General features: G+C 45.9%; 3 protein-coding genes across 4 annotated transcripts; 2 read left to right on the top strand and 1 right to left on the bottom strand.

Moving 5' to 3' along the window:
* The first annotated feature begins 1387 nt into the window (after window positions 1–1387).
* Window positions 1388–9940, top strand: Smtnl1 (smoothelin like 1). Its single transcript, XM_036183401.1, has 8 exons — window positions 1388–1424; window positions 2285–2928; window positions 3868–4000; window positions 4105–4156; window positions 5147–5302; window positions 5475–5589; window positions 5754–5905; window positions 9796–9940. Exons 2-8 carry the CDS (start codon window positions 2287–2289, stop codon window positions 9938–9940), a joined length of 1395 nt encoding a protein of 464 aa, XP_036039294.1. The 5' UTR covers window positions 1388–1424; window positions 2285–2286.
* A 1505-nt stretch (window positions 9941–11445) lies between these two features.
* Window positions 11446–27038, bottom strand: Ube2l6 (ubiquitin conjugating enzyme E2 L6). Its single transcript, XM_036185933.1, has 4 exons — window positions 26897–27038; window positions 22762–22857; window positions 16732–16918; window positions 11446–11724 (listed from the first exon to the last, which is right to left on the bottom strand). The coding sequence occupies exons 1-4, from the start codon at window positions 26921–26923 to the stop codon at window positions 11573–11575; spliced, it is 462 nt and encodes a 153-aa protein (XP_036041826.1). The 5' UTR covers window positions 26924–27038; the 3' UTR covers window positions 11446–11572.
* A 22512-nt stretch (window positions 27039–49550) lies between these two features.
* On the top strand, window positions 49551–60787 carry Serping1 (serpin family G member 1). 2 transcript variants are annotated; one of them, XM_036184986.1, is made up of 8 exons: window positions 49551–49601; window positions 50070–50144; window positions 51350–51872; window positions 53271–53405; window positions 56027–56230; window positions 56415–56551; window positions 58704–58923; window positions 60303–60787. In XM_036184986.1, exons 2-8 carry the CDS (start codon window positions 50094–50096, stop codon window positions 60554–60556), a joined length of 1524 nt encoding a protein of 507 aa, XP_036040879.1. In that variant the 5' UTR covers window positions 49551–49601; window positions 50070–50093; the 3' UTR covers window positions 60557–60787. The 2 variants fall into 2 exon arrangements, with proteins under 2 accessions (XP_036040879.1, XP_036040878.1); XM_036184985.1 differs by lacking the exon at window positions 49551–49601 and having other exon boundaries at window positions 49958–50144.
* Window positions 60788–70800: the final 10013 nt, after the last annotated feature.

Below are 70800 nucleotides of genomic sequence, written 5' to 3'. Positions count from 1 at the left end.
TAAACAGAGACAGCTAGAATCAGTCCTACCGCCACGAGACCACAATGCCTTTCACCACTGACTCACACCATCTTCCCCATGAGGACAGAGAGGGAAGAGGGTTTGTGGCTCATTCAGATCTCAAACATGGTTTTGTCAGTGGGATCAATGGGAATGCCTCATGGACAACATTCCAGTAAGGAGAGAGGGCAAGGAGAAAACCCATGGCCAGGGAGGTTTAGGAAAAGGTGCATTCGATGTTATTCAAGCTAAGCTTTCAGGTTTTTTGTTTTTTGTTTTTTTAAACTCAGTGGCACCTGATACCTGCTTAAGTGCTAATGATGCTGTGTATCTCTAGGAGGGTGAAAAGCTGGCTATATTTGGAACAACCTTGGTCAGTGAATAAATACATTTTCCTCTCACTGTCAAGAGGACCTTTGTTCATTCTATCTATCTATCTATCTATCTATCTATCTATCTATCTCTATCTCTATCTCTCTCAACACAGCCTTCGCTGGCCTCAGCTCACCATGTGCTGGGACTGATCCTCCTGCTTCTACCTCACAAATTCTAGGATTACAGGCATGTACCATGACACCCAGTTTATACTGTGTTGGAGGTTGAATCTAGGACCTGCCACATTTTAGGAAAGCACTCTGCCAGTGAGTCCATCCCTTTTGTGTGTGCCATACCTCCACAGAGTACTGTCTAGAAATGTCTGATCTAAAGCTGGGGCTCAGAGGGAATGCCTTGAGCTCAAAGTGAGTGACTAGAATGCCAGGGTCCATGTGCCGTGACCTCCTGGCCACCACCCATGTGTGCTGCTACACAGGCACTTTCCCCGCTTGCTAGAATAGACGGCTGGAGCTGCTGCACCACAAAGCGGCTATTGTGGGGGACAGTCTTCGTATCTTTACAAAATTCCATCTGCTTCCTAGAAAGTGGAGAGCACCAACCCCAGAGACCCCAGGACTCTTGTCTGGAGGAACAGGAACAAGGAAGTGGGTGGCAGAAGTGTATCTTGTCTTCATGTCGTCTGGGCTCTGTCCAGTTTACCAAGGTGTCCTAGGTACTCTCACCAAGAAAGAAAGCACTGCCAAGAGCAAGAGGTATTTTTAGCCAATGACAGGAGTGTCCACTTTTCTTACTGTCTGAGTCATGCCCTGAACCCTATTTGGGAGCTGTTTTCTTTGTAACTAGAACCCCAACAAGAGAAGGTAGTGAGGGAATTGGCCTTGTCCCCACACCAAAACTATATACCATACTCAAAGAGGGATCCCAAGTTAAGGGGTCATCTTCTCCACATATACCCAGAGCAGGTGGAGGCCAGCTTTGCAGACTAGCAAGGATGTGATTCTATTCTCTCACCAAAGCAAACTCTTCTCATTCACTTTTTCAAGAACTACAGAGGTCCAGAGACTCACCTGCCCCGGGGCTCCCAAATCGTGAGTATTTTTACACCACCTCTACGATCTGACATTTGTACAAATTTCCTAAATGCCTGTCTTGTTTTGAATTAAGTTATTTTTAAATCCAATAATGTGTTTTAAAAAGACACTTCAGATCACTGCTGGAGATGGAAGCTCGATATCGCTTACCAGAAATAGAAAGTAACTGAAAATCCATACAACAGAAGCAAAGCTGTTCAGTTCTACAGGCCAGCCTGCTTTCAGCTCTAGGGGGCAAGCAGCATTTGTTCCTTCCAGGCTCCAGAACAATGGTATTAAATTGTGACCACCTCCTTTGTTAATCAAAATGAGGCAAAATCATTGAAAAGGCACTATGTGAGGCTGGACATTTCACTCAGGGGAAAAGTGGTGGCTTGCATGCATGAAGCCCTAGGTTTGATGATAGTAGTAGTAATAATAATAATAATAATAATAATAATAATAACAACAATAGCCAAGTGTGGTGGTACAAGCCTGTAGTTCTAGCATTCAGGAGACAGAGACAATAGAATCAGGAGTTCAAGGAAATCCTCTGCTACAAAACAGGTCTGAGGCCAACCTGAGCTACATGAAACCTTGCCTCAAAATAATGACAATAAAAAAGCCATAGTGTACAGAAGGGCCTTGGGTAAATACCATCCAATATCAAGTCAATATGGCCAAATGCCCTACTTTAGCAAAAGAAGCGCTCTATCCTTCATGTTGGGGAGAGTGGGTATGTTGTCATGCCCAACTAGTTAGGGAAACAGGCCAGAACCAGAGACTTCTTGACTCCTAGGCCAAGGCACTCAGTGGGCAGGGTCTGCACCTCATGCTGGGGTAGTGTGTGACAAAGTCTTCATGTCTTCTCTTTCTAGACATGGAACAGACAGAAGAGAGTCCCTCTGAGAATGGGACCACTGTCTCTCCAACTGCCGGGAATCTCGGGACACCAGGAAATCAAAGCACTGCAGAGGAGGTGGCTGAAGGCCCAGCTGGGACAAATGTCAAAGACAGGCCTCTGGATGAGGCAGAACAGCAGGGTAAAGCAGCCCCCGAGGGTGCAGTGTCAGGGGAATGCCTGGAGGAAGCAGATGTATTAGGTGAGAGCAAGGTAGATCTGCCAGGAGAGGCCAGCGGGAAGGAGGAAGCCAAGCGTGACCTTGCAAAGGAGGAGGGTGGGAAGGAAGAGACCACCGTGGCTTCCCAGGAAGAGACTGGCAAGAAAGAAGACACAACACCTGAACCCAGCGAGGTTAAGGGAAAAGAGGAGGCCACACTGGCCCCGGAGAAGCAGAAGTCTGATGGGAAAGAGGCCAATCTGGACTCTAAGGAGAAACTGGATGTGAGTGATAAAGCCAAGCCTGAAACCAAGGAGGGTGTTGGGGCAGAGGTTACTGTCCAAGAGGTTGAATCTCAGAAGGCTGATGTGAAGGACCAGGCCAACTCGGAACTTCAGGCAGTCGATGGGAAGGAGGTCGTTGATGGGAAGGAGGTCAAAAGTGGCACACAGGAGCTGGTGGTGAGTAGTGCAGAACGGAGGGTCTCAAGTCCCCTCTTCCTTGGGAATTGAGGCCTCCCTGACTTCCTTGTTTGTTTATTGTTGTTGCTGCTGCTACAAAAACCCCAAGGAAATCAATTTAAAGGGGGAGAGTTTTATTTTGGCCTGTGGTTTCGAAGGTTTCCGTCCTGGCTTCATTGCTTTGAGGTCTGTGATAATGCAGAAATACTACGAAAGGGCAGGAGAGGGGGAAACTGTTTTCCTTACGGCAGCCAAGAAGCAGGAGACAGAGAGGGAGAAGAAATCTCTGAACGTAAGACATTCCCCTCACTGGGGAGGTGGCTTAGTGGGTAAAAACTCTTGCAGAAGCACCTGGGTTCAAATCCTCAGAACCCATGTAGGAGTCAGGCACAGTTGTACACATCTGAAATCCCGGTGTGCCTGAGGGAAGGCCAAGACAGGAGAATCCTATTATACACAGGCAGACAACAAAGAGAACTGGTCTCAGAGAAGGAGGAAGTAAGGATTACACCCGAGGCTATCCTCTGACTTAAGTGCGCACAGGCACATACACACACACACTGTGGCATTCATGTGCCCGTACTCACATAAATACATTCACATACACACAATCACAGCACACACACACATCACACACATGCATCACATAAAAGATAGACCCTTCAAAGACACCTCCCCCCATGATAGATCCTCTAACTAGGCCCCATCTTGATAGTTGATGAGGTTAGAGTCCTCATGATAAAACTACCTCTCAGTAGACTGTGTGGCCACTTTCTACCCAAACCACACCTTGGGAAAGTACAGTCTTCCTCCACCAGGTATCAAGATCCTGGGAGTAGGGGTAGGGAAAGGAGATTGTGGCTCAGACTGCCTTTCAAATCTTTCTGAAGTTCTTAGAAAGCCTTGGGTAGCTGCCCACACAGATCCTGTCCACCCCAGGAACCAGGGAGTCCCACTGAAGAGCAGGAGCAGGGTGAGGAGAAAGAATCAGAGGAAAGGACAGCGGTGATTCCCAGCTCCCCTGAGGAGTGGCCCGAGAGCCCCACAGACGAGGGAACCAGCCTCAGCCCAGGTAAGGGAGAGCCCAGGGTGTTGCATGACTACCCTGAGGAAGGATGCTGCAGGGAGCACAGGACAGACAGCCTCAGCTTCCTCTTCTCTCTTCCTTCCCTCCAGATGGCTTGGGTCCAGACTCCACAGCATCTGGAGAGACCAGTCCTTCAGCCAGGTAATGTCAAGCTCTGGAGCTCTGACTCCTCCAGTCTCCGGATCCTTTTGAAGTCACCTGTCACCTCTCTCCGGGCCTCATCAGACCTGATTTCCAGATATTCCAGGATTCCTGGCCTTGTATCTCAGATAGCTCCCAGAAAATAAATGGAGGGAGAGGCATAGACGATGGATGCCTGGCCTACCTCCTGCTCCGTGGCTGAAGCCTCTTCAGGCCCCACGAGTATTCATTACAGCTCTCTAAGCGTCATCCATAAGAATGAGCAGAAAGCCCGAGTCTGGTCAACAGCTCTGCCACTTACCAGCCAGCTGACCTTGGCTGTGTCCCTTAGCCTCTTCTCATCTGTGAAATGAACATCATAACAGTTGTAAGGACCTCACAGGGTTAGTGTAGGCTCCAAAGGTTTGTGAGCAAAAAAGCGCCTGAGCAGATAGTGCCTGCCTGACATATGGGCGGTGCTAGACAGCAGCCGAGTTCTTCCATTGCTCACATTCCAGACACTTCCTTGTCTCTTGGGGAAAACTGACCAATGAATACTCAGCAAGCATTTGCGCAGCTTTGTGGTAGGCGCAGCTACCCGACCCCGATCTTCTGTAGGCCTCAGAATCACCTTGTTAGGTAGGCGTTCTTGTCCCCATTTTACAGATGGAGGAAGCCGAGGTTCAGAGAAGTAAGGGGGCAGCCCCAAGATCACACAGCAAATAAGAATAAAGCCAGGATCCAAACTCAGGTCAGAGCCCAGATGCGCCCTAGTTCTCCCCATATGGCCTCAGCCGACCACATGCTCCCCAGAGTTAGCCTGAGTCTGTTTAGTGCTTCTTGAACTTTCCAGTGCTAGGCACAGGATGAGTGTGTGCACCAATTAAGCTGAACTGCGCAGGCCTGTCTATGGCAGTGACCTCTGCCAGCCAGCGCACCCCCCACCAGCTGTTCTGAGCCCTGTGGTGTCAGTTCCACCCTCTTTTGTGCTTCTGTGACCTCTCCATGTAGTGAGTCTTCGCCCAGTGACGTGCCCCAGAGCCCTACGGAGCCCCGACCCTCGGAGGAAAAAAAGGAGAGAGCACCAGAACGCAGGGTGTCGGCCCCTGCTCGGCCCCGGGGACCCCGTGCACAGAATCGCAAAGCCATCATGGACAAGTTTGGCGGGTAGGGTGCAAACCAGGAGTCAGGGTGGGCTGAGATTTCCCTAGGATTTGTGGATAGAGCTAAAGGAGGGGGTTCTGGGGGCCCGTGGAAACCATCAAGGCCAGACATACACCTGGAGCCTGAGATTCCTCACAATGGGATGTTTGCGGTTTCTTGACCCCTCCCCTCACAGGGCAGCCTCTGGCCCCACTGCCCTCTTCCGGAACACGAAAGCGGCCGGAGCAGCCATTGGTGGTGTTAAGAACATGCTTTTGGAATGGTGCCGGGCCATGACGAGAAAGTATGAGGTGGGCAGGGGCTGGGAATACAGAAGAGACAGGGGACACTTTTCTCCGGGGCAATAGTGCGGTGGAGAGTCTGAGGGTTCGGATTCCAAAGGGTGAGAGAGGCAAAGTCCAGGACCCCAGCCCAGGGTCACGAAGGTCTTCCATTCCCTGCCTATCTATCTCAGCACGTGGACATCCAGAACTTCTCCTCCAGCTGGAGCAGCGGCATGGCCTTCTGCGCCCTCATCCACAAGTTTTTCCCAGATGCCTTTGACTATGCAGAGCTGGACCCGTCAAAGCGGCGGTACAACTTCACGCTAGCCTTCTCCACTGCAGAGTAAGCTTCAGGGCTGGGATGGCAGAGTCAGAAGGGAAGGGGGCGGCCTCAGAGGGGTCCAGGTGGGTGCAAAGGGTGCACGAGGGCAATCAAGCTAAGGCTACTGCCATACAGCCTTGTATCTGAGGGGTGTTTGTTTGTTTGTTTGTTTGTTTAAGCAACTTTGGGTAAATGGCTCAAACAGAGAAAACTGCTCCATTGTGGCTTATATTCTGAATGACTAGACAGGTCGTAAGAACATGCATGCAGATAACGTATAGGCAGTGACAGGTGCCCTGAAGAAAACTGGAGGGCCGAGGAGATGGTTCAGTTGGTAAAATACTTGCCGCACCACGGTGAGGACCTGAGTTCCATCCCCAGGACCCCAGATCTCTCCCCAGGACCCATGTAAAATACCGAGAGCGGCATAGACAGGCAGATCCCTGGAACTTGCCGACCATACTAGCTAGCCTAATTGGTGAGCCTTCAGTTTGGTGAGAAACCAAGACTCAACATGATAGGCGGCCCCTGAGGTACAATATCCAAGGTTGATTTCCGGCCTCCACTAACCTGAACACGCATGTGCACATGAACACACATATCCAAAGAAAATTCGAAATTCAAGTAGAATAAGGGAGAGAAGAAAGGTAAGCCTTCTGGTTTGGGACAGAGGGATACAGAAACTCGAGGTCAGGTTTTGGCTCTGTGTAATCTTGGACACGCCCACACCCCTTTATCTCCACGATGTTTCCCCTTTCACGGAGTTAAGAACTCAGTAACATAATTAAGTCCCTGTAACCCACCCGTAACAGGGCCTAACCCACAGCAAAGCACTTCAAAAGCTCTTGGCTACATGACTATCATTATAAAGAATGATATCAGGTTATTATGATAATTACCGTTCACTTTGGGTCCTGGAGGGGTATTATTGCCGAGGCTCACATGGCTGCCGGAAGGGCGGTGTAAGGAAGAGGAGGACTGATGGAAGAAACTGAGACCAAGACGAGGCTTTGAACAATGGCTGTGGTGACACAGGAATATATTCCCAGCAGTCAGGAGGCTGAGGCAAGAGGATCTCAAGTTCTGGGCCCACCTGGGATATGCAGTAAGAGGGCCTATCTTAAGACAAAAGCAACCAACCAACCAACAAACACAGAAAAAGATGGTTGCCAGAGTTGGGAAAAGAGGTTGGGGTTCCCACCATCTCCAACCTCCCACCTCCGACCTGGGAGATGACCCCAGAAAGAAACTTGTAAGGCACTGGTGGAAACAGGGTTGTGCAGGGAGTGTGGTCAACGTGAGCACAACTCAGGCCCCTGACAGACAGCCAGGTGCTTTTTCTAAAGCCCACCCATCGTGGTGTGTGCCTATAATTTCAGCACCCCAAGACTGAAGTAGGGTTGCTGAGAATTTGAGGCTGACCTCATTTCTATAGTAAGACCCAATCAGCCAGTCAACAGCTATGGGTGTACTTCAGTTTATAGAGTGCTTGCTTCCTGTGCACAAAGGCCTGCATTTGATCACCAAATGTGATGGTGCACACCAGTAACCCTAGCTAGAGGAGCTAGAGGCACAAGAATCAAAAATTCAAGGTCATCCTTGACTATACACGGAGTTGGAGGTCAGCCTGTGATACAGGAGGCCTGTCTCAAATAAATAAATATATAAACTCTAGGACTAGCAGTACCAAACTGTCTGGCCTGGGAAGCCAATCCCTCTATTCTAACCCAGGCCTGGCCACCCACCAGTGGGGAGGAATGTGTGTTTTCCTCAGGAAAATGAGAGTATTTTGATCCATACTTCTCAAAAAAAATTTTTTAACAGCAAGTTTTCTCAGACATTGGTATAGTATGAGCTACATACTATACATATTAAGGGGAGACCTTCCAGTTTGGTGATCAGTGGCCAACTCTCTTTTCCTAAGAGGGTCTCTGGGACATGTCCTTAGGGCCATAAGACACATGGATGTCACTTAAAAGCCACCAGATGGCCGGGTGTGTAGCACATGCCTTTAATCCCAACACTTGAAAGGCAGAGGCAAACAACAACAAAATCCAGCCAGGCTCTGTATTCCAGACAGTCTCTTCCGTTTTCTGTTGTTCTGCCATGGGATGAAATGGTCAGCGAAAATGGAGTCGTATTTCAAGCTCAGCGATGCTGAGTAAAAACTCCATAAACCAAGTAAGCATCTGCCAAGCGTTTGCCTGGACCCACTCATCTGTCCTCACAGGTGGAGGTGGGCAGAGGGGTTAGGGTCTTCCCAGGTCCTACAGGAGGACTGTGGCAAGGTAGGTATTATGTGACTCCTGGTCTAGCTAAGCTTAGAGGCAACAAAAGAGCAGGCAGCTCTGCCCCAGGCAAACATCCTAATCTAGAGAGTGCAAGCCTGGTTTCAAGTGAGGTAGAGCCATGGCCAGGTGGATCTCTGTGAGTTCGAGGCCAGCCTGGTCTACAGAGTGAGATCCAGGATGGGCACCAAAACTACATGGAGAAACCCTGTCTCGAGAAAGAAAGGAAGGAAGGAAGGAAGGAAGGAAGGAAGGAAGGAAGGAAGGAAGGAAGGTGGAGAATCATACTTGAGGTGCCAGGTTTTGAATCCCTACTCCTTTTTCCTAACCCTGAGGCCTCTCAGAAGTGATAGGTGAAAGGGGACCTCTGCCACAGCTATTGCCCTGATCTCCTGATCCAGAACTCTCCTCTAGTTCTCAAAGGCCTAGCATGAATAGAAGAAATGACCAGTCCAGAGTCCCAGTGGGGCTTCACCACTTACACTGTTGGAGGAACCCTGCTCTGTTCCAGGCTCCACTGGCATAATGGGTTTGCCTTTCCAGTGTTGGGGGAATAGCACCGGCCCACACCCATGGGACTGAGGTTGAAGCCCTGGATGCAGAGAGCTTGCTTGTCCTGTTCTTCAAAACCCTTCAATGTGGGCCCCTCCCCCAGCGTCCAGCCCAACTGTGGCAGCCCCAAGAGAGAATTTCCGCTGGGCCTGCTTGCTCCCACTGCCAGCATCCATCGTTGACTGCCTTTGGCCACCCAGACTGCTGAGAGCCAAGGTGCAAAAGGCATTGGGCAGGTTTAGGGTTGAGTCCCAGCTGCTACACTCTCACCTTGGGCAAAGCACCCAACCCTCTGAGCTCAGTTCCTCCTCTGCTTGTTAGAGATAAAGAGAAGTAACCGAGACCATCTCCTGGGATCACCCGATAAGACACCTGGCACCGGGCAGGGAGGCCGCAGCAGCGATTAGGCTAGCTTATCAGCCTCAGCAGAGCCAGGGATATCAAGTAGCCTCAAAACGCAGCTGGGATGTTAGAACAGGAGGACTTTCTGGGTTCCCTGCTGTCTGGAAACACACCAAGCTGTCCTGCAAAGGACCTTTGCAAATGTTCTTTCTCTACCTGCTGTCCAGCACCCTATTACAAATTACCAGAGGTCCCCTCTAGCAGAGAGTGGCCCTTTTCTGCTACCTTTTTCTCCCTAGCACCTCTCCCCAATCTGACACACCTTCTGCCTCACGTGTTTGATTACTTTGGCACCAACGAGAGCAGAGTTTTGGCTACTCACTGCTGACAAACAGAAGACTGCCTGGCACCCAGTAGGTGCTTAACAAATAGGTGATCTAATTGAATGGAGCTGTCAGGGCTGCTGTAAGCCAGCACTCCAGGTAGGACTCATGCTCTGTCCTCTTAAGTATTTGCTGTCCCTAATCCAGAGCACAGCTATACTTAGGTGCAAGAAGGAAGCTAATCCAGACTAGAACCCAGAGGTTCCCATGTGAGGATATGGAGACCCAGGTCTATCTTGCCCCTGTAGGGGCATCAGTTACCACACTCAACCCACATTGGGATGGCTGACCCATCTCCTCGCCTCCCTCCTCACCTTTGACCCTCTGCTCCTCATTCCACCCTCAGGAAACTAGCCGACTGTGCCCAGCTGCTGGACGTGGATGACATGGTGCGGCTGGCCGTGCCCGACTCTAAGTGTGTCTACACCTACATCCAGGAGCTGTACCGTAGCCTTGTGCAGAAAGGGCTGGTGAAGACGAAAAAGAAGTGAATGGCAAAGCCGTGCGGGTGGAGGAAGGGGGGCAGCTGACAACCGTAGCCTGGGCCTCCGGGCGTGAAACAGGTGGCACCAGTCTCAATGGCATCAAAAGAACTGCTGTAAAATCCCTCTCATTCTTTGATGCTCTCCAACCAGCCACATATGCGCAATAGGTGGTGGCCAAAATTAAAAGAAACCTGCATTTGGAGCTATGGGTGGCAGTTTGCATTCTCTCCTCTCCCTCCCTCCTCTCCCTCTCCCCTCTCCTCCTCCCTCTCTTTCCACTTCCCACAGCCAGGGAACTTCTAGACCGGAAGAAATCTCTCCAAACTGGGCTGCTGCAACCGGCCAGTGGGTGGCGCTCTTGAGATGGACGACATTCTAACTGATGGTTTCGAATAAAATTAATCCCTCCTACTCTGGCTGAAGTTTTGCCTTGTGTTGTTCCACTGTATTGAAGCTTAGTTGATTGATAATAGAGGACTGGTCTGGCATATGTGAAGTTGTGGGTTCATTTCCCAGCACCAAACAAGGAAGGATAATCAGATATGCTGCCAAGGCCATAAGAAGAAATGTGGTCTCTGCTGATCGACAGATGCATTTGCCCAGTTCACTGATGAGCTGTTCCCTCACCTGGAAAACACTGGTGTCCCTCCTGTAGGCCTTTGGAAGGCGCCCTGAGGATGAACTACTCAGGGCCAGCATTCCTTATAATGTGTGGCAAATATCCACACTCTGTTAGTCCCCAGCCAGCCCTCTTTCTGATGAAACACTTAATACATGAGACTCAGAAGGTAGAAGGCCAGATGGGTGGCCTTAGTTGAATCCTCGGGACCTACATAGTGGAAAGAGAAAACTGTCTCCCAAAAATTGATCTTTTACCTGCACTCCCAGGCCATGGTGTGCTCACCAGCCCCTACATAAACATACAAAATAAATAAAAATGTAACAAAAACTTAAAAAACAAAAAAGCTATCCTCTCATGGAAAGCATAGCTGAACTCTGGAATTCCCCTTTGAAGTTAATGGCAGACCAGCACGGGCTTTTTGTGGAGCCCCCTGGACTAGAGGTTGGAGGTACACAAATCCCAGCTTGAGGCCTAGTCCCCAGAAATGTGGCCAATCAGAGAGCAAACTATCTAGAAACATGAAGTCCGGTTTCTGGGATGGAGTTTAGACCATTTTGAGACTCATCAGCGGAAAATAAAACGTTCAACACTTAAATCTGGGCACGCCTATAACAAGTGTGGCTGATCTCAACCACTCAGTGGGGAATTTGGCTCCTTCTGTGTGCCCAGCCTTCCTGCCTTCCTTACCCTCTTCGTGCCTGGGCCCTGAGGCATTCAGCTTTCTGCCAGTTGGCCTGGAAGGTAGCCTAAGGCGGAGAACTGGAAAGCAGGCCTGAAACTGTACAAACCTACCTTCCGCTGGCTTTGGGAGCAGCCAAGGACGTGCAATGGCACATATACACCATGTGACTCGGGGGAAGAGCACACATCACATAGACCCTCCCCCATGCACACAGTAGGCACATTTATTCGTAATCAGCAGCTACAGAGGAAAACTTGAGCACACAGGATGGTGCCAGTCTCTGATATCCATCCACTAAGCAGAAGATCCAGGCAGAGAGGCCTCAGAACCAGCATTAAGAGGGTCGGTCCACTCCAAATTGAAGGGTGAATTCTTCTGCCTTCTGCCAGAACATCTCCGGGTTCTGGGTCAGGAGGTCGGCAAGTTCCAACCGCACAGGTTCTTCTGGATTTGGTCTACTCACCAGCATGTTGAGGGCCTCCAAGACTGGAGAGAGATGACAGAGAAGAGCATTAGGGTCACGGAGAACCATGGGAGAAGGTTAGGGCTATCTATCCCCAGATTCTCCCTAAGCCCCACAATCATTCCTCAGGGGACCCCAAGAGGTGCCATCACTTAGTATGGCTCCACAGCCAAAGCAGATGTCCCTCTCATTCTTTCTGCATTTTATACAGGGTCTTGCTATCGAGCCCAGGTTGCCCACAAACCAGAGCTCCTCTGCCTCCTGTGTACCAGGATTACCAACACACCCCACCACATCTGACTGTAGGTCTACAGTTTTCAACTGTTATTTGCCATGGCTTCAAAGAAGCTTCTCATGGGATAAGTGAGAGTCTTTTTTTTTTCCTTTTTATTCTTCTCTCATACAATAATACATCCTGACCACAGCCTCCCTTTCCCCCACTCCTCCCAGTGCTCCTACACCATCTCCCCTCTCCCCCAGATCCGCTCCTCCTCCCTCCCCTTCAGAAAAGAGCGGGTCTCCCAGTGACATCAACTGCACACAGAATAACAAGATGCAGTGAGATTCGGCACAAATCCTCATATTAAGGCTGAACCAGGCAGCACGGCAGGAGGAAAAGGGTCCCAGGAGTAAGCAAGAGAGTCAGAGACCCCCCCTCCACTGTTAGGAGTCCCACATAAAACCCAAGTTCAACAGCTGCAGCATGTATGCAGAGGACCTACCTAGCACTGACCCATGCAGGCTTCTGTAGCCCAGGCTGGCCTCGAACTCACAGAGATCTGCCTGCCTCTGCCTCCTGAGTGCTGGGGTTAAAGGTGTACACCACCACTGCCCGGCTGTTTCTGTTTTGTTGTTAAGATTTGTGTGTGTGTGTGTGGTGTGTGTGTATGTGTGTGTTTGTGTGTGTGTGTGTGTGTGTATGTGTGTGTTTGTGTGTGTGTATGTGTGTGTGGTATGTATGTGTGTATGTGTGTGTGTATGTGTGTATGTGTGTATATGTGTTTGTGTATGTGTGGTGTGTATCTGTGTGTGTGGTGTGTGTGTATGTGTGTGTATGTGTGTGTATGTGTGTGGTGTGTGTGTATGTGTGTATATGTGTGTGTTTGTGTGTGTGTGTATGTGTGTGGTGTGTGTGTATGTGTGTGTGTTTGTGTGTATATGTGTGTGTGTAGTGTGTGTGTGGTGTGTGTGTGTATGTGTGTGTATGTGTGTGTGGTATGTATGTGTGTATGTGTGTGTGTATGTGTGTATATGTGTTTGTGTGTGTGGTGTGTATCTGTGTGTGTGTGGTGTGTGTGTATGTGTGTGTATGTGTGTGTGTTTGTGTGTGTGTGTGTGTTTGTGTGTGTATGTGTGTGTATGTGTGTGTGTGGTGTGTGTGTGTGTGGTGTGTGTGTGTGTGTGTGTATGTGTGTGTGTGTTTGTGTGTGTTTGTGTGTGTATGTGTGTGTGTATGTGTGTGTGTTTGGGTGTGTGTGTATGTGTGTGTGTGTGTGTGTGTGTGTGTGTGTGTGTGCAGATGATCTTGGAGGCCAGAAGGGGAGTTGGATCCCCTAGAGCTCAAGTTACAGGGAGTTGCCAGGGGCCTAATGTGGGTGCTGGGAACTGAACTGTTCTCAGCAAGAGCAGGGATCATTCCTAACTGATGAGCTATGTCTCAGTCACCCTGGTTTTCTGTTAGATTGGGATTTGAAAGAAACTTTTGTTTGGGGTAAAGGGTTTCTAAACTAAAGGCTGAGAACTGTTCCCATCCCAGTGACTTTCAATCTTTTGGGAACCTGGGGAGGTAACATTCAATCCTCCTCAGCAAGTGCACAAATGTCTATGCCCTCATTTACAGCTCTGGTGAAGAGAGCATTACAGGCCCCTAGGGCTCATCCAAGGCCCACTCCTTGTGTTTCCCCTGCTCTGGGGATCCTTGTTCCCCTAAATTAAGAGTCCTGAGCAGGCCAGACACAGGTTGGCACCCAGGCTGAGTCCACAGACTTCAGAGCTTTACTGTCCAATGTGGTCTCTGCTGCTTACATGTTATTTAAGTTTAAATTCATGGAAGTTCGATACAGTCTCTTTAACCACAGGGGACCATGGTATTAGTCACTGGAGACACTGCTGGCATTTCCAGCACTACAGAAAGTCCTGTTAGTGCTCTAGAGTCAGGTGTGTCCAACTTGGGGTCAACACAAAATTATAAGCTTACTTAAAACACTTATTTTTGCCCTGGGGGGGGGAAGCTCAATAATGCCATTCTCGTGCATGAATTTTACAGATGACAACTTCCTTTCACAATGTCAGTGTCTTAGGGTTCCTGTGGCTGTGATCAATGACCAAAAGCACCTTGGGGAGGACAGGGCTTCTTTCAGCTTACAACTCTCAGGTCTCAGTCTGTCATTGAGGGAAGTCAGGATAGGAACTGAAGCCGAGGCCATAAAAGAACACTGTTTACTGACCTGCTCCTCACAGCTTGCTCAGGGTGCTTTTTTATACAACTCAGGACCAGCTGTCGGGGGGGGGGGGGGGGGCGGGGGGGGGGGGCGGCACCACCCACAATGGGCTGGGCCTTCTCACATCAATCTTTAATCAAGAGAATGCTAGACAGACTGACCTATAGGCCAGTCTTACGGAGGCACTTCTCATTTGAGAGTTCCTTTTCTCAAATGCTTCTAGCTTGTGTCAAGCTGCCATAAAAGTAACCTTCACCCTACACTGCTAGATCCAGCCAAGCTCTGCCCCGTGGCACCTGTAGGGCCTTATTCAGGAGCCTCACCCTTCCTAAGCTTCAGCGTCTCCATTTATTCAATCAGGCAATGGTGACACCATCTCATAGGAAGAGAGGATGATCCTCTTACCCCAAGCCCTTCCCTCTGCAGGCAAGCACTCTCTAGCTCTCTTTGTCTCTGTCTGTCTGTCTGTCTGTCTGTCTGTCTCTCTCTCTCTCTCTCTCTCTCTCTCTCTCACACGCACGCACGCACGCACATGCACACACATACACCATGGCAAAGTTTCTGAGTCACACCTGCAAGAGTATACTGACCATCCAGTATCTAGGGAAGCATCTCTTCATCCAACAGGTTCACCTCAGACTCACATTTTTATCCCCTCTGAATCATTCATTTTTAAAAATGCATTTGGGCTGGAGAGATAGCTCAGCAGTTAAGAGCACTGGCTGCTCTTCCAAAAGTCCTGAGTTCAATTCCCAACACCCACATGGTTGCTGTGGATATCGCTCTGTACAAATAAAATGCTGTTTGGCCAGTGGCTAGGCAGGAAGTATAGGCGGGACAAGAGAGAAGAGAATTCTGGGAAGTAGAAGGCTGGGGAGAGACACCACCAGCAGCCGCCATGAAAAGCAACATGTAAAGGTACTGGTAAGCCACAAGCCATGTGGCAAAGTATAGACTAACAGAAATGGGTTAATTTAAGATAGAAAAAGTAGATAACAAGAAGCCTGCCATGGCCATACAGTTTCTAAACAATGTTAGTTTCTGTGTGCTTTTTTGGTTGGGTCTGAGCGACTGTGGGACTGGCAAGTAAGAGAGATTTGTCCTGACTGTGGGCCAGGCAGGAAAACTCTAACTACACATGGTGGTTCATAACTATCTTTAACTATAGTCCTAGGGGACCTGATGCCTTCTTCTGGTATACATAATTCAGACAAAACACCCATATATATAAAATACATAAATATAAATAAGTGTATTTATCTGGGCTGAGTAGATGGCTCAGCCATTAACAGTGCTGGTTGCTCCTCCAGAGGAGCTGTTTGATTCCCAGCATTCACGGGGTATCTCACAACTGTCTGTAACTCCAGTCCCAGGGTTCCAACTCCCTCTTATGGCCTTCACAGGCACCAGACATGCATATGGTGTACAAACATACATGTAGACAGAAAAATCCATACATATTAAAGAAATAAATGTTTAAAAGTTTTTACTTATATACTTTAAAATTTTTTATATGCAATTATGTTGCCTGCACATACATATGTGCATGCAGCACCCTTGAAGGCCAAAAGAGGGCGCTGGATCACCTGGAACTGGAATTACAGATCCGCTGAGTACTGGAACTGAACCCAGGTCCTCTGCAAAAGTAGCCAGTGCTCTTAACTGCAGAGTCATCTCTCCAGTGCCTATTTATTTTGACATAGGGTCTAATTTAGTCCAGGCAGACCTCAAACTTGCTATGTAATTGAGGATTAACTTTTAAAATTAATTTATTTGTGTCTGTGTGATATGTGTGCATACTGACACAAGCATGCCACAGAACTCGTGTAGAGGTCAGAGGACAACTTTTGTGAGCTGCAGGTTCGTTCCTTCCACTGTGGGATATGTGGATCAAACCCAGGTTTAGGCTTGCTCAGTGTGGTAATCTGAATGTAATTGGCCCCCATAAACTCATAGAGAGTGCCACTATTAGGAAGTGTGGCCTTCTTGAAGTAGGTGTGGAGGAAGTGTGTCATTGTGGGGGTGGGCTTTGAGTTCTCCTATGTTCAAGCTATGTCTAGTTCAGTTCACTTCCTGTTGTCTTCGAGTCAGATGTGGGACTCTCAGCTCCTTCTCCAGCACCACATCTGCCTGCATGCTGCCTTATCCTGCCGTGATGATAGTGAACTAAACTTTGAACGGCAAGCCACCTAAATTAAATGTTTTCCTTTATAAAAGTTGCTGTGGTCATTGTGTCTCTTCACAGCAACTGATAACCCTAACTAAAACACCACTCAGCAAGCCCATTTATCAGCTGAATCATCTTGCCCTTGAAGATGACCTTGGACTTCTGACCCTCCTACTTCAACTTCCCAGGTACTGAGATTCCAAGTGTGGATCATCACACCCAGTTTATATGGTATGGAAGATTGACCCTAAGACCTTATAAGACAAGCACTCAACTGAGTTAAAGGCTTGCAGGAGAAGAGCTAGAAAAGAGGGTATAACTGCTCTTCTCTTTCAAGCCTTTAACACAAACTAAGCCCCAAACATCCCCATCCGATAGCCCCCATCTACATCAGCCCCTCTTCTGGGCAAAGCCAGTCCTACCTTGGTAGGTCTTGGTGTAAGGCTTCCAGTTCTCAGTGCTGATGAGGGGCAGGCACACCAACCCATCCTCACTGACGTTGGGGTGGTAGATCTTGGTGATGAATTTCAAAGTGGGAGGCTTAAATGGATACTCTCTGGGGAAATCAATTTGTAGATGGAAGGCCTTGAGGTGATAGGGAGGTTGGTCCTGGTCAAAGAGAAGAGACCATGCTCTGTTCTGATGGTGCAACTCCCCACAAGATGGCGTTCCTCCAAGGGCTTTGATCTGGTTCCCTCCCTTCCTCAACCCAAGGTCCCAGGTGCTCTCTGGTCTACTCCCAGGAAGAGAGGAGCATTTGGCAACTGCCTTAGAAATTAGAGGAAGGATAAACTCACACAAGAGCACTGGCCTGCCAGTCAGAAAAACCTGACCCTGGGTTTTATTCTGTTGTCGGGAATGAGACACCTCCCACCCCTGAACATCAGTTTCCTCAACTGAAAAATGGGACAGACGCCCAGAAAATCACTCAGACAGCCCTGGTTAAGTTCAATGGGTCACAACACAAAACAAGCAGACATGTGAGGAAGAGCTGTGTAGGGGAGAGGGGAGGCCAGCATGAGAGCAACCAGTGTGTGTATGATAGATGTATGAAACTGTCAAAGAACAAGTTTACTAATTAAAAGTGGTACAGATGCTATGGAAAACCAGAAAGGAGGTCACCAAAAATTAAAATATGATCCATCAATTCCACTTTGGGATATATCCCTCAAGGAATTTATTTAAGATGTATTTATTTTGTGTGTATGAATGTCTGCATGCATGTAAGTGTACCACATGCTCATGGAAGTGAGAAGGTGTTAACTTCCCTGGGACTGGAGTTACAGACAGTTGCAAGCTGCCATGTGAGTGCTGGGAATTGAACTTGGGTCCCCTGCAAGAGCAACCAGTGCTCTCAACTACTGACCCATCTCTCCAGTGCTCCCCAAAGAATTTATTTTGTTTTTCAAGATAGAGTTTCTCTGTGTAGCCCTGGCTGTCCTGGAACTCACTCTGCAGACCAGGCTGGCTTCAAACTCAGAGAGATCTGTCCGGCTCTGCCTCCAGAGTGCTGGGATTAAAGGTGTGCGCCACCATAGTCTAGAGGAACTTTTTAATAAAATCATTTTATTACAATGAAGTCATACATAAAAACATCACAGAGTTAAGTTAATACAGCCACGCAAACGCTTGCCCAGTCCTAAACTCTATACATCTCAATGAGTTTCTATCCAGTTAGAACAGCCTTTCTGCAGCCACTCAACTTCCCTTAGGGTTGTTTGTTTGTTTGTTTGAATGTATTCTTCTCTCATACAATACATTCTGACAGAAGCCTCCCCTCCCTCCACTCCTTCTGGTCATGGTGGTCCACACACACACACACACACACACACACACACACACACACACACACACCTTCCCTCTCCCCCAGATCCAGCTGCCTCTGTTTCCCTTCAGAAAAGAGCAGGCCTCCTAGTGATATCAAAGGATTGGGGTTTTATACTTTCACTTTCAATTACATTTTTATGGACTTGTTCACCACACACACAAAAGGAAAACTACAACAGAGTTGAAACTGAAAAAACAATCTGCTTTTCACTCTCTTTCACGGCTTGTGTGTCCTTTCGTCTGCAGCATTCTGTCTGTCCTCATCACCGGATGTGACCCGTTCTTGGTCTCCTTTCTAAATGTCACGCTGTGCCCACCCTTACGGCTGTTTGCATGTATACACTCTAGACTAGGCTCTGCATATGAGAGAGAACATCCTAATTGTTTTTTTGAATTTGAGTGACCCCACTTAATATTATACTTTCTAAGTCCATCCATTTGCCTGAAAATTTCATCGTTACGTTTTCCTACTCTGCTGAAGAAGACAAATGAAAAAACTAGACACATAGGGACAAAGACACATTGTTTATCCTTAAAAGGGAACGACAGCCTAATACACGCTACAAGTTGGATGAACTTTGGAGACATCACGATAAGTAAAATAAGCTAAACAAAAGATATAAATACATACATACATACATACATACATACATACAAAAACCCTGAAAGCTACTGTATTGATGGCACTCATGTCAATACCTAGAATGGTCAAATCCTAGAAATATAAAACAGAAAAGTGCTTATCAGGTGCTGGAGGAATGGAGAGAGATTATCAAATATAGGCTGAGTTTGAAACACAGATTGAAAAGCTCTAGAAATGGAGGGGGATGATGACTACGTAATGTACTTAATACCACTGAACTCTTTAAACATGGTAAATGTTATTACTTTACAATGATACATATACAAGACAAAATAAACCTTAAAAAAAAAAAAAAGACTAGACATAAAGGTCCATGCCGATAATGGGAATGTTTGGAAGGTGAATCGGGAGGACTGTTGCCTGGGCGACAGAGTGGGTTCAAGTCATCCTGGACTACACGGCAGAACTCTGTCACAAAACAAAACACAATAAAACAAAACCCAGGGGCTGGAGTAAAGAAGGGTTCAACAATGGCCAAAAGCTAGCACAAGCAGAATTCAGACCAAGGGAGCTGAAGAGCCTCCTGGGCACCTACCCTGGGCCACCTGTGTGTGACTAGGAATGGCCCCCACATTAGCCTGTAGAGTGGAGTGCAGGCAACATGAAGACCCTGAAGCTACAGGGTCAGTTTTGTCCTTACTTCACAAACAGCGTCTCTTAGGTGAGTAACTGGACCTCTCTGGGTTTCCCTAGCAGTAGATGTCTTCGTAGGGCTTGGCAGAGGATGAAATGAGTTGGTTTATGCCAAAGGCCTAGAACAGGGTATGGCAGCACACATATATGTACCAGCTACTATTGATAAGTGTGAAAGCCATGTCTCTCAACATAAGGAAACTGTGGCTCAATGTGTATATGCAATGTCCAGGTCACGTGACTGTGCTAAAATGGAAACTCAGGATTTGACTCTACAACCTACATATGACCACCACTCTATGCTCCCTGAAGAAGGTCCAGGGGCTGGAGATGTGGCTCAGTTGGTAGAGCATTTACCCAGCATGGACAAAGCCCTAGGACCAGTTCCCGGCACCACATAACACAGGGTATGATGGTGCACACCTGCCATCCCAGTGCCTGGGTGGTAGACAGATGTTCAAGGTCATTCTCAGCTATATAGGGAGTTTGAGGCTAGCCTTGGACACCTAAGACCTTGTAAAGAAGAAGAGGAAAGGGGAGGGGAGCAGAGACTGGAATGATCCCAGCACAGAGCTCAGGGTCCTTCACGCTGGTACCAAAGCTCCAAAGCCTTCCAGAAGTTCCATTTTTGAAAACACGGGGCTACAGCAGTGGTTGGGCAGAGTCAAGTGTTGTGTTGTGTTGTTCTGTTCTGAGCATTGGAATGGACACCGAGGCCTCACTCTCACGCTAGGCTCATCCACTATTATTGAGCCATGTCTGTAGCCCAGAGTCAGGGTTCTGACTGAGTGCCTGTCTCTAACACACAGAATGGAAACTGGGCTTGGCTGTGTTGACATGAGACAGGGAGCAACCCCTGGGCAGATAAAGAAAATACCCAGCTCATGGTCTTGATAAACAGAAAAGCCTGGGTCTGTGAGGCAGAGACAAGAGTGATGCAGGACCCTCAGGGCAAAACTTGGTGTCTTTGCCTCCTGTCTGCAGACTTCTTTTTGCTGAGCTCCAGGGTCTTAACAACGGTGCAGACAGCTGAGGCCCGAGGCCTTCTCATGCTCCGCCTCATGCTACTGCATGACTCTGAGCTTCTCTAGGACTCACTCTCTCATCTGTAAAGAAGGTGAACCAGATGAAGGAGTTCACATGGCATCCCATGTTTGTGGAAAGACTGCTACTGCTTTCCAAATTCGGGGTTAAATAAAATTTTTGATTGAAACCGTCCAAGTACTGGTTACGATGGAAGACTCTGGAGCTGGAAATGTAGCTCAGTGTCAAAGTACATATTTTACTCATGTGCCTTGGGTTCAAATCTTAGCACCACAAGCAAAACAAAAAAGAGAAAAATAGGAAAGTCCAAGGCAGGAGGACTGCCAGCCTGAGCTACGGAGTGAGGACCTGTCTCCAGTGAAGGAAGAAAAAACAGAAAAGGAAGGGCTGGGGGATAGCTCAGTCAGGAAAGTGTTTGCATTGCAAACACAAGGACCTGACTTGGGTCCCCCAAATCCCTGTATGGGGGCGGGGAGCTGGACATGGTGTCACACCCTTATAATCCTGGTGCTGGGAAGTGTAAGCAGGCGGATCCCTGGGGACTGGCTGCTTAGCCTGCCTAGCCTACTTAGAAAGTCCCAGGCTAAAGTCGGAGGTTGGGGCCAGGGAGGAGTGGACAGCATTTGAGTGGACAGCATTTAAACTGACCTCTTGCTTCCACAGGTTCACAAAGGTAAACATGGAGGAGAAGAGACAGAATTTGGGGGGAGGGGATGTGAAATTGAATTCTGGAGCCAGACGAGCCTCTGCCTTGCCCCCTTATTTTGTGTAACTGTGGGCACACTCCTCGACTGCCTAGCTTTCCACATCCTAGTTTGTAAAAGGAAGATGTCCTTCCTTGAGGTGGGTGAGGCTTCTCCGTATAACCTCATGCCCTGTTCTTCAGACAGTGATCCATCTGTTTCGATTCTCTACACAGCTTTACAAGGCCAGTGCAGCTGTAACCCGCTATCACTGAAGGGACACAGGTGGGCTGCCTGGATGAACATGTAAATTGAGACTAAGTCTTTCTGGGGCAAGCGGGATGCTTATCCTCAAAGCCTCTTTGGTTCTCTTTCCCTGCAGGTCAGCTACTCTGTTCATCATGGCTCCCTAGAGTCTAACACAATTCCTCCAGCCTCCTGATTGGCTGGAAAGGTGTTGGCACATCTGCCTGAGGACTCACCCACAGAGATTCTATGACTTCACAGTCTCTCTCAAACATGACCTTTCCTAATTTTTCCTGGGACTGCCCTCTTCCTTCTGACCTGCCCCGCCTCCTCACTGTCATCATCCCAAAACTGTCTCCTTGAAGACATAACCAGGATCCATTTAGTATCTTTTCCCCAACACTTGTGGCCCAGCATGTGGACAGCTTCAACCCAGGGGCTGAAGGACCTTGACAGGGCTCAGACATTGGCCTAACTCAAGCCTTCCTCCATTTTTCTGTACTACAGATTAGTGGAAAGGGAGGAGAGACCATTGCATGGTAAGTACAGATTCTAAATAATTAGACTATCAGTTTTCTCCAAGAGCTTTGCTTAGCAAAGGGCTGTGTCTTTTGGGTTTTTTGTTTGTTTGTTTGTTTGGTTGGTTGGTTGGTTGGTTTTGGTTGTTTGTTTGTTTTTCTTTTTCTTCTAGGTGTTATTTCTCAAGTTGAATCATGACCCTATATCAACAAAAACAAGGAGGTCTCATTTTGTCAGAAACAATATTAAGTAAACCTGGTAGCACGTTTTTAACTCCAGCACTTAGGAGGCAGTGATCTGAGTTCAATACTGGCTTGGTCTACATAGCAAGCTCCAGACCAAGCTACATAAAGAGATATGTGCGTGCATGTGCGTGTGCATGTATTAAACTACCTTATTTTGGGAAACAGGGCTTCCCACTGGCCTGAAAAATCACTAAGTAAGCTAGGCTGCCTGATCAGTGAGTTCCAGACATCTGTCTCTGCTTCCTCAGCTCTGGGATTACATGCTCTTGCCATCACGCTTGACTGTTCACACGGATGCTGAAAGCTGAACTCAGGCATGCTCACCAACTGGGTCTCCCCTGATTTTGGTACTGTTTGTCTGCCAAACCTTCCTTCTTTGGTGGGCTTGGTAGGCTACCAGTTTGAAGGAGAGGTGTCCTCTTAAATACAAAGTTTCTGTTGGTGTGTTCATTAGTCTGACTGGACTTAGAAGCAATTGGTCTAGAGACAGAACTTTTAACATATACCACAACCTCCAGGAAGAGATCCCAGGTCAATGGAAGTTCTCACCTAGGCCTGACCCTCCCTTAGCATAAGTCACCCTCTACCCAAAGAGTTTCCATGGATACTCACAGGCAACAGGAGCATGTGCCATACAAGCACATTGTCATCATTGCTAGACAGGTCCCGCAGGTATGGTGGAAGCTTCTCCAAAAGATCCTCCAACTCCTGTAGGGGTCACATGGGGACAGTGGGCCAAGTGTTCATAACCTCAGTCCTGAACCCGCAGCCCTGCAGCAAGCCCAAACAGGATATAGTAGGAAAAGAAAGCCAAAGGTCAAAGCCTTTTGTGAAATATTTGTTTACACTATGTGAAGCTGTGTCACTGTGATTGATTTAATAAAGAACTGACTGACCAATAGCTAGGCAGGAGAGAATAGGTGGGACTTCCCAACAGAGAAAGGAACTCGGGACAAATTTAGGTGTTAAGAGATGCCAATGAGACACTGAAGAAGTCGGACATATGATACAGAGGAGAGGTAACTGAACATAGATTAATAAAAACAGGTTAATTTAAGTTGTAAGAGATAGTTGGCGCACAAGACAGTGATGGTGGCGCACGTCTTTAACCTCAGCACCCAGGAGGCAGAGTCAGGCAGATCTCTGCGAGTTTGAGGCCAGCCTGGTCTACAGAGTGAGTTCCAGGACAACCAGGGCTGTTACACAGAGAAATCTTGTCTCAAAAAACCAAAGAGAGAGAGACAGAGACAGAGACAGAGAGAGGGAGTTGGGGAAAAGCCTAAACTAAGGCCAACCTTTTATAACTAATAGTAAGTCTCCATGCTGTTATTTTTGAACTGGTGGCCCAAAGGAAAGTCTGACTACAGAAGCCCTCACTTAATGAGCACTTAGCTGGTGTGAGACACAGTACTGAGTGATAAATGAATTACCTGATTTCATCCTCACTCCAGGTCTGCAGGCCCCAGCATAAGAATAGGCTGATCACTTCTCTCAAATATTGAGAATTTGGGAGTAAGTTCTCCTAGGAGCCTTTCTTTCTGAAAGCAAGTACTTAATTCTGTCTTCTTGCCCTCTTTCTGGAAAGTCACTGGATTCAATTTCCTCTCAATGTCTTCAGTAATATCTGCTGAGTTTCCAGCACTATGTGCACTGGCGGAACCAAAGGCAAGGACATCACCCACCCATCCCCTCCACCACACCACACTGCCCTTAGGGTAAAGGACTGCCCCCAGTGAGGAACTCTACACACCACACATGGGAACCAGGAGTAACTAGGCTTCTTAGAAATGTGACCCAATCACTAGGGCACCCCTTCATTCTCCCAAGAGCAGTTTACTGAGCATCCTCTGCTGACCCCTGACTAAGACAGGGTGCAGCCCTCAAGAATGTCTCTGGAGTAATGGAGGAAACTGAAATTTGAGGATGTGAATAGTGTGAATGGACACATAATCAGGGAGGAGGAAAGAAGCGAAGCAGGAATGCTTCACAGAAGTTGCAAGCTGTGAGGTGGGCCTTGAAGAGTAGATGGGAGCCTACCAGATAGAAAAGAGGAACATCAAGGTTGAGGGCCCAGACAGGACAAGTGTATGCATGTGCCCCATGGAACACCAACATTATCACAGGAAAAGGGCTTCGTGGCTAAGTACATTTGGGAAAGTTGAGCTAAACAGTTCGTCACTGCAGAACAGCCCAAAGGTTGTGGGTTTGGTTTGGTTTTTGCAGTACTGGGGATGAAACTAAATGCCTTGAACATACTAGGTGGTACCCTACCTGAACCACATCCCCACATGCCCCAAGTCCCCAGTATACCATGGTGCATCTGATCAAGGGACCCCACCCCTGGGACTCCAGATCTTCTCATTTTTAGAAGGGGGCGGCATTGAAAAACATTCACACAACAAGCGGCTCAGCCCTCTGGGTCAGTGACAAACTAGTGTTTCTCATCCAGGGATGTGTGTACCCATAGGGTACATTTGTCAATATCTAGAAACATTTTCCACTATCACAAATGGGGTGAGTGCTACTACAGTTCAACAGGTAAAGTCCAGAGATACTGATGAAACATCCTACAAAGAATTATCTGGTCCTAAGTGCCAACAGAGATAAAGTTGAAAAATGCTTGTGTTAACACACACAGAGAGAAAGTTTCCCTAACCCAAGTGGTTGGGTGTGGGGTCCTTCACTGCTGTAAACTATCTGTACTTCCTCTCCCAAACACATGAACTTTCCACACTTCCTTCTATCTCTCAGCCTCTCTTCCACGGCTAGCCACACCAACAAAGTGCTTCCTGTGCTTTCCACTTAGAGCCATGACCTACTTGCCTATTCCACCTAACTACAACCATCCTCTTGGCAAGAACAAAGGTTTAGGTAGAACACAGATCTTGAACGAGCATGTTCTGGGCTAGAGATGCAGCTCAGTTGGTAGAGTGTTTGCTTGGCATGGATGAAGCCCTGGGTTCAATTCCCAAAACTGCATAAAGCTTGATAAAGTGGTACACATCTCTGATCCCAGGACTTAAGAGATGGAGGCAAAAGAATCAAGAAATTCAAGGTTGTACTGGAGAGATAGCTCAGCAGCTAGGTGCACCTGTTGTTCTAACCCAGAGGACCTGGGTTCAATTCCCAGACTCACATGGTGTCTAACAACCATCTCTGTAACAACCAGTTACACAGGGGATCTGATAGTCTCTTTTGCCTCTGCTAGCACCAGGCCTACAGGTGGTTCACAGATATGCATGCAGGCAGAACACCCATGCACATAAAATAAAAGTAATAATTAAAAAAAGAAATTAAAGATCATTGTCAGCTATATATCAAGTTTGAGGCCAACCTGGACTACATAAAACCTTATCTCAAAAAAAAAAAAAAAAAATACCGAAGGGGAATTTTCTCTCTTACCACTGGGAATACTTGAATTTTATGTCTTTTAGTAAATTCTGCCGTGACTTTCCATAATTGCTGAAATCTAAGCTAGGACACACAGCTCCTCCCAAAGTCTGCTAGTAAGTCACCTGACTTAGAGGAACCGAAACTGAAGACACCAAAGCCCTTAACAGCCCTGTTGTGATAGAGTCTCATCAGTCTAGAGTCAAATTCCAGCCCCGTCACTCCTGCTGAACTCATCAGCCAGATTACTCTCTCTTATGTCTCAATTTCCTCCTCTGTGAAATGGGAAGACACAATTATCTCACAGAGTTGCTATAAAAATTAGATTAAAAAAAAAACTGCCTGGCACTCAGGATTCTGGAGCAATACAATCTTGTCCATCTCTTAGCAAGAGGTATCGAGGACCCTCTACCCTATTTTGCACCAGCCTCCAAATTTTAGTTCTGAGATGGGCCTGCTCTGGCCTTCTCCATCTTAAAGAATTTTCCCTTATGGAGCTGAGGACAGCTGCCATCCTTTCTCTTTCCTGAAGCTCCCTTCCCTAAATTCTGCAGACTGGAGGGGTCTTTGGGGAAAACTCAAAGCCTGGGGTACCAGCCCCAGCCCACCAGCGTTTCTCCTCTACGATCTCCAATCGTGGCTCCATTCAGCCCTCTAGACATTCCTAAGGAAGCTGACCCCTTTCCATTCTTCCAGATAGTATTCAGTGCCCCAGATAGAAATGAGCGCTCAAAGGGGATAAGATTTTTGTTCCTTTTCTGCCCCCTGCAGCCTGGCACTGGGCTAGTACAAAACAGGCATTTAGCATCTGTAGCAGACTGCATGCAAACCTACTCGGGGCATAAATTGGTACTTCTCATCCAGGGACTCTTCAGAATACTTTCATTCCAGCGACTGCCCCTTCCCGCCTCACTGCCCATCAGCATCTTCAGCTTCTAAGCCCTCGGTTAAGAAAGGTATCAAATTATGGGTCCACCCGGTAGGTGGCGCAACAGAACCCTTCCCTGCCTGAGATACGCCCCACTAATACATCTCCAGCAGAATTGAAACTGAAACCAGTTTGGGGACGCTAGTTCATTCTCACCCCCGCAGCCCCCCCCCACACACACCACCACTATACACACCCCAGTACAACTGAGAAAGTGGTGACTACTCTGTCTTGTGTGTCCCTGTCCCGGCCCACAAACTCCACCAACCGCCTCCTCCCACTCCTTCCCTGGGATAGGGTGAGGATGCCTGGGTTTCAGCCCAGTCTGGTACCCCTAATAAACAAAAGCTCAGAGGTCAGCTGGGGGAAACGGAGGGAATTGAGCATGGAGGGAGAGCACTAGAAGGGGGTCGTCTTACATGCGCTTACCTTCGCCGCTCGCTTGCTGGCTGTCATCTAGGGTAGGAGTGTAGGGCACCTGCAGACTTCCTCAGGTCCCGGCTTTCTGAACCACAGCTCCGGAGCCCCACCCACGCCCCGCTCCACCCACGCGGATTCCAGCTGCAAAGACCTGCTCCCCACCCCATCGGTGGATACCCGGAGGGCGCCAGGAACTCAGCTCTTTGCAGATCAGAGACTAAGTCCGGAGAGCGCACTGCTTCGCTTGGTTCCTGAGTCCCCCCCCGTCCCCCCCCCCCGGGGACGTCACTCAGGAGCCTGAATGGGGTCCCTCCCTAGACTTCATCATCCCCTCCACGCCGAGAATACCCTCGCCCGAAGTACAGACGATATACTCGCTGTGCAAACCTAACTCTGCTGTAGGGCTCTCTGCGACCTCTGCAGTGTGTTAGCCGGCCTAACCCCTACCTCTAGAAAGATTCTCAGAGCCCTGAGCCAAGTCACTTTGCCTTTGTGGGCCCAGTGCCCCATCCTAAAAGCGAGTGGGGGGACAGTGTGAACTATATGCCCTCCAAGGGCTATGAGAAATCCTAGATGCAGTCCAGCAGTTGGACTAAGACACAGCGAAAGATGCTTCTTGTACGTTGCTTGGTGCTGAGCACCACATGAAAATGCTGTTGAGCCCATTTGCTTGTTTTGGGTGCTCTGTCGACCTTTACTCAGCAGAACATGTAGAAAGTGCCTGCTGTATGGCGATTTGGGAAACCGATGGGTTAGAGAAGCCTCAAGATAGATTTCAGGAGCCTATTATGATCTACTACCAGCCGATTACAAACTATGGACCTATTGTGTGTCCTCATGAACAGCCAAGAGTCTCCACCCCCTGCGCAAGGGCAGAGACCCTTGCCTGAGCCCAATTTGAATCCACAGTGGAATAGCAGCACCCCCTCCTCAATACTGAACAGCATCTGGGAGAAATTCTGGGCTGTGATGAAGCTAGTGAGGAGTCCACCTCCCCCACCTCACCCCTTCCAGCCTAGAAATTAGTATATTTCGAACTCCTAAGTTTTGACCCAGTATGCCACATGATTTTTTTTTTTTTTTTATCTGTCCAGGAACCAAATGTCTGCTTTGCGGGCGTTTGCAGAACATTACTATTTATTCATTTCAATAACTTTAACCAGATACTTCCTAAATGATGGCAATGAACAGGACATCATTAGCAATCCCTAAATGTAAGTAGGGGATGAGGGAGCAGGGCATTTGAACCCATTTCTAGTTAGTCTTAGTTAACAAGCACTTAATACAGAATGGCAGGCACTATCCAGGGAAACACACCAGGCTGAAAAAGAGTGGTAACTATCCTCGGAGAAGCTCTCAGGCAGTTGAAACACGGGGAATTCAGCCTCTGAATTTTTGTGTGTTTGTAGTTTTTTGAAATAGTGTCTCACTATGGGTCTAGGCTGGCCTAGAACTCAGAGATCTGCCCGCCTCTGCCTCCCGAGCACTGATGAATTTTTAATGATAATAACATAAAGAATCACTCAGTCCTCTGAGGGTAGGAGACTCACTTGATGTCCTTGTTGAGGGTACAGAGGCTTCCTGGATGACAGAATCTAAGTGAGGGAGCCTGAACAGTTAGCTGGAGCAAGAGCACAGAAGGAAGGCGTTCCAATAAGAGGGAAGGGACAGCATTGGCAGGGTGATAGACAGGGTGTGAGGAACCTGAAAGGGTCGGCAGTGGGAGCATAGTTGTCTGGTCGGCCCTCCTTCTTCCCTTTACAGCCTGCATCCTGATGTGAATTCAGGCATTAGGGAAGGGTCCAGAACCAGCATGCTAGAGCTTACACACACACACACACACACACACACACACACACACACACACACACCACACACCACACACCACACATGTACACAAGAAAATATGTAAGTAGTTCATTTATTTTCATTGGAACACAATAATTGTATATACTGACAATTCAACCCATGTATGGAATGTGCAGGAGATCAGGCATATATATAGTAAACTATGCAGGCAAAACAAACACACATATACACATTCAATGTCAGTTTGGCTACTTTGGAGAATTGGCTGGCAGTTAGCCTGGGTTACAAAAGACCCTGTAGTGATACTTTGTTTGTGCTCTAACAAATAAAGTCTGTCTGGAGATCAGAGTGCAGAACTAGCCACTAGTTAATCAGAGAGGCCAGACAGTGGTAGCACACACCTTTAATCCCAATACTAGGAAGAGGAAAAAGGAAGAGATATGGCTGGGCTGAGAGAGGAATATAAGGCGGGAGGAGACAGGAGCTTTTCAGGCTAAGGAGTTGGCAAGGTAAGAAGAGGCTGTGGCTTGCTCCTTTGTCTCTCTGATCTTGCAGCATTTACCCCAATACCTGACTCCCGCTGTTCATAATTAAGACCAATTAGAATTTGCACTACAGGACCCTGTTTCAAACAACCAGTACAGAAAACCCATATACAAGTTACAATACGTAGCATTTGTCTTTCTGTGTCTGGCTTATTTCATTTATGACATCCATCATCCATGTAATAAAATTTAAATAAAATCATTACCCATTCAAAACTATACACAAATGCATATTTCAAAGGTTACAGATGAACATTTAAATTTTTTAAGCTCCATTGTAGTTTATGTGCATGAGTGTTTTATGTGAATGCATGTATGGGCACCACATGTATGTGTGGTGCTGGAGGAGGTCAGTAGAGAGCCTTGGGTCCCCTAGAATGGTTATGAGGCGCCTGGGTCCCCTGCAAGACCAATACATGCTCTTAATTGCTGAGCCATCTCTCCAGCTCATAAATGTAAAGAAAATAGTTTTTAAAAGAGGGAAATAAAAAACAAAACAAAACAGAAAATAGACATAAATAACTGAGAACAGGTGGTTTAAAGCTCTGACATGCTGGACTATCTAATTAGCTCCCCTAAGCTCTCTTAGTACTTGTTACATGCAGATCACAATGACTTTCATGACTACAAGCATTTCAGCCCAGGGCCTGACATACTTATAACAAACCTAGACAACAACAATATAAAAATCAACATGTCACCAGGCAGTGGTGCTTTTATTCCAGCACTCTGGAGACAGAGGCAGGTGGATCTCTGTGAGTGTGAGCCCAGTCTGGTCTATAGAGTGAGTTCCAGGACAGCCAAGGCTACATAGAAAAACCCTGTGGGGGTCGGGGGAAGAAATCAACATTGTTATTATTATTGTCTTCATCATCATCACTTGCAGTCCAGGTAAGTCCCCCAAAGGAATGCCAAACGTTTTAAATGGGTTTAAGTAACAACCCAAAACTGGGGTAGTAGTTAGCAAATAAGTAGAGAACTTACTTAGTAGGAATAAGGCCTGGCTTCCATCTCCAGTGCTCCAGAATGCATGGACACGGATTTAAAAAGCATTTTCTGCTTTCGGTTGGTTTGTTAATTTTTGTGTGTGATGTTTATTATTAAAAGAAAACCCTTCAAGTATTTTTTAAATAATAAAGGTTTATTTTAGTTATTTTGGTTTTGTTTTGTTTTGTTGCATTTTCTGGGCTGGAGAGATGGCGACCACCTGTAACTCCAGCTCCAGGGCAGCCAACGACCTATTCTGGCCTCCACAGACAACTGTACTCACATACACATACACAAAAGTAAAAATAAAATAAATCCTTTGTTTAAGAAAAGCCTTTTGTGTTTTCAAGTTCTTTGGTTTCTCTTTGATTTCTCAAAGATAAATGATCAGTTTAATGCTCCTCAGTCTTTAATTTGTCGTTGTTGTTGTTCTTGTTTTTGTTTTGTTTTGTTTTGTTTTTTGAGACAGAGTTTCACTGTGTAATATTCCTGGCTCTCCCGGAACTGGCTCTGTAGACCAGGCTGGCCTCAAACTCACAGAGATCTGCCTCTGCCTCCAGAGTGCTGGGATTAAAGGTGTTTGCCGCCACCTTCCCTATCCCCACAGACTCATGCAAGTTAATTTCCTTTGTTTCTTTTTGATTCAGGGTCTCCTGTAAACTAAGGTGACCTCTAACTTGATAATTAGGTCAGGCTGGCCTTTAAGTTCATGATCCTTCTGCCTCAGCCTCCTGTGTGTTGAGATCACAGTCATATATCATTATGCTGCTATGCTGCTTCTAATTCCCATTTTAACAAGGAGAACAGAAAGAGGATTCACTGCATATTTACCAGGAAGACTTTAGTAACACCATTCTTGTATTCTTTACATTGATTTTAGCAGCATTCCCTTTAGGGCTGCGTTCTGATTTTCATGGCTGTTTTTGTCTTGTTTCCCTTCCTCCATTAAAGAAAAAAAAAAACAAAAACTCTAAATTGACTCGTTGGTGGTAGTGCACATTTTTAATCCCAGCACTCAGGAGACAGAGGCAGGCAAATTTCTGAGTTCAAGGCCATCCTGGTCTACAGAGTGAGTTCCAGCATAGCCAGGGCTGGTACACAGAGAAATCCTGTCTCGAAAAACAAAAACAAAAAATCTGCAGCTTAAAAAAAAATATTAAATCAGAATAAACAAGAATACAATACATGCATGGGCATGATAGTTTAGTGGGCAAATACCTGCTATGCAAATGTGAGGACCATAGCATAAACACCCATAACCCCAGTGCTCCTATGGGGGATGGAAATGGGAGGCAGGGGGTTCCTCTGCAGCTCACAGACCAGCTAGCTTTCTGGGCAGTGGAAAAACAATTAAAGAGACCCCACTCACAGACCCATGAGGTTGTCCTCTGACCTTCACACAAGCAAACACACAAACACACACACAAAGGCAATCCAGGCAAGGGGTATGAGTAATAATACTCACTGTTACTATATTTAATTTTTCTTCTAATTTGAAAAGAAATTAAAATTAAAGCATATTCATAGGCCTCCAAAAGTATCATAGGCTAAAGGCCCTGAGCCTGGCTGGCCCAGAGCCATTCTATTTGTGGTGAGTGCTATTGATTTTCCACTTACAGAGACAATGTCCTGCTCTGTTTTCATATCAGTGTAGCCAGTAAACAAAATGAACCCCTTAAACAATATGAAAGTAAACAATCCTATGGGTGGGGTAGATGAGAATATGGCAGCAACCAAAGCCCTTCACTGCATAGCAGAGGAGACTGGGGTCTAGAGACATGTATCCTCATGAGGCTGGGGCGAGAATTCCAGAACTGAGCTGTCTCAACCCTTCAGGACACCCCCCTGTGATGAGGTATCTCAACTGCCCCAGAACATTCCGGGAAGAGCTGATCTGTCCCCAGTGGCCCATTTTCACCAGATTCGGGAAGTTCCCAAATTACCCCATAGCCTGCTCTTGCCAAGCCCTAGGGCCCAGGGAGTCAGCTTCCCAGGGGCCCAGTGAGGAAATGCCTCCAGACTGCCTTTGTTTCCAGCAGCACACTCTTTTCGAACTGCTCTGAGACAACACACCAAAGACAGAGTATCTTTAGATCCACAGTGCCTCATGTTATGGAAGAAGAGAAAATGAGAGGGTGGGGAACTTTGAAGAGGAGCAAATTAATGGAGCTGCAGTGAGGGCTCAGCACTTGAGCGCTCCCTGCCCTGCCTTCTCAGAGGCCTCAGAGTTACTTTCCCAACACCCACATGCCCAAGTGAAATGCAAAAAAAAAAAAAAAAAAAAAAAAAAAAAAGTGAACTAGCTTCCCTGACTTGGAGGGAGACAGACTTCACCCTGACTGGAGGACCCACGCAGAGGTGGGAAGACTTTTCATGCCATCCCCTCAGACTTTTGTCCCCTCCTGTTCTCTACTTTAACCTAATGGGGGAAGACTAAAGACGCAGTCCAAAGTTGAGTGCGACAGCCTGAGCCATCCATGGGTCGGTTTTCTGGCCCCGCTCTCTGGATGGTAAATGGGAACAGTGCTAAGAGGTAAAATATGATCTTTGAAAATGCGGGCCGAGGAAGACTGTGGAAGGTCAGGGCCTTTGTGGAGTCTCAGCGGATCTGTAGCTCAAGGCAAGACCCACAAAGGTCAGAAAGCTTCTGACTAGGTGAAAAAAATACAGCCAGGTTTGGATACCTGTAATTTCCAGTGTGTAGTGTGAGTGTGTGTTCTGCATGTGTGCTCATACACGCATGCAGGTGCATGTGCTGGTGGAGCCTAGGGGTTGACTTCGGGTATCTTCCCTTTCACTGGTACCTATCTTTTGAGATGGGGGTCTTTCATTGGACTGAGAGGTCACTAATGGGCTAAACAAGCTAATCAGAAAGCTCTGGAAATACCTTCTTGGCCCTACCCAGTGCAAGGGTATACTTACGACCATGCCTGACTTTTATGTGGGTGGTGGGGATCAGGACTTTGGTCCTCATGCAAAACCTAATGCTTGGGTAAGGTGGGGAGGTAAGTGATTTATTGAATGAACTATCTCCCTAGCCCCAAGTTTGTATCTTGTTTGTTTGGTTGGTTGGTTTTTGAGACAGAGTTTCTCTGTATAGTCCTAGCCACCCTGGAACTTGCTCTGTAGACCAGACTGACATTGAACTCAGAGATTCACCTGCCTCTGCCTCCCATTAAAGGTGTGTGCCAACACTGCCCACCTCCAAGTTTGTATCTTAAACAAACACTAAGTGAGCAAGGGTGCAAATCCAACTGTGGAATTCCAGTGATTGGATACAGAGGGGCTGAACAGAAAGCTGCTATTTATGATTTTTTTTTCTTTTTTGCTAAAGTACCACTTTCCTGTAACACACATGTACAGGCAAATAGTTCATGTTAATGTTTAAATATTTGACTTAATAAAGGGATGTTTTTAATAAGAAAATGAGAACTATACCGGGCTAGAAGTCAGAAGGAAAGATGACTGCAATTTATTGGGATGAGGCAGTAAAATACAAAACTTCACCAAGAAATATTCATGAGCTCCTGGTGCAGCTGTTCCTCTGGAATTTGGGCAGGTCTTGCTCTTCCCTTCCCCACCCTCCTTCATGTAATATCTTTGTGTCTCTCCTTTAATTCTTATCAGTTCCCTAGAGGAGGCAACAGGCAATACCAGCCTCCTTGTAGCTGCTGCTAAAAGACCCTGTGGGATGGGAGTGTAGAATAAAATAAACTAAAAGGCCTAATTGGACAATCCTATCTGTGTCCTTGACAGCCAACATCAAAGGACCTTTGCCTATTCAATTGGTCAACAAGTATTTGCTGAGTTTCTGCTGTGTGTCAGGTGTGTGGGGGTGTGAGGCAGAGTGGGGAGTTGGGGGGAAGGAGTGGGGGAGTGGGGGGAGGCGGACAGGAAGTTGCACACACTAGAAATGGAATCTGAACTTTCCAGGAAGCAGGCAAGAATTCTGGCACTGGGTCACAGTCAACCTCCCATGACTGGCTCAAAGTAGCCCTTGGCCATAGTAGACCTTAGAAGGTAAAACCAGTGTGTGGTTAGTCTGCTTCTTTTAATACCCCTCTGTCAGCGTGGCAATGCTCTGTTGGTAGAGTGCTGTCCCCACATGCAGGAAGCCCTTGGTTCAATCTCCTTTACCACAGTCTGAGTGTGGTGGTACACATCTGTAACCTCAGCAATCAGAAGGTAGAGACAGGAAGGTCAGCAGTTCAATACTATCCTTGGCTATATACCAAGTTTGAGACTAGCCTAGGATGCAAGAAGCCTATCTCCAAAACAAACAAATTGCTCCATTCTCCCTAGCTATTCACTCATTCAGATGAAAAACAGGATATATCGGAAAGAGTAATTGTAGTGGGTAGCCATCCCAGCATTGGCCTGGAAGTTCCAACCCCCACTGAGGCTTCGGTAATGATCACGCCCACAAGGCGGGGCGGAGGGAGGAAGCAGAAGACCCAAGATTGAGATGGGAGGTCTCGCTTGGTTCTGGGACGCTGGACGCAGGAGGTAGACCGAGCAGAGTTCTCCAGAGAACACCGCCAGACTGCGCCATACCTTTGCCAGACCCTACAACCTACCTATCCCTTCATTTGTAAGTTACCCCACAAAATAAACCTCCCTTTTAACTACGTGGAGTGGCCTTAATAATTTCACCAATAAGTAATTGTTAAATTGTTAAGGGTCAACAGAGGAGACTCCTGAGCTGCCCCTAACTAGGTAAATTTGCGTATGTGTGTTGAACACATAGAAGTGCATGTGTGTGTTGTTGCAGTCACCTGAGCATACACATAAGGAAGTCAGAAGTTGACATTGAATGTCTTTTTTTTTAAAGACTTATTTATGTATTATGTATACAATGTTCTGCCAGAAGAGGGCGCCAGATCTCATTATAGATATTTGTGAGCCACCATGTGGTTGCTGGGGATTGAACTCAGGTCCTCTGGAAGAGCTGCCAGTGCCCTTAACCTCTGAGCAATCCCTCCAGCCCGACACTGAACGTCTTAATCTATCATTCTGCACTGTATTTTTTGAGATAGGGTCTCACTGAAACCAGAGCTTGCCATTTTGGATAAGCTAGCTAGCCATGAGCCCTGGAGATCCATCTGTCTCCACTACCCCATCCCCAGTGCTGGAGTCACAGATGCATACAGCTCTTCCTCGCTTTTACATAGGTGCTGGAGAGGTGAACATGGGTCCTCATGCTTGTATAGCCATCAGATTTCCCACTGACCCATTTCTCCAAGCCCCTGAACCTCTACTGGTAGAGTTCCAATTAGTTCACCCATACCCTCTTCTGGTCACATGACTGATTATTATGCACCATCACTTAAGATTCTCAGCAAGGGCTGGAGAGATGGCTCAGAGGTTAAGAGCACTGACTGCTCTTCCAGAGGTCCTGAGTTCAATTCCCAGCACCCACATGGTTGCTCACAACCGTCTGCAATGAGATCTGGAGCCCTCTTCTGTATACATAATAAATAATCTTAAAAAAAAAAAAAAAAAAAAAGATTCTCAGCAGATTGCTGGGGTTCCTCACCAGGGGCTCTTGCTCTCAGAATTTCTTTCTTCCAATGAAACAAGATGTATTCAGTGATTCAGAAAACATTTGTCAGCTGTATTCTAGACTGTGGTGAGCAGAGGACACTCTGTGGTAAGCCCAGGAGGCAGTGGGGTAACGGACACATGCCTCAGAGTCTAGTGGGGCAGGTGCTGACAGACTCTGAGAAAGTCATACTAAGCCTTTGGGCTTCAAATGCTAGCGTGTTTGGAAATCCCATTGTCTCCAAATCACCTGAGTACATATGCAAATATTATTTTCTGTAAGTAACCCATTTTTCCCTCTTCATTTTCTCCACTTTATTTAAAGAATAAAACCCAAAGTAAAAACAAAAACAAAACAAAACAAAACTGGTCTTATTAACAGAACTATTTCTGCCCCAGAAAAATTAAATTAAATCAAAAAGTAAAGTTCCCAGATGGACTAGTTACTTTTCTCCTGCTGTGATAAAACGCCAAGACCAAGGCAACTTATAGAAGGAAGCATCTGTTTGGGCTTCCAGTTCCAGAGGTGTAGGAGTCCATCACCATCACAGCAGCAAAGCAAGGTGGCAGGAAGCAGGAAGTACACCAGAAATTTGTGGCTTTTGAAACCTCAAGGTACACCCCCAGTGATACCTCTTCCTGCAAGGCCAAAACTCCTAAGCCTCCCAATGGGGACCAGGTATTCTAATGACTATGGAGAACATCTGTCATTCAAACCACCATGCCCACCTTGACTCAGTCGTTAAGAACACTTGTTGCTCTTCAAATGTCAAGACTTCAGTTCCCAACACCCACACCAGGCACTCACAGCCATCTGTAACGTCACCTCCAAGGGAATCTGGCCTCTGAGGGCCCCTGCACTCATGTCCACATACCCATATGCAGACACACACGTATACATATTTAAAAATGAGTCTTTAAAAAGAAGTAAAGTTCCTAGCCTGGGGCTGGGGGTGTAGCTTAGCACCTGTGAGGCTCTAAGTTCTATTCCCAGTACTACAAAACACCAACAAAAAGAAATTCCAGCTGGGCATATCAGCACACACCTTTAACGCCAGTCTGGGAGGAAGGAGCAGGCTCTGTGAGTTTAAGGCCAACTAGGGCTATATAGTGAGATGCTGTCTCAAGAAAAAGAAAATCCAACCTGCGTGCTAAAAGTTAGTACAGAAGCAGTGTTGGCACACAGAACAGCAAAGGTATAGTCAAGATTGAGACTACTCCAAATTCCATGTTCTAATGTGGAAGCAGTTTCACGAAGTTTTTATAGTTTTACAGAATAAAGAAAGTCATAAAACAAGGTAAGTTTAAAATGCACTGGTAGGTACACCAGAGAGGCAGATACATGGAGATGGGGAAGCTTTGTGTGTTTGTGTGTGTGTGTGTGTGTGTGTAGAAGGCATAAGTTGAGTTGAGTAAGGCAGAGGAAGTTGGACAGGGAGATAGAGGTCAGCTTGGACATCAGTCTCAAAGACCAGAGAAGAGAATTTAGATTGCCTTATTCATGTGGTAAGACATCTTTTTAAGGGGATTTGCAGGAGAATGGGTTCCCATGGAAAACCAACTCATATTTTAGTGACTCTAACTGTGGATTGGATGTGGATGGAAGGATAGAGGGAGAGATAAAGTCCAGTGAAGATTCGGTGGTCCCAGGTGAGAAATGGCTGTGCCAGGCTGTGGCTGTGCCTAGTTGTATGGCCAGGACGAAAACAACTGTGATGAGCAGTAAAACCAACAAAGAAAACAGACAATAAACATGAATGATTGCCTAACTCATTTGTTAGCAAGGCAATAAAAATGAAGACCACAATGAGATAGCAATAGATTGGCTAAGAGTTTTAATTATGGCTCTAGCAGAAGTGAGTGAGGATTTAAAGAAACACTAATTTTTTTTTTTTTTTTTTTTGGAGACAGGGTTTCTCTGTGTAGCTTTGGAGCCTGTCCTGGAACTCACTCTGTAGACCAGGCTGGCCTTGAACTCACAGAGATTCATCTGGCTCTGCCTCCCTGAGTACTGGGATTAAAGGCATGCGCCACCACTGCCTGGCCAAGAAATAGTAACTTTTAAAAAGAAAGATTTTATTTATATGTGTGTGAATACAAATTCTTGAAAATAAACTGTGTCTGGCTCTGAAGAACAGCCATTAAAAACCTCCTGGAAGGAAATTGTGTCTGCAGAGATGATTGGAATTTTGTAGATTCAGAAGCTAATTACTTTATCTGGGGTTAGTTTTAGCCTTTTGGAACAGCCAGTCCTTGCCCCACTCTGTATCTGAACACACCTTGTGATAATAAACTAAAACCTCTTAGAAGCTATTAACTCAGTGAAACACTAGCTTCCACCAATCCAAGAGCTAAGCATCTCATCAGATAACATTTTAGGCCTACTTTTAAAAAAACATAAACATAAACATAAACAAAAACAAAAAAACCTTCGGCCAGACGGTGGTTCCAGGACAGGCTCCAAAGCTACAGAGAAACCCTGTCTTGAATAAAACAAAAACAAAAACAAAACTTTCTGGGTTAGAGATGGCTCAGAGGTTAAGAGCCCTGGCTGTTCTCCCAGAGGTCCTGAGTTCAATTCCCAGCAACTCGTGGTGGCTCACAACCACCTATAATGAGATCTGGTGATTCTTCTGACCTGCAGTCATACATACAGGCAGAACACTGTATACATAATAAATAATCTTTAAAACACACACACACACACACACACACACACACACACACACACACACACACAAAGCTTCCCCATCTCCATGTATCTGCCTCTCTGGTGTACCTACCAGTGCATTTTAAACTTACCTTGTTTTATGACTTTCTTTATTCTGTAAAACTATAAAAACTTCGTGAAACTGCTTCCACATTAGAACATAGAATTTGAAGTAGTCTAAATCTGTGTTCCAGGGCCATTGTCACTCAAAATAGCTCCAGAATAAGGATCTTTTTCATTCCCTTTAAGACGAGAGGTGTGATTTCACATCAACGTGTCTCTGGGGGGAGGGGGGCGGTAATGTGCACAGGAGCACAGATGCCCATGGAGGCCCAGAGGGAGCACTGGACCCCTGGAACTGGAGTTGCAGGTGATTACAAGCAAGTGAGTGCAGGGAACTCAAGCCAGCAAATGCTTTCATCATCATGGAGCCCCTCTCCAGCCCCAAGAAACAGCAGCTTTTGTTCTATGCATTTCCTGTTCACCCTGGGGATGAGAGACTCTCATCCTGTTAGAGGGTGGTCTAACATACACTACCAGACACTGGATAAGTAAGATGAGTGGTGGTTGATTAGCCACAGATAGCTATTCCCATGGATGAGGATAACACCTGTCACAGTGGACCACACAGGGGCTGGACTCTTAGAAACAGAATAAACAGCAGGGGTGGTGGGATTCAGACAGACTGATAACAAGAGTCTGGGATGGCGCTTGTTTGACTAATCCTGCAGGCTGCCAGGGAACGGAAATCCAGTGCTCAGTGGTAAGCAGGGACATACCTGATACCCTTGACAAGGAAGGTTATCAGCTCCAGGCCTTATCCAAGGGAGCAGACCAGAAGGGAATCTTGCCACAAACCTTTTGAAGGCCCCGATCGTCTCCAGCTGTCCAGGCAGCAGTAATACGGAGCCTTAGTGTTTGGCCTGTATTAGTCATGTTTCTCCAGAGAAACAGAACCAAGAGGATGTGTATATATAGAAAAGAAATTTATTTTAAGGAATTGGCTCCCGTGACTGTGGAAGCTAACCCGAAAGCAGGTTCCTGGCAAAATTCCTCTTTGCTGGAGAGGTGGTGGTGTGGGGCTTGTTCTATTAGTACCTCAGCTGACTGGACAAGACTCTCTTATATCATGGAGGGTGACTTGATTTCCTCCAACGTGAAGCTCATGTAAAAACGACCCTAGACTGGATGGTTCAGTGGGTCAAGTTCTGTCCCTGTGATCCACATTGGTAGAAGAAAAACAAAACAAAACATTTTTTGCAGGTTTTCCTCTGATTTATGCATGTACCCATAAATAAATAAATAATAAAAATTAAGAAAAAAAAAAAAAAGAGGCTGGAGAGGTGGCTCAGCAGTTGTTTCTGTTGTGCCCAGAGGACCCACAAATAAATAAATACAACTGCCTGTAACTCCAGCTCCAGGGTATTCAGCATCATCTTCTGCTCTCCATGGGCACCTGCGCGCGCGTGCGCGCGCACACACACACACACACACACACACACACACACACACACACACACATAAATAAAAATAAATCTCAAAAATAAATAAATAACCCAGTTATGATGGTGCACGCCTTTAATCCAAGCATTGTGAGACAGAGGCAGGTGGAACTCTGTGAGTTCGAGGCCACCTGGGTATACATAGCAAATTCCAGGCCAACTAGGGCTACCCAGTGAGACCCTGCCTCAAAATAAATAAATAAACAGAATTATTAAAAACATCCCGTATGGACTCCTCCAGAATGTTTGGCCCAATAACAGAACACTGGCATAACCAAGTGAATATATAAAATGTACCATCATGAACACCAGCTCTAGTGGTGTATACCTGGAAGCCCAGCACTGGAAAGGCTGGAGCAGGAAAATCTCCAGTTTGAGATTAGCTTAGCATCCGGGGCTACACAGAGAAATCCTGTCTCAAAAGACACCTCAAAATACAAATTTTGCTGGGTGAGGTGATAGACTGCAAACATCACAGCACTTGGCAGGTAGAGGCAGGAGGAGGATCAGGGGTTCAAGGGCAGACTGGGACAAATAAATAAAAAGGAGGAGAAGGAAAAAATAAAAAGAACGATCATAGTACTTTTGTAAACTGGGAGAGCCGATACTGGGAAAGACGCATTGGAAAATGTTAGTGAAGTGAGGCTGTGTAACACCGCTTAGCCGTGATACTCCTGTGGGTAAGCCCTAAAGAAACAGGCTGAAGGCAATTCGGTCCAGAGTAGCTTTGCACAAAACAGGCTGCAACTGGAAGCAACCCAAATATCTACCAACAGTAAGACAGATAAAAATGCAGAACACTAAACTGAGAACTAACAAGGTGTAATGGGATGCATCACCTGCATCAACAGTCCCAGCTCTGAGGCAGGCTGCAGCAGGAAGACTGCCTGAGAAACGTAGAAACGTAGTGAGAGTCTACGTCTTCCAATGTTTTATTTATTCGTTTGTTTGTTTGTTTGTTATTTTTATTTATTTTTTGGTTTTTCAAGACAGGGTTTCTCTGTGTAGCTTTGTGCCTTTCCTGGAACTCATTTGGTAGCTCGAGCTGGCCTCAAACTCACAGAGATCCACCTGGCTCTGCCTCCCAAGTGCTGGGATTAAAGGCGTGCGCCGCCGCCGCCGCCGCCGCCGCCGCCACCACCACCACCTGGCATGTCTTCCAATTTAACAAGAAGAAATGTAACTGCAAAGTATGCAGAAATGAAAATAAAGCACAGCCACATGCCGTAACCGTTGATTTTATTTTTTAAAGACAGCCAAAAAAGGGAGGTAGTTCAGTTGGTAAAGTGCTTGTCTTGCAAACACAAGGACCTGACTTCAGTCCCCAGAAGCCACTTTTTAAAAGATGGGCATGGGGCCAACTATGAATCAATGGGGTAAAAGAGCTTGCTGCCAAACTAATGACCTGAGTTTGATCCCTAAGATCCACCTGGCAGAAGAGAATTAACTCCCTCAAATTGTCCTCAGGATCTAAGTTTGGTTCCCAGCATTCATGTTGGGCAGTTCATAACTACCTGTAGCTCCAGTCCCAGGAGATTCTGGTGAACTCTTCTGATCTCTGTAGGCACCCAAACACACATGGCGCGCGCACGCGCGCGCGCGCACACGCACACACACACACACACACACACACACACGTTTCTTGATTTTTTTTTTAAACTGAGAAAATAACTAAAGAGCAAAATCAGTTTGGGGGCACATGCTTCTAATCCTAGCACTAGGGAGTAAGAGATATGATGATCACTGGGCTCACTAGTCAGGTAGCTTAACTAGGGAGTTCCAGGCTGGCAAAGATGTTTCCTTGGGAACAACATCTGAAGTTATTCTTTAATCCTGATGTGTATGTACACAAAAGCATGTGTCCACCCATACACATGGATGCACACGAACATGCACACACAAACGTGTAATTTTCAGTCAGATATCCAGGAATGTACATTGTGAAACAAACTTCAAAGCCAAGGCTGGGGGTATAACTCAGTGGACAGGACTTGTTTAGCATGTACAAAGCCCTGAATTTGATCCCTGGCACTGCGTAAACTGGGCACATGGTGCACTCCTCTAGTTCCAGCATTCAGGAGTCAGAAACAGGAGGCTGGAGAGGTTGAGGCCAGCCTGCCACAGAGGGAGATCCTGTCTCAAAACACTCAAGGGCCAAACCATGTGTGGTGGTGTATGCCCAGGAAGTGGAAGAGAATCAGAAGTTCAAGGTCAACCTTGGTTACGCAGTCATTCTGAGGACCAACCAGGGTAACTGAAGACTGTCACAAACACCCAAGGGCTGGAAATGTAACTCAATGGTGGAGTGTTTGTCTACCACATAGGCCCTAGATTTAATCTCCATCACCACAGGGGGAAAAAGGAAGGAAAGGAGAATGGGAGGGAGGGAGGGAGGGAGGGAGGGAGGGGAGGGAGGGAGAATGAAAGAAAGAAGGTATTTGCAATAGCATTAGGATGGTTGGTGTCCTACAGCAGTGGAAATTGTGGCTGAAAGAACTGCTAGGTGGGGCGGTGGTGGCGCACGCCTTTAATCCCAGCACTCAGGAGGCAGAGGCAGGTGGATCTCTGTGAGTTCGAGGCCAGCCTGGTCTGCAGAGCGAGTTCCAGGACAGGCACCAAAACTACACAGAAAAATCCTGTCTTGAAAAACAAAACAAATAAACAAAAAAGGACTGCTGGAGTGTCAATAATATCCTGTTTCCTGGGGCTGGAGAGATGGCTCAGAGCTTAAGAACACTGGCTGCTCTTCCAGAGGTCCTGAGTTCAATTCCCAGCACCCATATGGTAGCTTACAACCATCTACAATGGGATCTGGCTCCCTCTTCTGGCCTGCAGGGATACATGCAAAACTGTACATATAATAAATAAATAAATCTTTAAAAAAAAAATCCTGTTTCTTAATCAGAGTACAGGTTCACGGATGCCACCTTTATTGTTTTTTATTAAGCTGCATGTTTATTCCTATGAATTAACATGAACTTCTGAACTGTATTTCACCATAAATAGTTTTAAATGATAGAAATTTGAAGACTATTGCAACACGTATTTCATCGGAAAATAAAACTAATTTCTAAGTGATTCCACAAACATGCTTAGTTTCAAAAATAAGTTCATGAGCCAGGCATGGGGGTATACATCTATTAAGTTGAATTGATTGTTGTGTTTTAATACAGCTATAGAAAAATAAATAATACAAAGCATAGTCAAACTTTCTTTGACTGCTAGCTCCCAAATAAATGACATGGAGACTTCTTTATTAAATAGGAAAGTTTTGCCTTAGCTTAGGCTTGTTCCCAACTAGCTCTTAAAACTTAAATTAGCCTGTTTAATCTACATTCTGGCACACGGCTAGTTACCTCCCCTTAGTATTGTACAGATGACTTCCTCCATATCTCACTGGTAAATTCCCTGCCTCTCAGATTCTTATCCCAGTTCCTCTCTCTCCTGGAAGTCCCGCCTACCCTCTCCTGCCTAGTGATTGGCCATTCAGCTCTTTATTAAACTAACCAGAAGGTGCCTTAGCAAAGACACATCTTCACAGTGTACAAAAAGATTATCTTATAACAAAGACCAAATTCATATCTGGATGAACAAGCCAAACCTGGACCTCCGTGATACATCCATACAATGGAATGTTGTATAACTGTTAGAAAGAATGAACTAGGGCTACCTATAATTACTCAATCAAATTCTCATGATACCTTTTTGAATAAGAAACAAAATTATTATGGGAGCTAAAGATATAATTCCATTAGTAGAGTGCCTGTTTAGCATGCATAAAGCCCTGCGTTTAATCCCTAGTACCACATAAACTGGGCATGGAAGCACAAAAACCTAATAAAATCCTAGCACTTGAGAAGTGGAGACAGAAGGAAGGATCCAGAAGTTCCAAGTCATCTTATATACCAAGTTTGAATCCAAGGCTATATGAGACCCTTTCTGAAAAATGGTGGGGGTTGGGGAGAAAGAGAGAGAGGAGAAAAAGAAAAAAGGAAGGAAGGAAGAGGGAGCAAATAATACGTGTGTGTTGTTGGTTGTTTTTTACTCTTATTATTCTTTGGGGGTGCCTGTCACCCAGCTACCAAATAAATCATACATGGGGGCTTATTCTTACTTATAAATGCCCAGCCTTAGCTTGCCTGGGCTTTTTCCTTTTCTTACTTCTCTACATCTTACTCTCACTCTTACGCTGTGGCTGGCTGGGTGGCTGGGTAGCTGGTCCACAGCGTCCTCCTCTCCTTGTTCTCTTGTTCTTTCTTCTTTTCCTCCCAGATTTCTCCTTCTATTTATTCTCTCTGCCTGCAAGCCCTGCATATCCTTTCTCTTGCCTTGCTATTGGCTATTCAGCCCTTTATTAGACCAATCAGGTGTTCTAAACAGGCACAGTAACACAGCTTCACAGAGTTAAACAAATGCAACAAAAAGAAATGCAACACATCTTTGTATCATTACATAAATGTTCCCCAGCACAAGCAAATGTAACACATCTTAAAATAATATTCTACAACATGTGTGCTGTGTATGTTTTTATAAATGAGAGATCCTGGAAGGAAATAACTTGGAGTGGTTAAAAAGTGACTGTGTCTGCAATGACTTAATTTTATAAATGTCTGAATTGTTCAAAAATTTTACCAGGTACATATATGTTATTGTACTGGTAACCTTGAAAGAATAAAATAACCTTAGATGAATTAATGAACCAATTTAGAATGTCTGTGTAGGGGGCCATTAAATGTTTCTATTCTACTCCAAAAAGTTTTGTGCTACAACCAAGGCCCTTTAGGGTTTCAGGATTGGAAAGTTTGTGTCTTAACAAATATTTGGATCTAATTTCCAGTCTTTGTTCCTCATCTCCATCCACATCTTGGCACCAGCTGGAGACTGCCAGGAGGAAAAGGAGTCTTCACAGAAGGATTGTGAATGAGCGCTCTAGAGGAAGATTTCCAGAAAGGCTCGGTCTCTGTAGAGTGAAACAGAAAAATACCACGTGAGGCGACAGTGATACATAAAAGTATTAAGTGCAGATATCATCTGTGGTGACAATGACACCAGGAGCCCACATCAAACTTTTACTTGTGGCTGTCAACACTGTGGCTTCCACACAAGGAAGTGTGTGGTAGGAAATCAGAGACAAAGCACAGATAAGTATGCAAAGCATAAATACCTGCCCCCAGTGGGGAAGAACCAAATTCACAACTTCTGTAAACATGGTGATGTAGTCAACTGAAGCTCCAGCTTCATCCAACAAGACAGCTGCTACAACGCAGAAACCTTGTGATTGGCCAGGGTACACAGACAGTGGTGGCCAAAATATCCAAGGAAAGAGATCTACAAACAGAGAAAATCTCTCTCCTTCTCTATTGTTCACCCTGAAACTTCAGCCAGAAAGTGCTGGGGCACTGGAGCTGACTGCAGGATCTCATTCTGCTGGCTGCTATAGATTGGCCCTAGCATGGGCTAGTAACTACAAGGATTTCAACCTCAGCCAGAGTTGGTCCAAACTTACCTTTGAGAAACCAGTAAGGTAAACGTTAAATCCTGTAGCACCATGTCCAGCATTCCAGGCATGTAGTGACACCATCTTAACAGGCTCAGACATTGTCCTAGCTGGGGTTTCTATTGATGTGAAGAGACACCATGACCAGAGCAATTCTTTAAAGGAAAACATTTCACTGGGTGGATTACAGTTTCAGAGGTATAGTCCATTATCATCACAGCGGGACATGGCTGAGTGCAGGTAGACATGGTGCTCGAGAAGGAGCTGAGAGTCCTACATCTTGATCCACAGGCAACAGGAAGTGAACTGTGTCACTGGGCGTAGCTTGAGCATAGGTGACCTCAAAGCGACCCACTTCCTCCAACAAGGCCACACCTAACAGTGCCACTACCTATGAGCTTATGGGAGCCCATTACATTCAAACTACCACAGGCATACCTATCCCTATGGTCTTCTCACTTGTACTATAAATGGATTCTCTCTTGGGCTGGCTTCACTAGGTACCTGCAATTTTTTCATCAGATGCCACACATTTATGGCATCTACATCTTGAGGTTTCTTATTTTTTACCTTTACAGTTTCATGCATTGGCCTCTCAGGGATTCACTGGAAGATTTGAAGCTTGCTACATACACCTGGCCTCCCAAGATTTTCTTAAACATCTGGGTGCAAGCTTCCATGAACACAAAATGCTCATTCACTGTGCCTACAAAATCAACACTATGCAGATGACATCAGGTTTCACTGTCAGTAGTATCCAGGCTCCCTTGGGCCTCTGCTGAGTTCCTAGATAACATAACCTGGGAAGACACTTTCATAGGTGGCCATGTTTGAGTATGACGGCCTTTAAGCTCTATCTTCTTTAAAAGAAAATCTCTCAGGGCTGGAGAGATGGCTCAGCAGTTAAAAGTGTTTACTACTCTTGCCGAGGACCCAACTTCAATTCCCAGCACCCACATCAGGTGACTTACAACACCTGTAACTCCAGCTTCAGATAATCTGAGACCTCTGTCCTCTGCACACACACTGGTGTGCATGCATGCACAAACACAAACACACAAATAAAAATAAAACTTTAAAAAAGAAAAGGAAGTCTTTCAAATGGCTTTTCTGTTTTTTGCTCTGGATCAGCCTTTGATAGGTGGAGTCTAACCCTCCAGGCACCTTTCCTACTGTTCCAGTGCGAAGAGTACAGTTTCTCTTCTATGGCACTGATCTCTTTAACAATTATAGCCACTTTGTCTGCACTTGGTTTGTCTGAACTTTGAACAATCCATGTTCTTTCTCTAGCCACACTGGACTCTTACATCTTTCTGCCAGTCTTTTTGTTCCTGATTCTCACTGTAAACCTGACTAAAACCTGCCAGAACTAACCATGCCATAGCCTGTCTTGAAAGTTCTACCAAATGAATCAGTCTATTACTTTTTAATCCAGTCCCACTCACAACTTCAGGACTTAAACAGAACACAGCCAAATTCTTTGCCACATTGAACATAGTTGTGGGATGTTTGTATACTGTGTGAAGCTGTGTCACTGATTGGTGTAATAAAAAGCTGAATGACCAATAGCTAGGCAGGAGAGAATAGGCGGGACTTCCAGGAGAGAGATGAAGTCAGAGGGATGAATCTAGGCCTGAGATGCCAGCAGGACTCAAAACAAGTTGGACATATGGGATAGAGGACAAGTAACTGAGCCACTTAATAAAATGTAGATTAATAGAAATAGGTTAATGAAGTTATAAAACCTAGTTTTTTAAAAAGCTTAAGCTAAGGCCAAGCTTTCATAATTAATAATAAGTCTCTGTGTCATTATTTGGGGGCTGGCAGTTCCGACAAGAAAGCCTACTACAGAACATACTCCATTTCTCAATAGAATTATTACTATCAGAAACCTCATGAGCTATCTTTACTGTCTGCATATTGATTGGTGTTTTTAGTCTTCTAAACTCCCGCCAAAATAGCCCATTGAGTAGAGCTTACAATATTGTAGCATTTCTTTGGCCTTCATCTTCAAACTCTTCCTTATTCTCCCCCCAACCACTTCCAAAGGCCTACTTAACACATTGCTAGATTTGGTCACAGAAATTACCCTACTCTGGTGCCAATTTTCTATGTTAATTACTTTCATGTCTCTGTGACCAAAATACCTGACATAATCAACTTCAGGGAGAAAATGTTTGTTTTGGTTCATACATATCCAAGAGTTTCAGTCCATCAGAGTGGGAAGGTCATGGTCGCAAGAGCATGGAGTAGAGGCTGTTCACATCACAGCAGACCAGAAAGCAAAGACAGATTAGCCAGACTCAGAGGCCAGGTGCAACCTTCAAAAGCTACCTCCTCCAATCCACTAGCTTCTTTCTCCTAGAAGTCCTGCTGCCTTCAAAGACAGGGCCACCAGCTCTTGGTGGAAACAGGTGTTCAACACAGATTCATCTGTGGGTGACATTTCAGACTCAAACCCTAACACTGTCAGTTTGGGTGGATCTAATACTTACTCTGAACCTCATTCTTAAATTGTTCATCCAGTTATTTATCTTATTTATGTGTACAAATGCTTTGCCTGTGTGTACATATGTGTGCTACATGTGTGCCTGGTGCCTGCCAAGGTCAGAGGAAAGCATTAGATCCTTAGAGCTGGAGTTACAGATGATTGTGAGCTGGGTGTTGGGAGCTGAACCCAGATCCTCCGCAAGGGTATCAATTGTTCTTAACTCCTGAGCCATCTCCCCAGCCCCCCAAGCCTCATTTAATAAAAAATGAATAAATAAATAAGTACTTCATTTAAGATGTGATTAACATTAGTACTCTTCCTGGGTGTCCCGAGACTTAAATGAGAGGACAAAGGTAAAGAACACGGTGAACGTATTGGTTTTTAGTTTGGCTCAGCCATTTCCCAGAATCCACAGCTCAATGTACCCCTGGGCCATCAGTTGGGGCCTAGGGTATAAAGTGGAATTTGCCTACGACTGTTCAAAGGACGCCTCTGATACTATGGGACTTCTTTAAGGTTTAGGAGCTCCCAAGTGACTATAGAAAATGAAGCACAGAATCTTTTCTAAGGTCCCCGGAAGACATATGAGTGCTCTCTTCTCCTGTCCCTGTTTTCCGAGGTTCTTTGAGTATCAGATCTATGCTAACCACAAACTTTCCTGAAGGAGGCAAACCCAAGCAGAGGTCAGGCCTGCAGTTAGGTGATCACAGAACTTCACAGCTACATCAGGTTACCAGAGAGAACAGCCTTTTTTTTTTTTTTTTTTTTTTTTTGCAGAGGACACAGGACTGTCAGATTCAGCACATCAAACAGACTGCTCAGTCAAATTTGAATTTTAGATACACAGCAATGGCAAAAAGTTTTACCACAAGCATACTCCAAGACTGCATGGAACTGACTTTGAAATTCTAACTTACCTGGATTCCTCCTTGCCAGGGTCCCCAAAAGGCTTCTTGTGACAACTCAATAGCAAATACATGGACCTCAGGATTTGTATTTTGTTTGGCTGGTTTGGTTGTTCTGTTTTAGTTGTTGGTTTTTGTGGCTGTTTTGTTTTGTGTGGCACTAGGTACTGAAACTAGGGCTCAGCTAGGAGCCTCAGATCCCTCTTTCTCATACTTGGATCAGTTGATTATGTATAGGGATGGGGAGGATACTGCGGCATATCTCCAAATGACAGCAATGGACAGGCCAGACATTTAACCGCTTCTAAGGGTTGGTGTCGTAACTATCAGCCTATTTCCAAAGGGTTACTTTACCCATTTATCCAAAAATGCTGGGCACGTTTTGTGTTTCTTCTGCCTTTGTCTTGATCCATGAGACACGCGAGGAGTGGTTGGTTGAGCTGTGCTCAAGCTTCCCCACCCCATCGCATCGCATGGTACCCCATTTCCAGTCCAGGAGGAGCTCCGCGATAAACTCCTAGTCTGGCCCACGGGGCCAGACCCGGTCTGTCCCAGCTAATTTACGGGAACTCACACTAGTGATCAATCATCCTTAATTTTTAACTGGGCAGTGTCCTGAACCAGCCAATAGCTGAGACTGGCCCCCACACCCCACCCTCGCTGACCCTCTGCGACTGTCCGCTCAGTCTGCCCTGAAGCTGCCTAGTGACCAAGAACTTGGGACCAGGTTTTGTAATGGGGGGCTCTTGGGGAGGAACACAAAGTCAAGAGGGCTTGGCAGGGAGGTCTCCAGCCCCCTTCTCCCCCACTTTCCAGCCCCTTGTTTGTTATCTCTGCTGTTTCCATGGGCCTGCTTCCTCTTGAACCTCCTCCTCCTCCCTTAAACTTGTGCTGCCCTCCTCTCCTGCTGCCCCTGGCTTATTGTTTAGTTAAGCGGGACCCGGGAGATTGAACAGATGGACTGAGACCCAGGCGTGCAGGGAGACAAGGGCCAGCCGGTGCCGGGAAAGGGAAGCGGTTTGGGGAAAACAAAACAGAGGGTGGAGCCAGGGAGAAGGTGGCCCCAGAGGGAGGAGGCGGGAACACACTGAGAAGGGTCGAGGCCTGGAGCGGAATGGGGGCGGGCCCGGGGATGGGATGGACCCCCTGAGCTCCGAAGGCTCACGGCTGGCTCTGAGGCTAACTGGCTTCGCAGGTCGCAGCTGACGTCGCTGCCCAGATGGCCTCCAGGCTGACCCCGCTGACCCTCCTGCTGCTGCTGCTGGCCGGGGTAAGTGGTCCCTCTGTGAGGTGTGGGGGTGTGGGGGGGGGTGAGGGTTAACCCTTAAGGCCCTGGCGAAGAAGGGAAACTCCTCCTGGGATTCTTTTTTTTTTTTTTTAATGGAGCTGAGGACCGAACCCAGGGCCTTGCGCTTGCTAAGCAAGCACTCTAACCACTGAGATAAATCCCCAACCCCTCCCCCTGGGATTCTTAAGTTCAGGTCTAGCCGTTGCATAGGAGGAGAGAGTTGGGTTCTATATTGGAAGATACATTAGCTGAATGGCCTTGGGCTGGACCCTTCTCCAGGCTTCCCTAACCCAATTATACAAAAGGGACAACACCCTACCCAGCTCACCAGCCGGGCTTGGCCGGGTCATAGAAGGCAAGACAAGCCCAAGTTGTGGAAACCTGCCACTTCCCATGCTGTTGTGACAGGCTCTTCCAGGTCACAGTCTGTAGAAAGCGGGGTGCAAGGAAGAAGGCAAACAGACAGACCTGGGCTCACACCAAGGTGAAGAGCACTGTGGTCCCAGTAGCCTAGGAGGGCAGGGATAAAAAGTCAACTCGTGTAAGAGTGAGTGCTTGCTTCCGGTGGATGAGCAGGGTGTTATGCTGGAAAGCTGGCATCCTGGCTGACCTTGGGGAGTCAGCACATGATGGACGATTGAGCAAGGGATCTGTATTTTATACACTTTGCTTCCCGCTTCTGAAAACATTGCCACAGAAAGAGATCCTCCTGTCTCCACCTCCCAGATGCTTAGCTGACTGGAGTTACAGGTCATACCACTGCACCTAATTTCTACCCATTCTTCCTTTCCTTTTGGTATACTAATTGTTTTCAGTACCCACTGGTATACCACATCTGCTCTTTGAAAATCCACAGTCCTAAAATAAGGCTGGCAAATGCAAATGTCTGTACTACCTGGGCAAGTGAGTCAAAACAAGTACATAGTTACAAGAAAGTAGCTTCTCAAATGGCGGTCACTGGACACAGATAACTGACAACCAAATTGGAATTAACCTCATGTCTCCTGTAGAGAATCCCCCAGCATTGCCTATTTCTGAAGGACCTGTCGGGGTGGCCCAAGGCAGGCCCTTCACCTGCCAGGCTATACCAAAAGCAACTGGTACAATGTGTTCACAGTCCTCCTCCTTGGAGTGATTGAGGGAAATATGGCTCACTAAGAAATGAAACCCTGTTTCTTGAACCACAGGATGGAGCTTTCTCAGATCCGGAAACTACCAGCCACAGCACCCAGGATCCACTGGTCGCTCAAGAGGCAATCAATGAGGTCTTCCTTGAAAAAGATGACCCCTTGAATCCCACTGAGCATACAGTACAGTCTTCTACCTGGCCAACAACCAATGTACCCACCAAAGATACAGCTGACACTACACAAGCCTTCATCGAGCACACCCAACCAGCTGAGCAGCTACCTACAGATTCTCCCAGCCAGCCCACTGTGAATTCTTCCAGCCAGTCCCCCATGGATCCTTCCAGCCAGCCTTCCACAGCCACAGATTCTCCCACCCAGGCTCCTACTGAGGCCTTCTGTACAGGGCCACTTGCTCAGTGCTCTGATTTAGACAGAGAGTCCTCAGAGGCTACACTGTCGGAGGCCTTGACAGATTTTTCTGTGAAGCTCTACCACGCCTTCTCAGCTACCAAGAAGGCTGAAACCAACATGGCCTTTTCCCCATTCAGCATTGCCAGCCTCCTCACCCAGGTCCTTCTTGGTAAGACTCTGACTTCCATCCAGGCTGTACATGGGACCCTTTCATAGGAAGCACCAATCACACATCTCTGCGAGGCTATGTCTCTGGAAAGAAGCTGTAAAATGGGCTACATGGTGGGGTGGTAGGTCGTCATTCTTGAACATTGCTTTATTTGATAATGATTTAATTAGGGACTATTGCTTATAAAACCCTATAGACTCATTAACAGCATATAAAATAAGGTCCCAGTCACCAGTCATGGTTCAAAGCAGTGGAAGGTGATAAGGGAGATGACATCATCAGTGGTAGACCTAAGACAGAATCATGGTAATGCACTTTTTAACTATGCAGCCATGGGCAGTTCACTTAGACGCTCTTGAGTGTGAGTTCTCAACAGTTAGGTAGAGATGTTGATATCTACCTCCAAAAGCCAAGAGTCAGACAGTGCGGTGCCTTGACTCCCTAGGAGGTGAAAGTCCTTCTGCCTTCAGGAGGGTGATTCTGCTAGGGAAGGCAATGACAAATTACCACAGGCAGGAGAGAGAGAGAGAGAGAGAGAGAGAGAGAGAGAGAGAGAGAGAGAGGACACCTCTGACATTCCAGCAAGGAAAATTCCAGGAAGGCTCCTCGAGACTGCACATACAAGATCCCTGCTCCTGACATCCCCAAATCCTAACATCTTAGCGTGAGATGCTGGTAGCACCCAACTCCCCAGGTATGGCAACCAGACTGTCCTCAGACATCCTCAAAGTCTCCTGGGGGGTCCTTTTAGTCAGTTGGTTCCCCTTCATTCATTTCAGTTCAAATCCTGCATTCATCTTTCACGTATTAGCTCTGTGGCCTTAAATGTACTAATAAGGCAGTCTCTGAAACTCCAGGGCCCCTCCTCTATATAATAGGAAAATGAGTATCCTATAGAAAAGGTTTGGTGATAATTTAATAAGATACCATCGGAGAAACATTAGACTACCTGAACTAGAAGAAATGCTCTCAGCAAATTTTAGCTGTTGTGGCAGAGAAGAAGTACACAGTAAGTGTTTAATAATGAAGAACATCCACTGTCTTTTACAATAGTGATCAAATGCCTCTGCTTATAGGATGACCCCTTATAAATCCAGACCATCTAAGTCAGAGTTAATGTGGAGCAGTGGTTAGAAAGATGTGTGGGATTTACAAAGGCGGAAAACCAGGGAAGGAGAATATTTGAAGCCCTGGGGAAGTCTGGTAGGACAACTCGGCACCACCCACCACCTTCTTCCTGACACATGAACTGTCTTCCAGAACACAGTTCTGATGCTCTGAAACCCCACTGTAGTGGGAAACAGCCTCCATTCTAGCCAGTGCTTGACTCTGGTCCCAAATAGTGGGTCTCTCGTTCCTCCCCCAAGAACTCTTCTCTCCCTCTGTCCTCTGTTGCAGGGGCTGGAAACAGCACCAAGAGCAACTTAGAGAGTGTCCTTTCCTACCCCACGGATTTCGCCTGCGTCCACCAGGCTCTGAAGGCCTTTTCATCCAAAGGCATCACATCTGTGTCGCAGATCTTCTACAGCCCAGGTGAGTGTCCAGGGCAGACAGTGAGCTGTAGAGGATTCTGGAAGAGAAAGCCTGGAAAAGAGGAGGGAGGGACTGTACTGGGGGGTGACTAAGAGCAGATGGAGGCCTCAGCAGGCGTTTCAGGTGGCTCCAGGAGCAGGATTCTCCTCCCTGTGAGACCTGGGCAAATCATTTCCATTTGTCTATTCTTTAGAATAAGAAAGTCCTATCTAACTGTTAACAGCAGGGCTGGAACCCTCTTGAGGTCAGAAGGTTAGAGTTAGAAGCATAAAATAAGCAAAAGATATTTTTTGCTAAGTTTTGGGTCAAGGGAGTCTTCAGACTCATCCTTTGTACTTTTTGTGTTACATGAATTTGTTATCATTTACATGTTTATGTTAGGTAGATAAGACCAGCAAGCAGTAAATAATAATAAGAAACTTTACAGATAATCTGACGCAGTTGTTTTTAAACTTGTTATTCTAGAGCTGACTATTTCTGCAGAGCTGCTCAGGAGTTGGTAGGGGTGGGGCATCAGAATGGCTGGTGGGAATGGGAGGCACCCTTCCTATGAGAAGAAAGTGGACCAGCAGGGCTCAGTGCTCCCGCTTGCCTCACCAGAGCCCATTTAGGACTTTAAAAATACAGCTCTGTTGCTTTCAAAGGTTAAAAATCACAGATTTCATCCAATCCTGCTCTTGGGTTTTTGCGATGTTGCCAAGGCTGGCTTCAAACTCCAGCACTCAGGAGGCTGGGGTTATGCACTACCACATGTGGCTTAATCCCTATGTCTGCTTTCTCTTTCACTTTCCCCTTCCTACTTATATAAGAAAACATTTTCTCCTGTCTTTCCTCTCTTCTCTGAGGTACGTGGGAGTAAACCCAGGGCTCTGTGCGTGCTGCTACCACTGAGCTACATGCTCAGCCCTCTTCCTCAGTACTCATTTCCTGAGACAGCCTCTCTTTGTAGCCTCGATTTTTTATTTTTTATTTTTTTTTAAAGATTTATTTATTTATTATGTATACAGTGAGTGTTCTGTCTACAGGCCAGAAGAGGGCACCAGATCTCTCATTGTAGATGGTTGTGAGCCACCATGTGGTTGCTGGGAATTGAACTCAGGACCTCTGGAAGAACAGTTAGTGCTCTTAACCTCTGAGCTATCTCTCCAGCCCTCGATTTTTTTCAAGACAGGGTTTCTCTGTATAATAACTCTGGTTGTCCTGGATCAGCCTGCCTCTGCCTCTGAGTGCTGGGATTAAAGGCATAGCCTCACTTTTGTGGCAGCCCTCTGGTCTAGCTTGCTGAGATTGTAGATGTGCTATCATGCTTGGCTTTTTCTTTTCCTTTTAACTATGAAAGCTATATTTGTAGAAAACTGTGAAAATATAGGAAAGGAAAATATAAAGAAAAAGGGAAAGGAGATTGCCTAAAATAGATAGATTGCCCCCACCCCTCAACAGGATCTCACTATGTAGTGCTAGCTAGCATAGACCTCCCTATGTAAACTAGGCTGGCCTTAACTTCACAGAGATCCTCATGCCTCTGCCTCCCAAGCTTTTGGGTTAATGGCATGCTCCACCACACCCGGCATTACAATCTATCTTTTGTTTGTTTGTTTGTTTTTGTTTTTCTGAGACAGGGTTTCTCTGTGTAGTTTTGGTGCCCGTCCTGGATTTTGCTCTGTAGACCAGGCTGGCCTCGAACTCACAGAGATCTGCCTGGCTCTGCCTCCCGAGTGCTGGGATTAAAGGCATGCACCACTGCCACCCGGCTAAAATGTATCTTTTTGACATGAAAAAAATATATATGACTTAGAGGTTTCAATACATACTGCATTACTTACCTACTTACAACCAGTGGTGTCTTTTGTTCAGTTAATGGACAGTTCCACTACATTCAATATTTTAGGGCATCCTGCCCACCCACATCCATATTTCTGCTAAGGTTCTGAGTCTTAGGCTGCATGAAGCACCAGCCAAGCCTGGGGAAATACTTTGATCTATTTAGTTCAGTAAAACAGTCTATTCTTCCAAGCACTTACATTTTCTCCAGTAGACTTGGGCCGTGAGAGCAAAAGTCAGGAAGTCTTGTCATGAACTTCCACTGAAGCTTGAAAAGTAGGGTCTGTTCCTGCGGAATAAGGAAAGAACAGGGGAAAGTCAAGTGCAAGCAACATCACAGGTTGTCTAGCCAAACACTAGCTACCAGCAAGCAGAAGCAGCAGGTGTGCCTAGGAGTAGTTTTGCACTCTTCGTTCAGGATTTGTTTTCTTAAGTCTGATTTGCATATAATAGATTTGCACATAATAGAGGAGTGGGCTGGTCCCTGCTCCAGCAAAATGCTGGGGTGTTCACTGGAGTGAGCAAGAAGAACTACAGGAACCCCAACAGATGTGATGGTCTTTAATCTCTGCACTCAGGAGGCAGAGGCAAGCAGATCTCTGTCAATCCCAGGCCAGTCTGGTCTACATGAGTTCTAGGCTAGCCAGAGCTGTGTGGTGAGACTCTGTCTCAGAAAAAACAAACAAACAAGCAAGACTAATAAAACACATGGGAAGTGTGCTCACTCCCAGACTTGCTCTTTGAACTTGGGTTGGATTGTACAGAGGACTCATACTTACCACTCTTGTCCTGCCCCTCAGACCTGGCCATAAGGGACACCTATGTGAATGCCTCTCAGAGCCTGTATGGAAGCAGCCCCAGAGTCCTGGGCCTGGACAGTAATGCTAATTTAGAACTCATCAACACCTGGGTGGCTGAGAACACCAACCACAAGATCAGCCAACTGCTAGACAGCCTGCCCTCCGACACCCGCCTGGTCCTGCTGAACGCAGTCTACTTGAGTGGTAAGGAAAACAGCAGGCAGGTGGTGTGCCTAGTGCCGGATCTGCCTCTGATCCTGTCTTCACATTCCACCAACCTCAGAGTTCCACAGCCACATTCCTATGTGACCGTCCTACCTCTTCCCTAACAGGGCCTTTAACACCTTTTTGTGCCTACCTGAGTTACAGCTGCCCTTTCTTCCTTTAGCCAAGTGGAAGAAAACATTTAACGAAAAAAAAATGAAGGCATCTTTCCTCTACAAAAACTCTGTGATTAAAGTGCCCATGATGAGCAGCAAAAAGTACCCTATGGCCCATTTCAGCGACCAGACTTTGAAGGCCAGGGTAAGTTCTTAGCTCATTCCATTCCTGCTTCAGATATATCTGAGTATCCTGACTTCCTTTCTTCAACGGCCTTATCAGTATGGAGTGCCTGCTTGCAAATTCCCCGTTTCTGTTTCTTCCATCTGGTGGCCCCATGCTTTTTTCTCCTTCTCCTCTCTCTAGTTTTGGAGGCAGGGAATGTTAGGCTGGAAGACATGAGTCTAGACATGATTTTAAAGTTCCTTCATTCATCTCTACTGCATCAAATGGCGAAAAGTGAATCTTATTTTAATTCTGTGCACCTCTTTCTCTTAGCAGCCGCCACTCTGGGTACACTGGTAGCTTGCTATGTCTTCTGTGTGTGGACACTTTGAACAGTATGCATATGCATAAGCACAATTATAGAGGTATTGCTGAGTATGTGCAGATATGTGTTAAGTATATGTAAACACAGGTGTTAAATTTATTTTTTTGTTGTGTTTCTTTTTTGTTTTGTTTTGTTTTTTTTAGTTTTTGGAGACAAAGTTTCTCTGTTTAGATACTGCCCCCCACCCAGAACTCATTCTGTATACCAAGATGGCCTAAAACTCAGAGATCTACCTGCCTCTGCCTTCCAAGTATTGGGATTCAAGATGTGTGCCATCACAACAGACTGAATTAAATTCTTTAGCAGAAATTGAACAATATAATTCTAGTGGGTAAGGAGGGAGAAAAGATAGACTATGGAGCCCAAGCTAGGCTTTGTGGTACACGCCTTTAATCCTCACTTTGTGGAGGCAGAGGCAGATGGTGTTCTGTGGGTTCAGGGATAGCCTAGTCTACATATCAGGTTCCAGGACAGCCAGAACTATATAATAGAAAGACCCTGTCCAAAAAAGAAGACAGCCGGGCAGTGGTGGCACATGCCTTTAATCCCAGCACTCAGGAGGCAGAGGCAGGCAGATCTCTGAGTTTGAGGCCAGCCTGGTTCTAGGACAGACTCTAAAGGTACACGGAGAAATCCTGTCTCAAAGAAAAAAAGAAGAAGAAGAAGAAGAAGAAGAAGAAGAAGAAGAAGAAGAAGAAGAAGAAGAAGAAGAAGAAGAAGAAGAAAAGAAAGAAAAGAAGGAAGGAAGGAAGAAAGAAAAAGAAGATGTAGACCAAAAGTTTCTAACTAGTAAATTCTTCCAGTCCAGTGCCTAAGCATTCCTGACCTTTCCACTGGGATGTGTGTATCTCTCTGTCTCTTGGGGAGGGTTTTTTTGAGACAGCTTTCCATATCCATGGTGCATCCATGGACAGAAAACATTTGAGAAAAAGTTATACTGAACACGCACAAACTTTTTTCTTGCCATTATTCCCTAAACAATACAGTATAGCAACAGTTTACATGGCAGTTTTGTATTCAGTATTAGAAGTAATGTAGAGATGATTTGAAATATAAATGAAACAGGGCTTAAATAAACTACATCTCAAGCTCAGTTGGTAGAATTCTTGCCAGGCATACACAAAGCTGTGGGTTTGATCTCCAGCACCTAATATAACTAACTGTGGTGGTATATATCTGTAATCCTAGCATGTAGGAGGTGAAGGCAGGGGGGCCAAAAGTTTAGGGTCAGCCGGGTGGTAGTGGCTCACCCCTTTAATCCCAGCACTGAGGAGGCAAACAGATGTCTGTGAGATCAAGGCTAGACTGGTTTACAAAGCAAGTTCTAGGACAGTCAGAGCTGTTATACTGAGAAACTCTTGTCTTGAAAAACAGGTGTAGGAGAGGGGGTGAGGAGGAGGAGGAAGAAGGAAGAAGTTTTTGTTGTTGTTGTTGTTGTTGTTGAAGTTGAAGCTGTTCGGGCTCATCCTCTGTTAGTTTGAACCCATCCTGGGTTGCATAAGAACCTATTGAAGGAAGGGAAGGAGGAAGGGAGGGAAAAACCCTCCCCTCTTCTCTGTTATTATAAAGCTAGTCAGGGCATGATCCAAAACTTGTGCTCATTCTTCCAGTTCTCACCAGGACCAGTGCACTTTTAGTATGACCAACTGGCATCCCCATTTCATAGCACAGCATGGTGGTCAGGTCTGGCTAGTCCTTATTGAAGCAGTACACACTAAAAGACCATCTTGGGGCACAAGGGGTGGGGGGGAGGAAAGGAAAGAGCTTGGATTGGAAGAGCTAATACATGTATCCCATACTCTCTAGGTGGGACAGCTACAGCTCTCTCACAATCTGAGCTTTGTGATCATGGTGCCCCAGAGCCAGAAGCACAGACTTGAAGATATGGAAGAGGCACTCAGCCCTACTGTCTTCAAGGCCATCATGAAGAAGCTGGCGCTGTCTAGATACCAGCCCACTTACCTGATGATGCCCCGAATCAAAGTAAAGAGCAGCCAAGACATGCTGTCAATCATGGAGAAAATGGGTGAGCCCTGGCCACTTCATGTTATTCCCGGGTCATGAGGCAGAGGAGGAAGGTGGTACTAAAATGTTGCTCTCATTCTAGAGTGCTTTTCTTCACCTGTAACATAAGCTTACCCCTCAACTGTGTGAGTTGCTTTATCCGATGAAGTCACTGAGAAAACTGAAACTCAGAAACTCCCTGTAACTTACCCAAAGCTTGTCTTACCTTTGAAGTAGTTAGAGTCAAACCAGAAGACCAGTCCGGATCTCCAGCTCTCCAGGATATTTCTACTGGGGTTCACTGGAGCAGGAGAACCTGATGGGCCGTGCACATTCACTTCCTGGCCACATCCACTAGTCAACCACCTCACAGAATAAGCTTAAATCCATCTAGATAGGAGTCTGGGGTTTCTGAGTTTGGGGGAGACTTTAGAAGCACCATTTTCTAACCTTGGACTTTAACCCTAGCTAGATCTGGCACTCATTTCCTGTTCTGACAACTTGACCACCTAATGTATAATCTGATTTTCTAAAGCCAGGATCAGAAACCAAATAATAGACTAAAAGATACACCTAGTGCTCCTGCTGCTGAGAAATTGCAAGGCTTTAGGAACAGAGATCAAAAACCAAATATTAGCTGGGTGGTGGTAGAACAAGCCTTTAATCCCAGCACTCAGGAGGCAGAGGCAGGAGGATCTCTGTGAGTCTGAGGCCAACCTGGTCTACAGAGAGAGTTCTGCCAGGACAATTACACAGAGAACCCCTGTCTCGAAAAACTACAACCAGAAGAAAAAAAAAAAAAAAACCAAAACCTCAAATACTAAAACAAAATGTGCTGCTAGCACATCTGTTGCTAAGGAAATGTTAAGGTTTTAGGAGTTCTTTGTCAGGAATTTAGGACAGAGACCAGAATACATTTCTTACCAGCATTATACCCTCATATGATCTCATTTTATAGCATATTGTTCATCTCTATTTATTTTCCAAAGTCCTTGGAGACAAGGAAGTAATATGTCATTTTTCCAGGGCATAGTTGGTGGTGGGCAGAGAATGGTGGTTGGGTCTACTAATAGGTTCCCACTTACAAGACCAGGAGGCGTGGTGTAGGGTCTGAGAAGGGAGAGACAAGAAGAATTTGAGACTAACACAGGAAATTTAAGAGCAGAATCTACAAACACGGAGAGTTTCCTGCTGATCTCTGGTTTGTTTGTTTGTTGTGCCAAGACAAGATTTCTCAGTGAAGCCCTGGCCGTCCTGGAACTTGGGTTGTAGCTCAGACTGGCCTCGAACTCACAGACATCCACTTGCCTCTGCCTCGCGAGTGCTGGGATTTAAGATGTGTGCCACCACCTGGCTTCTGCTGATCTCTGATTTTTTTTTTTCCCTCTTGTTTTGCCCTAGAATTCTTTGACTTCACTTACGATCTCAACCTGTGTGGGCTGACTGAGGACCCAGATCTTCAGGTGTCTGCCATGAAGCACCAGACGGTGCTAGAGCTGACAGAGACAGGTGTGGAGGCAGCTGCAGCCTCTGACATCTCTGTGGCCCGAAACTTAATCATCTTTGAGGTGCAGCAACCCTTTCTCTTCCTGCTCTGGGACCAGCAACACAAGTTCCCAGTCTTCATGGGCCGGGTCTACGACCCCAGGGCCTGAGACAGGCAGGCATCCGGCTTGAGTAAGCCCTGCCACCCTGGCTTCAGCTCATCCAATTATTGCCTAGCCACTGCCTTCCCTAGCCACTTCCAGCCTTGGGATCTGGCAGAGGGAACTGTTTTCACTCACCAACCCTATGGCATCGGCATGCTCTCTAAACCAGTTTTTGCCGCATGATGGTTCAGGTTTACCAGACTCAACAAATAAAACTTGCAGACACTTCTTCTCTCACTTGCCTCTGGGTATTAGTTGCCTCAATATCAGTAAACAAGAATTATCATGCTTCCTGCATCGGCTACTTACTACTGTGAAATAGGCCACTCCAAACTTAGTGGCTTAACACCAGCCACCATTTATTATCCCCGCCCACCCCCCAAGTGGCAGGATTGGCCAGTGGTTTTGCTGACCTGACTAGCTGAGCTTCCCTGGGCATATGAATGTATCTTCCGCAGTTAACGGTTGGTTGGGGGTGACTGGTCAGTGATGGCCCTGCATCCCACTTTTCTGCACTCATCTACATGTTTCTTATACCATGCCACCAGGGTGACCTCTGTTCTAAGAAAATAGCCTCTTTCTCTCATGTCTGCCTATATCAAGTGTACCATTTTTCTTTTTGTTGTTTTGTTTTGTTTTGGTTTTGTTTGTTTGTTTGTTTGTTTGGAGCTGGGGATCAAACCCAGGGCCTTGTGCTTGCTAGGCAAGTGTTCTACCACTGAGCTAAATCCCCAACCCAAGTTTATTTTTCTATCAGCAATTGGCATGGTGAGATCTAGATTTAGAGTGAAAAGCCATTATGGAGTTATGATGGGGTAGAGAGCCATTAACTGAGGGCCACAAATGCAATTTATCTGCCACAATCTTGATTATTTATCTGCAAAAAAAACCCAACCAACCAAAAAACAAAACAAAACAAAAAACCACGTAGCACTACACTAGGTGCTGCAGAGATAGCTCAGTGGTAAAGAGCCAGAAGACCTGGATTCAAGTCCCAGCATCCACAGCAACTCACAACTTTTTGCAATTTCAGTTCCAGGACACCTGATCCCCTTCCCCCTCCACAAGTACTAGGTATGTACGTGGTGTACAGACCTACATGCAGGGAAACCACCAACACACTAAATACGAAAAATAAATGTTAAAATGTGACAATAGGGGTTGGGGATTTAGCTCAGTGGTACAGCACTTGCCTAGCAAGCACAAGGCCCTGGGTTCGATCCTCAGCTCCAAAGAAAAGAAAATGTGACAATGGCAATAGTAACGAGCAAGGTGGGGAATAATCACAGGCATCCTGCTAAGAGTTTTGTAGACATGTAATTTCTGCAGTAATTTTGCGTGGCTAACTCAGGCCTTTCAAAGTCTTTTTTGAAAAGGCTTTCTCCTGGGTGCTGTGGCTCAAACCTGTAATTCTAACAACACTCTGTAGGCTAAGGCCAGAGGAACATAATTGGAGGATATCCTGGGCTACATAACAAGACTGTCTAAAACAAAAAACAACAGCAAACGCTTTTCGTCTCTGCCTCCAAATTTGGGTTGTTTTTGTTTTGTTTTGTTTTGTTTTGTTTTGTTTTGTTTTGTTTTGTTTAGGCTGTACTTATGAATTCATTGATGCTTCAGTTCTCTCCTCTTCCTGTGTTCCTCTTCCTCCTTCTCCCACCTCCTCATCTCTTTGCCCCTGCCTCATCTTTCCGTCTCTATTTCTCTCCACCCCTCAATATGTCTCACATTCTCTCTTCCCTCTCTCCCTTCTCTCCTACTTAAAGCACAGCCAACCTCAAATGTGCGGACTGTAATTCCTTGATTTAACCCATCAGCTTCTCTTGCTGATGAGGTGAAGGATCCAGACTCTAGCCTGGTCCCAGCCTCCCTCCCCAGCTCTGTCCACATACACTTCAGACCTCAGGTTCCCATCCTTAGTAGCCTAGAGGTAGTGTATTCCCTGGTGCCTGCACACGAAACCATCACCCCACAGACACATCTATTGAGCTTCTCCCACACATGGTGAAGATTTACTTTTCAAAAAGGGTTATCCCAGCGGTTAGCCAGGCTGCTTGAGATAGTTCTGGGTATGGAAGTCTCCCTGTAGCGGATGGCCAAGATATATATACACACAAATCACTGTTGCCCCACATTCCAGGAACTCCTGCCATCTGCAGAATCTGCCTTCTCCACTCCTCCCTCCCAGAAAAACTTCTGTAAGAAGCTGAGACTCTTGGGAAGAAGATGGCAGAGTAAAATGTCACCTAACCTAACCGGGTACTGTACCCAGGCTTGAAGCTCTTGGTCCATTGGCCGTGTCCCTTTCTCCATGGTGCTGAGCTGGGGGGCCAGGCTCATGGCTAAATGCAGGATGTGAGGTCACCAAGGTTCCAGTAACTCTTGGCAGGATAAGCTTAGCATGGGTTTTGGTAGCTATCTTAGTTGGGGGTTGGGGGGTTGGTTTTGTCTTGTTTTGTTTTCCCAGACAGGGTTTCTCTGTGTAACTAGAACTCACGCTGTAAACCAGGCTGGCCTCAAACTCAGAGATCTGCCTGCAGTGCTGGGATTCAAGTCATGTGCCACTACCACCCAGCACTATTAGTTACGTTTCTATTGTCCTGATAAAACACCATGACAAAGGCAACCTTGGGGGCTCCCAGTCCCAGAGAGTTAGAGTCCATGACCATCGTGGTAGGGAGCATGGCAGCAGGCAGGCCTGGCTCTGGAGCTGAAGCTGAGAGCTTACATTTGATCCAAAGTGTAGGAGTGGGGGGACATTGCTGCAAGGCAGGAAAAGGTCATGGAATTCAGCTACTGTCACAAAAGCTCCTACTTGGAAAGGTCGAGGATTTTCCCAAAGGTCAAGCCATGGCTTGAGAAGTCTTGGTTTTTAGCTTTTGTATATATATATTAGCCAATTCCTCAATGGTTTTTTTTTTTTGTTTGTTTGTTTTTGTTTTTTTTGTTTTTTTTTGAGCTGAGGATCGAACCCAGGGCCTTGCGCATGCTAGGCAAGCGCTCTACTACTGAGCTAAATCCCCAACCCTCAATGGTTTTCTTGTATGCTATGTATACTTCCAAGAACTCGTAACAGTGTATTTTGTCTGAAATACCTATCAAGCATCCAAGGCCAAACGATCTCATGAATTAAGGTAAATTAAGCTCAGACCCTCCTTTCTTATACAACCTTAGTGGTATTTATGCTAACATTATAGACTCCTAACATTTTCCTAACCACCCCTGGGAATGTAGTTTGAGCACACAAATTTCCTCTTTCTGATAAATTAACCGATTTTAGCTCTTAGTTGACCTCCTCCTTTACCCTTCCCTTTTTGGGTTGTACAAGAAAGCCTGATGGTCACTCCCTGAGGAAAACTCTTGTCTGCCTCTATGACCCTGTAAGAATTCAATCCTGGTGACCTTGCTTTGGCTAGAACACTGCTATTGCATGGGTATAGAACTGTAAACCTCAGAGACTGAGGAGGATTTTCACTGGAGAGCTAGAAGACTGAGATGGAAGATGAGGAAGAGCCAGATGGGGAAGAACAAGATGAGAAACACCAAGATGGGGCAGAACCGAGATGAGAGAATTAAGATAGAACATAGAAGGGACAGCAGATAAATGTAGAGAGAAATTGGGCAAGAAAGGAGCTAGGTGTGAGTACAGAACTGAAGCTGTGTAGATAGGATTTTATCCCAGAGGAATAAAGTAGATGGACTAAGAGCTTGATGTGCTTAGACTCTTTTTTCAAAAATAATTCGCACTGTTTGCAGCTTCTCTTCTGGGCCCCAGGGAAGGAGATTATCAAGGCTGGACCATAATCATCTGAGAGAGAGAGAATGAGAACTGGCTGGGAATGGTCTAGGCTTGTTAAACCTCATAGCCCACCCCAGGGACAGACCTCTTCCAACAAGCCACAAACACACCTCCCAATCCTTCCCAAACAGTTCCACCAACTGGGGACTAAATATCCAAACATAAGAGCCTATAGGGGCTCTTCTCATTCAAACCATCACAGTAGCCAACAGATTTATTCCTGAAAGCTGGCACTTTGGTTCCTGTAATTTTTCTGATTTGTGCATGCTCTGGTTGACATCCAAGCATCCTTGATGGGAGAAGAAATGACCTGGAGGAATAATCATTGCTTATCTTTTACCTTGTTATTCACCCGCATGGTCCTCAGTCCTGTCCTGGTCCTCAGACTGACCTTCAGTTTCTGGCTCCTCGTGTGGGCCTGGCAAAGCCAAGCAAAGCCTCAGAATGTTGAGCCACATCTTCCTTATAGCTTGTCTTCTAGTCAAGGGCAAGACCCAAATAAGAGTCACCCCCAACTTGTCTGAAGACAAGATATCCCTGCTTCACACCATGCTTCACTGTCCAAGAGCTATTGGCATGGCTCTCTCTATATACAAGTGTGGGCTGTGTGAGGAGGTTGGACCTTGCTGGGCTCATATAAACTCTTGCACACATTTTGGGACATGATGCTGTGGTGATAGATTGTGTACCCTAATAAAATTTGCCTGCAGGTCAGAGAACAGAACAAGCCACTAGATTAAACATAGAGGTCAGGCAGTGGTGGCACACACCTTTAATCCTAGCACTTCAGAGGCAGAGATCCATCTGGATCTCTGTGAGTTCAAAGCCACCCTGGACTACATGAGAATGACTCAGTCTAAGAGAGAAACAGAGCCAGGCAGTGGTGGCATACACCTTTAATCCCAGCACTAAGAATAAAGTGATACGGCTGAGCAGAGAAAAGTATATAAGGTGTGAGGAGACAGGAACTAAAGCGTTTTGGCTGGAGATGCATTCAGCTGAGGAAGCCCCTTTTGGATGAAGCCTTTTTTGGCTAGAGAGCTTTTTCAGATGAGGAGTCCTAGAGGTAAGACATGCCTGTGGCTTGTTCCTTTGTCTCTCTGATCTTTCAGCATTCACCCCAATATCTGGCTCTGGGTTTTTTATTATAAGACCATTAGAAATTTGAAAAAGTCAGCTGTTCCACATGATCTCACTTTCATGGAGGCTAGTCTGGATTTATTCATATGGAGGTTGCAGACATTCTAGAAAACAAACAGGTATGCAAGGTATCTATCTACCTATCTATCTATCTATCCATCCATCCATCCATCTATCCATCCATCTATCTATCTATCCATCTATCTATCTATCTATCCATCTATCTATCTGCACTGGGTTTCTCTGTGTAGCCCTGGCTGTCCTGGAACTCTCTCTGTAGACCAGACTGGCCTTGAATTCAGAGATCTTCTTGCCTCTGCCTCCAAGTGCTGGGATTAAAGGTGTAGCCACTACCTGGCTGCAAGGCCTCTTGAATGTGAAGCCAGGTAGAAAAATAGCATCACCACTGCTTAATTCCACTGTTTAGCTGGTCAACAGAGCAGCTCAAATTTGTGGACTAAGGACAGAATCTTCCCCTTAAGACCCTCAAAGTTGCTCTGCAAAGAGTGTGGATGTTAGAACACACAAGAACACACGAGTCACTCCCCACATTTCCAATCTGTCGAAATGGTTGTGCTTATCTGTAGGGAGACTTCAGCAACTCTCCCTAGTGCTGTGGAATTATGTGTTTGTACACTGGTTTAACAAAATGCTGATTGACCAGTAGCCAGGCAGGAAGTATAGGCAGGATAGGCAGACAAGGAGAATTCTGGGAAGAGGAAGGCTGAGTCAGGAGATGCCAGCCTGCAATCCAGGGAGCAGCATGTAATGTCACAGAACATGTGGCAACATATAGATATTAACAGAAATGGGCTGAGTTTAAGTGTAAGAGCTAGTCAGTAATAAGCCTGAGCTAATGGCCGAGCAGTTTTAATTAATATAAGCCTCTGTGTGTTTACTTGGGTCTGAGTGGCTGCAGGACTGGTGGGTGAGAGAGATTTGTCCTGACTGCAGGGCAGGCAGGACACAGGAAAACTTCAGCTACACCCTAGCAAGCTGTTACTCTGAGCTTTTTCTTAAGAAAACCAAGGAGATGGCTTAGCAGTGCAAAGTGCTTGCTGAACAACCCTGATGACCTAAATTCAATCCCTCAATTTCATGGTAGAAGGAGAGAACCAACTTTCAAAAACTGTTCCATAACTTACACACACACACAATACATACACACACACCCCACACATATACATATACCATATATACACACACCCCACACTCATACACACACATCCCACACACATATACACATACCATACATACACACAGTCCACACACATACATATATCATACACACACACATACACATATCATACATACACATATACACACACACACATATACACACATACCACACATATATATATATATACCATACATACACACACACCCCACACAGCCCACACACACATATACATACTACACACACATACACACACCATACTTACACACTCCCCACACACATACACACACATACCCCACACAGCCCACACATATACACATACATATACACAACACACACATACACATACCACACATACACACACATATATACACACACACCACACACACATACAAATACACACATACCACACAGCATACACACACACACACACACACACACACACACACACCAATAATGATAATAACAGTAAGAATAACAATAATATTTTTTAAAGAACCAAGAAGAAATCTGGGCTTGTCTGTAATAACAGTACTGAAGAGGTTGAAATAGGAGAATTATTCAGTTTAAGGACTATACAGTGAACTCTAGGCCAACCTAGGCTACAGGGAGACCCTGTCTTGAAACACAACACAGCCCTTAGGAAGCAGAGGCAGGTGGATCTCTCTGAGTTCAAGACCAGACTGGTCTACAAAGGGTGTTCCAGGACAGTTGAGGCTACATAGAGAGACTCTGTCTCAAAAACAACAAATAAATGAATTAATCTTTAAATATTTGTCTATGTCATACTACCAGGAACAAATTTATTACATGCAGTTGCAGGATGACTGCATTTAACGTCATATTTCTTTCTTGCTGACTCTACAGCGTCTTTAATCTCAGTTCCTACAACACATCTATCTCTTGAAAAAGATGGAGGGCTGCAGAGAATGACAGACATATAGTACTAAGTCTCCACTCTGAAGCCCAACTCTAGGACAGTCTAGTAAGTCAGCAAACCTAGTTCCTGTAATCCACCTCCTGTCCCCCACTACACATGACTCCACCTGTGTGAAATCCTAATGAAGATCAGTGATAAAGTTCCTTACAATTAGCATTTTGACCACATGGTGGCGCTCTTGAAGCTTTGTCTTGCATAGCCACGTGGACATTGTCCTTGAATTTTTATTGGTCCAGACTTTCTTCCTTGTCTCTTCTTCCTAATGAAACATCCCAGGAATTTGCATACAGCCTGCATGGGTCCATGATAATCTTCTCCATACAGTTAAGATTTTTTTTTTTTAAATGTGGATGGGTGTTTTGGCTGCATGCATTTATGTTTGTGTACCACATGCATGCCTGGTGCCCACAGAGGCCAAAAGAGGGTGTTGGGTTGAAGAATCGGCCTGCCTCCATCTTAGGCTTAAAAGCCATCTTATAGTAAAGGCAAATTAAGTTCATTCCTGTTTATGATTAAACCTCTGTTTCTCAAAGATTGGGCTATACCCCACCTGTAACCTTAACTATAAATTGTTCTGTGCTGCCTGTTCCAGGAATGGCAATCATGGCTTTGTTTCAAAAAGTTAATAACCATCTTGCAATGCTACCTGTTTCAAAAGGGTTGTTATGGCTACCTTGTTATGACTATCTGTTGTTACAACCACCTTGCAATCATGTCTTTGTTTCAGGAGGTCGTTATGCCTAATTTGTTATGCTTTATGTTCTGCTCCTTACTTGCCTGCCAAATCCCCACTTTGGGAACCCCCTTACCCCTGAATTACAAAAACCTTGTCTTACTCACATCCAATGCTAACCTCTCAAACCCCACCTTAGGGGGAGGCAGCCTGTGTACTCAAATTAAAAAGTTTGCTTTCACTAATTGTTTGTTTTAATTTGATTTGGGCATGGTCTTGATACTTTGGGTCAGTAGTCTTTATCCTCCCATCTTTGGGATTAACAGGACCCCCTGGAACTGGAATCACAGAAGGTGTGTACTGCCCTGAGAATCAAGCCTGGGTCCTATGGAAGAGCAGTTGGTGCTCTTAACCATTAAGCCATCTCTCCAGCCCCAGTTCTGATATTTCTATGTGTGCTGCTGTAATGAGCAGTGATCCAGAATCACAAGCTGCCCAATGTGGATTTAAACTTTGATTCCTGGATAAAGTATGGCTTAGTAACCAAGTGCTTATCTAGAACACAAACACAAGAAGCTGAAGTTCCATCCCAGACAGCAACAACCGAGTTTGCAACATTTACAATCTTTGCCAGCTCAGCAGCTGTTTCAATTACAATACCTTCAGGTTCTGCTGAGACTCTGGAAGCCAACAGACTTCTGGGTTGGACCCATCCTGCTGTCTATCCATGTTTCGGGCCTTGTCCTAAGCTATGGTTGGTAACCACAGTCTTATCAATAACTGCCTAACATGAAGTAAGCCTAATGTTATTTAATTTTCAGAGCCAGCTTGACTGGCTTATGCCATTATCTTTAGATGTGTCCATGAGGGTGTTTCAGAGAAGACCAACATGTGGATAGAGTGGACCAGTGTGGAAGATGTGCCCTTGGTATAGATGGGCACTATCCAGATGGCTGCAGGCACAGATGAAAAAAAAAAAAAGGTCAAGGGAGGGGCTGGGGGAGCCGAGCTTAGTGACTAAGAGCACTGGCTGCTCCTGCAGAGACCTGGTTTTGATTCCCAGCACCCACACGTGACTGACATTGTCTGTAACTCCGGTTCCTGAGGACCTGATGCCCCCTTTTGGCCTCTGTGGGTGCTTGACATGCACACATGCACATGCACACACGCAAACAAAATTCCACCCACACATTGGGCAAAGGAGATGGCTCCGTAGGGGGAAAACACCAACTACCAAACCTGAGAACCTGTGTTCAGTCCTCTAGACCCACAAAGTGGAAGGAGAAAAACCAAACTCTTCTAGTCCCTCACCTCCACACTAACATCATAGCACACACATGCCTACACATACACCCAGTAAATGAATATGTAATGTAATACAATTTTTAAAAACACCCACACACAACTATAAAATAGAAATTTTTAAAAATTAAGGTAAAGAAAATGAACTTGTTCACTCTTTTATGGGACATGTTGGTCATTAGAATGATATTTTTTTCTGGCTTTCAGAGTCCAGTACTTTCACCAGCAGCTCCCAGTTCTCAGACCCTTAGCCTTTGACATTACACCACAAGCTTTCTTGGTTCTGAGACCTTTGAACTTGGACTGTTCTGTATCACCAGTTTTTCTGATTGTCCAGGTTATCAATGGCTTTCATGGGACTTCTCAGCCTCCATAATCATGAGAGCCAATCCCTCAGGAAGCACCCTCTTAGCATAGTGTAGTTCATAAGCCTCGAATTCCAGTCCTTGGGAGGCAAAGGCAAGAAGATCAGGAATTCAAGGATATGCTGGACCCTGTCTCAAAAAAAAAAAAAAAAAAAACCAACCAACCAACCAACCAACCAGAAAAACAAAACCATAACAAAAACAAAAACCTGGGCCAGTTGTGATAGTACATGCCTTTAATCCCAGCACCCAGGAAGCAGAAGCAAGGACATTCAGATCTCTGTGTTCAAGGCAAGCTTGATCTACATAGTAAGTTTCAAGCTAGCCAAGGCAATATAGGGAAACCCTGTCTCAAAAGACCAAAACAAATAAACAAACAAATCCTATTGATTTCTCTCTCTCTCTTCCTCCTCCTCCTTTTCCTCCTCCTCTTCTTCCTCTTGGTGCTGGGAATCATATCTAGGCCTCACACATACTAGGCAAGTTCTCTGCCAGTAAGCTACAATTCTCGTCCTGGTTCTGTTTCCCTGGAGAGTCCAAATTCAGATTACGTCATTTCACTTAAGAAGAGACCATACTTTATGAAAAGAGTACTTTGCTGAGACTTTGGATAATTCAAAACTTAGGTGATATGACAATATAATTTCCAGAATAATGACAGAAGAGGCATGGAACAAACCTTCCACCATGGTGGAATACTTTTACTACATTCTGTTTTTTATTGAATGAACACTAAACTTGCTAGTAGTTTGTGCAGTGGGCACTGCTAAATTAACCTCTTGGCGTGACTACTTCAGCCAGGCTTCTTTTTGTTGTTGTTGTTTTTAGATTTTGTGTGTGCACACGCATGCACG

This window comes from Onychomys torridus, chromosome 4 (assembly GCF_903995425.1).
Source record: "Onychomys torridus chromosome 4, mOncTor1.1, whole genome shotgun sequence".
Classification (NCBI taxonomy): Eukaryota; Metazoa; Chordata; class Mammalia; order Rodentia; family Cricetidae; genus Onychomys; species Onychomys torridus.
The sequence above is the reverse complement of the archived record's forward strand: the minus strand, read 5'-3'. Positions and strand labels throughout refer to the sequence as shown.

Excerpts from the sequence above, each read along its gene's own strand:
- Smtnl1 (XM_036183401.1), top strand. The coding sequence starts at position 2,287 with ATGGAACAGACAGAAGAGAGTCCCTCTGAGAATGGGACCACTGTCTCT. Across the intron at positions 5,303-5,474 it reads ATCATGGACAAGTTTGGCGG|GGCAGCCTCTGGCCCCACTG; the intron begins GTAGGGTGCAAA and ends CTCCCCTCACAG. Across the intron at positions 5,590-5,753 it reads CCATGACGAGAAAGTATGAG|CACGTGGACATCCAGAACTT; the intron begins GTGGGCAGGGGC and ends TATCTATCTCAG.
- Ube2l6 (XM_036185933.1), bottom strand. The coding sequence starts at position 26,923 with ATGACAGCCAGCAAGCGAGCGGCGAAG. Across the intron at positions 16,919-22,761 it reads GGCACATGCTCCTGTTGCCT|GACCAACCTCCCTATCACCT; the intron begins GTGAGTATCCAT and ends CTCTTTGACCAG. Across the intron at positions 11,725-16,731 it reads TTACACCAAGACCTACCAAG|TCTTGGAGGCCCTCAACATG; the intron begins GTAGGACTGGCT and ends ATCTCTCTCCAG.
- Serping1 (XM_036184986.1), top strand. The coding sequence starts at position 50,094 with ATGGCCTCCAGGCTGACCCCGCTGACCCTCCTGCTGCTGCTGCTGGCC. Across the intron at positions 51,873-53,270 it reads CCTCACCCAGGTCCTTCTTG|GGGCTGGAAACAGCACCAAG; the intron begins GTAAGACTCTGA and ends CCTCTGTTGCAG. Across the intron at positions 56,231-56,414 it reads GAACGCAGTCTACTTGAGTG|CCAAGTGGAAGAAAACATTT; the intron begins GTAAGGAAAACA and ends TTCTTCCTTTAG.